Raw genomic sequence first — 58,721 nt, 5'->3', positions numbered from 1 at the left:
CGGGGTACAGACCACCAGAAAGAGGCAGCCGGGAGCCACCTCTCTTTTTCGCGTAGCCGTGCCACAGCAACTAAATTGCGTGGCAAGGTTGCGCAAAAAAAGGAGCGCTGAAAAGCGGTTCCTTTTTGCGCTACCATAAACCGCTGGCGGCCACGTGAGCACATAACTGCCGTGTGGCTCTATCTGGATGCTGCGCAGCAATGACATCATAGCTGTGCGCAACGTCTGGACGGTGCCGCACAACTATGGCATCATGGTGACGTGCTAGTGTTGCAGGATGTGTGCACGCGCCACTCCAAGGCAACCCTAGCACGTTGCCATGATGCCAAAAAGGGTCCATCTGTGCAGGGCCAAAGAAAGAAAGAAAAAAGAAAAGAAAAGAAAAAAAAATCATCTTGGCTTACAAGGAGATTTCAGGCTTGGCGGACAGGTGGAATAAAATGGAATTAAAAGAATAAAAAACTGGACAGGAGAACTTGGAATAGCTAAGAAGCCCAGTTGTTTGTGTTGGTCTATGACTGTAATAAAGATGAACTGAACTGAACTGAGCCCAGTTGTAGCATGCCAGATTTTGCAGGCCATATTTCAAATCCTTCTCCAACCATGATTTGTTTGGAGCCAAATTCGTCTCTCTCATTGGGTCTAAATTATCTCAAAAAAGTGACTGGAGGTGGAAATGAGATCCAGATAGATTGTAACCTACCTGCAGCCCTTAGGTTAGGGTGGGAAAGTAATCTAAATTAACAATCTGCCCATTATTCTAAATTAAAAGGTACAGATTAAAAGCAAAATTTAATATAGGGATTGCACAAGACCTACCATGGGGTGGAGATGTTCCAGACTGTCATGGGAAAATCAAAGTCTGAAAAGTTGTGCTGTATCTCTCCTCAGTGTTACTCTTTTCAGTGTAATCAGTCTGAAGCAGGGTTGCCAGATCTCACGGCAAATCTCCTTGAACCTCCAGCTTTCATCAGTCATCTCCAGGTGAGAGATGCGGGTGCAAATTCTCCAGTTTTAATGGACTCATCTCTGGGCAAGAAGAATGGACTATGTACAAGTCTCTAGCTCAGTTAGCAGAGCAACAGCTTGCATGGATTAACTGATTTGTTTCTCCAACTTGCAAAGGCTCTGGGGTGGGGGGTATGCATTTACTTGTCATTGCAGCACTAGGGCTCACTCTCCACTCTGCTCTACATCCATTTTCTGGCTAGAAGTAGGAAGACTAAATTACATGTTCCGTATCCAGCCTCCCTAAGTAAGGGAAAAGGAATAATCCCCACATGTTACCTTGAACTAGGAACCTAAGATCTCCACCTTAACTTCTAAACAGGAACATATATTTTCTTTCTTTCTCAAGGTGTATGTGTGATCTGAACACATCAGTTCTGAAAGTTCTGAAACTGCACTAGAAATTACACCAGGATGGACACTTGGTGTACAGGTAACCTATAAATACCTATAAATACTGACAGAACATTTCTGTACTTGTTTTAAGGCCATAAATCCTTCTTGTTGCATTATAGAAGAGAAATATCTGTGCTAAACAACAATGAGCTGAAAAATACCCCGCAAAAATACATACAATTTTAAAATAATTTTCCTTCTATAAACATATTTCCTTCTGGGTAGAAGGTCTACGTTCTAAATGAATCTCAGCACCCAAACAGACAGGCCAAAGTAAAAGTGTTTCAGGTCCCTTTGGAGGTATGCTGTTTAAATGATGCATACGTCCCAAGAGGCCGGAAGCTACACCAAAGCCATGCTCCAGTCCTAGGGACTGGAACACAGCTTTGACGCAGCTTCTTGCCTCTTAAGATGCATGCACCATTTAAACAGCATACCTCCAAAGGGCCCTGAAGCAGCTTTATTTTGGCCTGTCTGTTCAGGCCCTCGCTTCTGATTTTTGGAAGTACAGTAGATTTCTGGTAGGACTTAACTTTACAGCTGGCTTGAAAGGATAATGGCTGACTGGTAAGTCCCAACAACCATGATTTCCTGACATAGAAACATAAGAATCATAGAGCTGGAAGAGATTTCAGGGGCCATTCAGTCTAAACCCATTCAGTCTAACTCACAATCAAAGGACTCCCAAGTCCCAACAGACAGCCATCCAGCCTCTAAAGACATCCAAAGGAGGCGACTCCACCACACTCTGAGGGAGTGTGTTCCACTGTCGAATAGCTCAACATTAGAAGTTCCTCCTAATACTGACGTGGAATCTCTTTTCCTCTAGTTTGAATCGATTGTTCCATGTCCTATTCTCTGCAGCAGCAGAAAACAAGCTTGCTCCATCCTCAACATGACTTCCCTTCAAATATTTAAACAGGGCTGTCATATGACCTCCTAACCTCTTCTCCGGGCTAAAGAAGGTTATAAGGTGATAGGATATCCGTGTTTAAATATTTGAAAGGATGTCATGTTGAGGATGGAGCAAGCTTGTTTTCTGCTGCTCCAAAGACTAGGACACAGGTGCTTGACATATTTCCATCTTCAGTCAAATCAACTGAAACTAATTCATTTTTAATTCACAAATTATCAAGTTGCAAGAAGCCAGGCAGTGTCTCTGTGATAAAAATACGTAATGTATCATTCACAGGGTGTTAGTTGGTTAATTATCATAATATGATCATAGGATTTTGAGAATGAACGTTCATCTAAAATTATGTAATCACAACAGCTAGAATCCCAGTGGTCTCATAGGCATGCATACATTCCACTACAGAAGCAGATGCTATTTTTGTCCAATGTGGAACATCCTTACTCAGAGGTAGGTTCCAGAAGTGGAGTTTTGCATGTGGTGCCATTGTGCATGGATGTTCATTGGCACATTGCACACTTGGTTATGCACATTTGTTCTCTCGGTTTAGACACACAAACTTGCCATTCAGCATAAGGGTTGCATTGCACAAGGGTTGCACCGCACAGTGTGTACCTCCACATGCAGAGGTTTATGTAACACAAACCTGATGTAGGATTTTTGCCAGTATTTGTGGTTACAAGACACTTGCATTCTCTGCTCCAGCTGCTACAAATGCACAGTCCTCATAGCCACAGCTTTTTTTAAAAGGCCAAATTATATACTTTAACTTACCATAATACAATATTCTTGACTTTTGGCCAATTTCACAGACGTTCCCTGACTTAATGTATTACTATCAGGCAGTCTAAAAGTAGACACTGCTCCATCATGCCTAGGTTCGGGAAACTCCTTCCCTACTTCCTTGTATATTGTGCCTTATCAAGATTGTAAGCCCAAGGGCAGGGAACTGTCAATGATTTGTAAGCCTCTGAAAGCCTTTTTGCAGGGCAGCCAGATGTCCTCCTTTTCCAGGACATGTCCTATATTTCAACCTTTGGTCCAGGAAGAATTAAAAAACGTCCTCCATTTTGAGCGTGACTAAGAAGCCCAATGCAAATGTTGAAAGGAGTCCCCCTCCTTTAATTTCAGCACAATGAACAAATGAATAATTTAAATGCAGATTCAGCCAAGATTTTTTTGCCAGTAGAGAACCATTTTATGCCTTTGTATCACTCAGAGTCCTGTAAATACAGTGGGACTTTGGTATTCGCTGCACTTTGGTTCCAGGACACCCCCGTGGATACCAAAATCTGTGGATGTTCAAGTCCCTATATAAAATGGCAAAATCAAGGTTTGATTTTTTGGAATTTTTATATTTTTTTACTATTTTCAAGCTACTGTACTATTTAAAAAATCCATGGAAATGGAAGACTGCCTATATATTTGACTATTTATCTGATGTCCCTGACTGGTTTTATATATTGTTTTTAAAGTTTTCGATTGTATTATTTGTAACTGATGACATATTGTACTATGACATGGGTCATATAGTTTTATTGTGTGTGAACTGCTTTGATCTGAAGGAAAAGCGGTATATAAATAAAAGTTTTATATTATTTATTTATTATATTTGCAAGTGACTATATAAGACTGAATATATATTGCAGGCTTTTAACAAAGATAAATTCATCATAAAAATAGGGTTGAGTACATAATGTAATGTATCTAATATATCTGTAAATAAACCATATGCAATGAAATTATATTTGTATTAGTGATTGCAGCTTGTATTTGGTAACCTCCTCCATTTTTCTTGAATGTCCATTTTCCAATGCTTTGTCCTCCCTTGCAGTTAGGGCATGTGGTCACCTTGCTTTTGGGTTTAAGGACAGGAAACAAATATAGATAAATGCAATAAATATACAAGAGTGCAGAAGGAGAACAAGCTGCCAGCTATCGTCCAACTATGGGTGGGAGGAGGTTGAGGGACTTTCCAAACTTGAAACCAGTAATCATTTTGCTTTCAATCCAGAGCATCGGGACTGACAGCAGCACAATTTATGCATCACAAGAAAGGAACTGTGTCCCTATCAAAAAGAGGGCACCGATTTACATAAATTTCATAAGCTAATGTATATTTATAGCTGCACCTAGGGATAAAATTACATTACACAGCATTACAGTTTATGGTATTAGGAGAATGCAATAGTGAGTCTGTCCCCGTGATAATTCCAAGACACAGAACCTAGACACATGAAACTTGGCTTGCATACCAAAGGGACACTAGGATGTATGTAAGGGGGGAAATAATGTATTATTTAACTGTAATTAATCTAAATGCTTCTGTAATCTGCAACACCAGGTTAAATCAATAGGTGCCAAACACCAGGCTCCCCAAGAGTAAAGCTTTCCATGGAAGCAAGACAGCCAGCATGTATCATCAGGGTTGTAGCCATCCTATTTACTGCTTGTTTACAACATTTTCAAAAAGCCTTCAACTCTATAGCAGGTGAGATGTTACACAACCTATACAATTATTAATCTGCCCAGTTGTTCAGTGAGCAATGAGCTTAATAGTGACTGCCTTTCAGAGTGTATAGCCAACAGATGAAATTGCAGCTATGACCAACAACATATTTTAGGCTTCACACTATTACTGATAGTCCTTAGCATTTTCAAAGTGACTTCTGTGTATACAAAGCATACTTCTTACATTAGCCAAATAACCTTTTATCAAACCTGACCCTGAGTCAGATGAGTATGGTTGTTCGCATTTTTACAGCTGGAATGTGAGCCTCAGCCTAGGCAGTTATGCAAGTTTCTACACTTAATGGTCATGGGACTAGGTGCAGTTCTTAGTGTGCATTATTTTACTCACTTCAAAATGTTTTTGCATCTCCTCTTCTGGGGTGCATCTACACTGTAGGAATAATGCAGTTTGACACAAGTGTTGCAGCAACCTAAGGAATCTTGGAACTTTTAGTTGTACAATGTCTTTAGTCTTCTCTGCCAATGAGTGCTGGTGCCTAACAAAACTACAGATCCCAGATTCTGTAGGGTGGTGCCCTGGCAGTTAAAGTGGCATCAAAATGCATTATTTTTATGATATAGATACACCCTCTGGCGCAGCTTCTCCGTGTGGTACAGCTGTGTATGGAGACTTCCTTGCTCTGAAACAAAGATTTGCATCATCAACATCGTCGTCATCATCATCATCATCATCCTCCCTCCCTTCTCCCGGGACTGGGACTCAGGGCGGCTTACAATATTATAAAAAACAGTAAAATGGGTATTGTCTGCTTGCTTGAACAGGTTATAATTTAGCCAGACGGCAAGTTGCCAGGCCCAGTTTTCAAATTTGCTGTTGAAACTCTTTTTTATTACTATTTCCTTGCTTTACACTCTGGATATGCCTGCGGCATGCTGCAAGTTTCTGGGTCTGGCAACTTTCATTGCTTTGAAATGAATGAATGCAACTTTTTTTCCGCCTCCGCACTTTTGCTCACCTCTTTTTCAGTTTTCACAAATGATGCTTCTAATGTTTTAAACACAATTGGGTGTAAGTTGTGCACACCTCCATCACATGCAAAGAATCTAAGAAAAATTGAGCTTTTCTTTCCTGTTTATTAAACGACTTTGCAAACTATGTCTCGTGGGAAATGTGTGTGTCCATATTGGGCAACCATTGTGTTCACCACCACCACCATTGGCCTACTTATTACTGAACTATATAGTAGCAAATACAGCTGCTTGGACATGGAGAACAAGAATATGACAACCCTGAGAATCAGAGAATTATAAAGTTGGAAGAGACCACAAGAAACATCCAGTCCAACCTCTTTTGCAGGAACACAAAATTGAAGCACCCCCAACAGATGGCCATCCAGCCTCTGTTTAAAAACCTCCAAAGAAGAAGACTCTACCACATTCTGAGGGAATATGTTCCACCGTCGAAGCAGAGAATCTTTTATAACCCATCAAGGTGTGGGGGAAAGGTAGGAGATGCACAAGACTCATGACAGAAGGAAGAGAAGAGAAAGACCAACAAGAAAGGATGCAGTGGGGGAGACGACAAAGGGAACTGAGCAGGAATGACTAAGGGGCTTTTAACCATGCAAAGTTGGTACAAGCTGAACAAGAACAGATAGGATAAATAGAAAAATGAAAAGGGAAAAAAGGAGTGAAATGGAGAAAGTGGAAGAGAGTAGAGAGCAAGCAAGCATGGTGGGGTGCAGGGGGCCTAAAATAACAGGTTTTGAAGCCAGGTGGTGGTTACATGCCTTCAAGTCAACTCTGATTTATTATGATCTTATCATAGGGTTTTCTTGGCAAGATTCCTGGTAAGGTTTGCCACTACTTTCCTCTTAAGCCAAGTATGTCTTGGCCAAGTTAACTCAGTGGATTTCTGTGACTGAGCATAGATTCAAACTCTAGTCTCCAGAATCCTAATCCAACACTCACTGAAGCACTCACTTTATTTTCAACTGGATTCAAAGTATAAATTTTAATCTTAAAAGCCTGTACCATTTCTTGGACTGTCTTTTCAAGTATACATCCACCTAGTACTAATAGGAATTCCTAAATTCAATATTAGTATTTTATTGATTGTATTAACATTTTGTATTATTGTGTATTACTTTGTATTATTTTATTGCTGTTGAGGCGGGAAATACAAATAAACTCTATTATTATTATTATTATTATTATTATTATTATTATTATTATTAGTCATTCAGCTCACTGTCTGGTTTATCCAAAGTGCCTTGTTCAGGGAAACTTATCTGATGTGTACAGTAATGCCAACTATATACCAGACAAAAATATTTCTCTTTTCTTCAGCATGCCAGTGACTATCATCTTTTGGGCTGTTTTGTTTTGCAGCAGTTAAATTAATTATTACGGCAGTCTTGAGAACCAGCATGATGTAATGGTTTGAGCATTGGACAACAACTAGAGAACAGGGTTCAAATCCATGCTCAGCCCTGGAAATGCACTGGGTGAGCTTGGGCTAGGCACACACTCTGAGGAAGGCAAAGGCAAACCCCTTTTGAACAAATTTACCAAGAAACCCCTGTGATAGGATCGGCATAAGTCAAAAACGGCTTGAAGGCACACAACAACAATGGCAGTCTTAGGTTTTGCATTTTGAATTTTTTAAACATTTGTTTTTTATGTTGTATTTGTTAGCAACCTCAGGATGAATGTACAACATACAGTTGGATTTGCAGAGTCTGTGTAATTTTTTTCAATTCATTTGAAAGTGTTCATGCAGGAGAATCTCCTGCTGAGTTGTTCCTCAGGGATGTTGAACAAATGCTATTAACACAGTTGTACTTTGTTGGAAGTTGCATCCTAAAATTGACCCATATGCAGTCTGTTGCCACTCCTTGAAAACTACAAGAATACGTTTGATAATTACCAACATTTATAATATCAGCTTTTTATGTCTGTATAATTCAAAGTGATGGAGCCACTCGAGTGTACTTTAATGAGACTTTGCTGAAGAAGTGATAATGTTTTTGTCTAGATTTCAGATTATGATCCTGATAAGAATCACATTTCTCTCTCAGTCTCAATTCCCATTGGAACATGCCTGCATCATCAGTACCCAAAGCATATTAAAATACACACTCCAGTGTTTCATTTTATTTTTAAATCATACAGATGTACTGGTGATCCATGATTAAGGCTTCCAAGTACCAACGTAAAGCAAAATAATACAGACCAAATTTAAAATGTGGATGGCATATTTCATTTTGAAAGACTTACAGGCAGTGTAAAAAAATACACAGAGTAACAGTAGAAGATGCTACAGTGCATGCTTTTAAAACTTTGGAGACCATCATTTACATATTAATGAAATGAGCTCTTTCAGTGAAACTGTTTCTTGATGCATTAATGGTTATAACAGTGCTAGAACAACTTGGAAAAAAATCCATACAGCTTTGCAAGTTATTTACTTTCAACAGTCATTTCCTATTTAGCCCTTTCAACTACTTATATCGACATTCTTTGTTAGAAAAGTCAAGCTATTCAATGGAAATGTAGCAAGAAAGTTTGTACAGTGGGCTCTCTACATTTGTTGGTGTTAGGGGTACAGGACCCCCATGAAAATGGAAAAGCCGCAAATAAAAAAAAACCCTTTTTTTAAATCTGAGAGAACACCTTTCTAGGAATCTCTAGGTCCTCCAGCACAACTATATAACCAAAATCTGCAGAAGCTGTCCATAGAATCACGCTGAAGGACCTACAAATGCCTAGAGGAGTGTTTACTCTAGTAATCTCTAGGACTTCCAGCACAATGCTATGGTCAACTTCTGGCAGAGTTGCGCTGGAAGACATACAGATTCCTACAGAGAAAATACTAATCAAATCTGCAAATAAGCAAATTCACAAAGAAGTCAAAGCTGCAAATATGGAGGGCCAACTGTAATTACTTTCTTTCACTACTGTGCTTTCCTTTAATATTAATTACAGTTATTATACAAGGATTAAGAAAACATGTGTCTACTGCCCAACAGTTTCCTAAGAACCTGTTAAATTTAAGCACAACATTGGGTAACTACTGAATGCTTCCTGAAATTTTTCACTGTCCCATTGTTTTCAAAGGTAAAATCAAGTAATTATAATTTTTAGCCCTAATATCTAATAAGGCATGGCTGAGCAGTCTTTCTGAATTTTTGTTTAATCCAAGAAGAGGATAACTAGGAAGCATTCCATTTTGTGCAAACTCATTCTATTGTAGAGGACATGAAATTGCATCTTTTGTGTCATTATGAATGAAATTATGTTTCATGGTATGATAAACTTTGTTAGGAATGCTTCCTGCCTTTTTATTTGATTATAGCAATTCCTAAATTTCTGATATTTGCATTTGGTGATTATGATGACATGCTTGAATGTATTCCAGAGTGAAACTATCTCCATGAGCCAAAGAAGTAGATGTTTTATTGTTTGCTCATGAGTTCTTCATATCTCCTTGGTATGTTTCTTTTGAAATTGAAGGAAGATTCAAAAGTAGTTTGGTATAGTTCAAGGCCTACTGATCAAAGTGGGGGGAAATCCACAGGATAAGTGTCAGCCTTTTGCATGTGTCTAAGCTAAACCCCTGCTACTGATTATTTGTAAATAACTAATTTCATCTTTTAATATAGCTGCTAAAGGGGACTTTGATTTACATTATTCATTAAATTCCTGTACATTTGTTCTTTGGATGGCTTATGCTGCAGTCCCATTCGTATAGTGAAAATTATTTCTGAGTGAACAAGCATTATAACAAACTGCTAATACAGTTAGCTGCTGAACATACTTCCTTGTCCCAGTATCCCAAGGTGCACTTGCAATCTGTTCAATGAAGCTAATCTTTCTGCATTTCTGCATAACTGATCCTGTCCCCTAAAGATTTTTAAAAGTTGCAGATTTTGCAACATCACACTATTTACCCTTACTTTGCTTAACCTCCAGTTTGATGAAGAACTCTACCGTACCTGAAAGTCTGCTCACAACTTTATGACATCTGGTTTGTCCTAATAACAGTAAAGCACTGTGATCTGGGGATTTTTGGTTTCCAATGGACTAATGCAGCTAACATGTAATGCTGGCATTATTTCAATTAGAATAGCACACCAGAAACTCCTCAAAAACTTCAGCAGCAAACCATATCTGAGCGTACTCAAAAGCAAACGTTACCTATTGAATTTAATGGATGTTTATCATACAGTTTGTATTAAGCCAGCTTTAAAAATCACATACCTAAAAACATGTTGAAGTCACAGGACAAAATTCTCTATTCTAACTTGTTCTGTAAAATGATACTACCAAGATAAAAAGTGCATTATTGTAAAAGTGTGGAGTCTAAACAAAATGGTTATTTCCAATTAGAGCAGTGCATCCTGTGACTCAACAGAATCTTTGTGAATGAACATTTATGTGTCACTGATTTGACAGGTTTACTTCAGATCGGAAAAACAACAGGATTTAGACTTTAAGGAAGGAGTGAAAATTGTGTGGCCCTGCAGTTGTTGGTAAACTGGAAGGCCTAACAACCTTAAAGAGCATAGCTAATGGTGAGGAATGCTGGGAACTATAATCAAACAACATCTGAAGATTCACATGATTCACATCCCTGCCTTAAGATTTCCCAGGCACACTATAATACATTAACCAATACTGTCATTTTTTAAAGGGTCAGTCAGTGTAGGCTTTGTTTGCACAACTGGTTGTACAGACAAAATTTCTAAAGTGAGAGTGAGCTCACAGACCAACCGTTGCTTACTTATATAACCCCTGAACAGTTACAAACTGTACACATGTAAATACATCTTGACTAGCCACCATATTAACTTGATGGTGCATTCTGAGGATCTTTGTCTCGTCATGCAATTTGTAAGAAGTCAGGAAGTATACAGACAAGCCCTTGAAAAAGTGGGTATGCTGGTGGTTAGATTCTGGAGTTGTAGCCCCCAAAAGTAACTTTTCAAAGCTCTGGTACAGATAATTAGTGTTAGGTGAGTGAATATGCTCTTGTTTCTATAGTCTGGCTTTCTGAGACTCAGAAATGAATTTCAGGCAGATCGCTAAATAGTTCTGTGTCAACACAAACAATGCTAGAAGACCTAGCTCCTCATTATGTCACCAAAAATCTCATGTTTCCCCCCAGCTCTCACTGGTTTTTCTAGTCAACATGTCATCTACCAGGTATGTCAGATAGTGCTACCTTAAATATAATATCCATCAAAATTTCCACCTTTGGTCTATCTGAAGAACGTCTTCAAAGCAAAAATTGACAACAAAACACTTAACTTCATCAAATAATGTTTAAATGCAAATGAACAGATTAATAATTTGGGAATCACAGTTCATAACTCATAACTGTGCAACTCTTGCACATGTTTCTTGTGAAGCCAGAATTATTAATAACTTTGAAGTAAAGATGGGGAAAATGAACTTGGATTAAGCATGTACATGGTCTGGATTTGTCATTTTAGCCCTCTCTTTTGGACATAGCATACCTATTTTATAAATTAAGGTAAATCTGCAGAAAAATATATGCTCTTCCAACAACGAACACTGCACTTAAAAATACCTAAAAATGGAATTAAGAATGTTGTTCACAGTTAGCGAACTCCAATATAGGTTTTGGCTCATTCCTTTTAATATTTTTAATACAGAAGATAAAGTCTATATTTTTATTAGTTATGCAGCTAGTTATATTTTAAAGTGTCAGCCTAATTGAGTAAAAATTTAAAATAGTTGTGGGCTTTTATATATAATATATGTATGTATATATATATACACACATCACAGTATATGGTGCTTTTAATTTAGCAACAAAAAGGCACAATTATCAAGCAAAAATAAAATAAAATACAGTACCTGGATGTAACTGGTTTATATTTACAAATTAAAGTTGTTCTAGTGTATGGCAAAGGATCTAAAATGCCAGTTTTTCTAAGCCAGATCTCATTAGAAATTTGGTCCAATAGAATAGCTTCCTTCCTACATAGAACATTTGGGAGTGCAGAGATGCAAAGAAAATGAGTTTTTCCTTTGTAGCAGTTTGTGGTTCAGAGTAACAAATAACTTAATATGAAATGGCTTACTCTGACCACAAAGAGAACTTTTGGATCAGGTATAAACATACCATTTTTAACATATCCAAATTAAGAGACAGGGAGAAAAAGAGGTACACTTATAGTCTGAGGCATAATTATACACTCACACACAAAGTACATTTTGTTACAAGACTAGACATGGCATTTCTCAGGGACCTGAAGTGACTAGGTCTTCCTCTTGATAGCAAAGATTTGAGCTTTCTCTGTTAGGCATTACTTTAGCAGAGACAGTACAGTAGAACACTTCTATATTTCTCAAACTATTCAGCTTCTCTCAGAACTATACGCAGTCTAGCTCTCTTCCTGCACCAAGAAAACACTTGCATCAAGAGAGTCCCATTATGAGAAACAGGGAAGGAATTAAGAAAGTCAGTGAGAATCCAACCATTCCATAGGTAAAGTAGCGGTAAGGCAGCTCAACCTCCATACGCTGCCGGGCTTGTCGAACATCGCCACTAGGTATACGGAAGATTTTACAGGCCAGTGGGATGGTGATCTTCTTCATGCCAGTTTTTGTTAGCAACAGAAGCACAACTCCAATCAATAATCGCAACATGGCTTTTCCAACGATAATTACAGTGAGAGAGGGAGTCACAAGTGGAAGCATCTCTGGTGAAGGGTCTGGCATCAGACCCAGCATGTAGTTAACATGAGAGCCACATGCAACTCCAGCACCGCAACCCAGGATTTGAGCAGTGTCCCCCCGGGATGTGCTCCAGGTGTCTAAAGTGAAGGAGAAAATCCCCAAGGCCAGATGAAGACTGATGATGATTAGTGGTGCATACTTGCAGGTTAAGTTGAAGCTGTCAACTAGGTCCACAGCTGGAAGGAAGACAGCCAATATGAGAATAGCGTAAAAAAATCCAGCAATAACGTCCTGTTGCAAAATAGAGAAAAAGTAGATTAATACAGCTTTAAGAATAAGGCAGTGTACCTTGTCTAATGCTATAAAAATACTGAAAACTGGTGAGTTTGTTAGTAGCAACTGTAACTATCTAATTAAAGGAGACTTATATAATGCACAACAACACAGCAGTTCTGTCATACCTCTAAAACTGAACTGTCTGTTCAAACCCTGAGAATATTCAAAGCAGGAAGGTTATCCATTTATAATGCAAACTCCCATAACTTGCTTATCAGGCTATTAAGAAAGCCCTTTTAAGATTTTTTTCCCCCTCATGGCTGCATAACTGGAAACCTACTTTAATTTTGCGTTTGTTTTGTTTTATTCATGTGGTTGTGCAAGTTATCTATGTAGTTCCTGTATGAACAGCTGTTGGCAAAGGACAGCAGGGGCATTTTTGTTTAAGGAAGGAAAACTAGCAAAAGCCCCAAATAACAGGTGGGGAAGGGAGAAGTATCATGACAAACCCTTTCCTCCAGAAAGTATGCATATCTGCAGGAAGTAGCATATAATCCTACTAAGATTATGCTCCTGCTAGGCCAAAGGGGTGGAAGCATATGGTACAGTACTCATAAAGTACAGTAAAACTGTACAGTAGCTTTTACAGCTGAGGTAGGCAACTGCAGAAGGACAGGGCTTCATTAGCCACCCAAGATACCTTGGAGGACCACACTCCCTGTGGTACCTGCCTCTGCAAAAAATGCCCCAACCTTTGCCCCAAATGCCTCCAGGAAATAAGGGGGTCTTCCTTGGCCATTTTAGCCCCAAGTTACGTAGCACACCATGTACATAGTGCCCCCATGGTTCTATAAAGTGCCAGGGAATTCCTGATTAGTTTAAAACTAGGAGCAGATAATTTGACACCACTGTCTCTGGAGCACATTAAGAGTTGCTTGACCAGACCCATTCACACACAACACTAAATTATGCTTTAGAATTAGGTTGAACTGGCTCACTGAGAGAACCCCTTTCTTTTGAGAAAGCAAGGCAATTTCAATAAAACAAGTTCATTATCAAAACTCATTTGTTAGAATAACAGATAAGATCACATTTCCCACAGAGGTCACAGAAACCATGTAAGTTCCAAATACAGCAGGAAAAGAATACTTTTTGTATGAATAAGCAGCTTTTAGAATATATTACTTGCAATATTTTTCTTACCAGAATAGAATGCATTCCCATATATATTCGACTACAACAAACCAGTGAACACCAGCAGATGGCAAGGATCAGTCCATACATCAAAGGATACTAGGGAGTGGAAAGAGAGAGAGAGAGAGAGAATACATTGAACCTGCTAGAAATTGACATTTTATTGACTGGTCACTTCCGATGGAAGGTTTATTTTAAACATGTAAACTCTACCATTCAAAATATTTGCTTTGAGACAGATTACCATAACAGCATTAAAATGCCAAAAATAGTCTAGATATAGTCAAAACATTTAAAATAAAATAGAAATTACAAATGTAAAAACATACAGAGTAAATTAGTGGAGGATGAAAAGAACTGTTGAATAAAAAAATGCATAGCTCTGGTTAAGTAAAGAAAACACTCAGAAGAACCAGATGGGAATTAAAGAGTGAATTAGCATTAAAAGTCATTAAAACAGGCTTCTCTTGCACCAAGATAACAGAGGGCACTAGCCAAATATGTTTATGGAGACACCAATTACATGTTCAACACAACTGAAAGGGCCTCTCCCTAGTAGCAGTATTACATCTGCAGTCGGCCAGATTCTGAAGCAATGTTTGATTTAGATGTGGAAAACCCAAAGTTCAAATCCCCGCAGCCATGAGGCTCATTGGTGACCGTAGTGACTTGTCTATCAGCTTTACGTGCCTGCTGTGATAATATAATAAAACCCATGTGCTGGCAGCATACAAGTGGCCAGAAAATAAAAATAAAAATCAATAAAAATAGAATAGGCTTATGGTAAATCAGAGCTCCTGCCTTCTCTATGTAATCAAAACAAGTGATCGTTTTTAGTAGTCTTGGCAGAGAGAGAGAGAATAATAGTAAATGGGATTTTTTTTTGTTATGTTGATGAAACTATTTCCTTAAGCAATTTAATAGAAAAATATTTTTGAAGATTTTAATGACCTTTCAAGTAGAAAATATTATTTACAACCAATTATAATAAATAAAAGCAAGATGTTGGTTTGTATTATTATTATTATTATTATTATTATTATTATTATTATTAACTGCTTTTCTTCCAGAATTGAGACTCAGAGCAGCTTACAATTTCGTAGATAAAATCTCTCAGATAAGGGTCGATCTTGATGCCGGCATTAAAACAGAATCAGAAAGAGGTGTCCAGTGACTCTGTGGACTGAGGCCCATTACAGACGGGACTCTGCTCCACCTCCAGTACGTACTAGGGGTTGGCCGAGGATGCAACATCCAATCAGGCCTCACCACTAGTACGTACTGGGGACGTCAAAATGGCAGCACCGCCATTTTGACGTGATGGATGCTTAGCATCCGCATGTCATGGCATGGTTGTGACAGCACAAGTGCACCATTGGCACCTGGCGGCGTCACAACTGCGCTGGAAGAACCCGCTTTTTGCGGGTTCTTTCTGCTGTGCAGAGGAGCCATACAGTTTGTCCGTTGCGTCTCCCCCGTGCAGCAAACATGGGCGCCAGCAGAGCGCCGTTTTTGGGTGCTCTGTAAAGCACCTATGTTAGACTGCATTATTTTGAGTTTGTAAATACCGATGAAGTGGACAAGATTCTTGGAAGTGTAAGGAGGACAACATGCCCTCTCGATCCTTGTTCATCATGGTTGACCATATTATTACAGCTCATAATCAATGCACCCCTTAGGGAGGGAATATTCCCATCAAAACTAAAAAAAGCGATAGTTAGAGTGATTTTTAAAAAAACCCTCCCTGGACCCCTGGTGAGAGCCAATTATAGACTGGTCTCCTTATTACCATTTCTGGGCAAAGTGATCAAGAGGGCAGTTGCCTTCCAGCTACATGTTGTCTTGGATGAACCCGATTATCTGGACCCATTTCAAACTGACTTCAGGGCGGGATATGGAGTTGAGACGGCCATGGTCGCCTTAGTCGATGAACTCCATCTGGGCATCGACAGGAGAAGTGTGACCTTGTTGATGCTCTTGGACGTCTCAGTGGCCTTTGATACCATAGACCATGGTATCCTTCTGGAATGCCTGAGCGAGTTAGGTATTGGGGGCACTGCGCTGCTGTGGTTCAGATCCTACCTCTCGGGCAGATTTGAAATGGTGATGCTGGGGGACAGTTATTCATCCAAGAGGGAGCTCAAATCAGGCGTCCCTCAAGGCGCCATTCTGTCCCCATGCTGTTCAACATTTACATGAAGCCGCTAGGAGAGATCATCCAGAGACATGGGGCGCAGTGTTATCAGTACGCCGATGACACCCAAATTTATTTCTCCATGTCTCCAACTGCTGTAGTGACTAAGGATGGCATCCTCTGGATGCCTGCCTTGGGTCAGTAATGGGCTGGATGAGAGAAAACAAACTCAAGCTGAATCCAGAGAAAACGGAGGTACTTGCGATAGGTACCCCAAGAAGCAGATTTGTCAACTAGTCCTGGATGTGGTCAAACTTCCCCTAAAGTACAAAGTTCACAGTTTGGGAGTACTCCTGACTTCATCTCTACAGATGTCATCTCAAATAGATGCGATGGCCAGGAGTGCTTGGTACCAACTTCAGTTGATACGCCAACTGCGTCCCTACCTGGACAAAAAGGACCTTGAAGCAGTAGTACTTGCACTGGTAATCTCTTGTCTAGATTTCTGTAATTCACTCTACATGGGGCGATCTCTATACCAAGTTCAGAAGCTTCAATTGATTCAAAATGTAGCAGCCAGATTGGTCACCAGAACACCTAGGTCGGCCCATATAACATCTGTGTTAAAAACTCTTCACTGGCTGCCGATTAGCTTCCAGGTGCAGTGCAAAGTGTTGGTTATTACCTTTAAAGCCCTTCATGGCTTGGGAACGCCTCTCCCTACACAATCTGCCCTGCACTCGCAGAACATCAGGGAAGAATTTATTAGAATACCATAAGCCCAGGTTAATGTCAACTTCCCATACATTGTTTACAGCCACAGCCCCCAAACAATGGAATAGCCTACCAGAAGAGATCCGTCTTATCACCACCTTAGAAGCCTTTAAGAAGGCACTTAAGAAGGATCTCTTCTGGAGGGCTTATCCATCCGACCTCTTATAGGAGATCTTTGAGATAAAATGCTTCACTTCTGGTTATGATGTATGTTTTCTAAATGTTTTATATGTTCTAGATGTTTTAGCTCTTTTATTGAATTAATAATAATGTCAGTGTTTTATTGACTGTATTTTATATCTGTACTGTGTTGATTTGTTGATGTAATCCCACCTCGATCCGCAGGGACTGGCGGGAAAATCCAAATACAAATAATAATAATAATAATAATAACAATAACAATAATTAAAAGAACAGTGCAATTAAAATCATACAAAAGAGAGATTTAAAAAAGAATTAAATTATAGCCGCCCCTCCTTTTTTGCAGGGGATCCATTCCATACTCCCTCGTGAAAATAAGAGTTTTGCTTATATTCAAGCCCCATTGGCTTGAATAGAGATGTGGGCACAGGAGGGCGCGTGACCCATTCATTCCCCTTCCATTTGTCCCTTGCGACTAAGCAAGGGAAGTGAGTCTGAAGACTCTGGGAACGGAGGGAGGACTTTATTACAATATTAAAACAGAGTACTCATTAAAAGAATAAAATAGTTTAAAAAGATAAATGCCCTTAAAAACAGTACTCTATAAAACAGTACAATACCTCCAGCTCATTATTTAAAGACTTCCTGTTTTAAAAGCCTGTCTGAATAAAAATGTCTTAGCATGCTCAGTGGCATCCCCAATGTGGGTCTCACCCAGGGTGTGTGTGTGTGTGGGGGGGTTTATGGGTCAGCTGTAGCCCTCTCCTTTACCCAGATGGCAGAGGTCTCCTCATGAAGAGGCCTCCCCTGCTGTGACAAGCTGGGAAGGACACGATCTGCCTTCCTCACCCCACAGCAGCAAGAGGCCCCACCAGGTGTCATCTCTGTTTTAGGGTGTCACGCGGTGCAGCCTGAAACCCCCCGCACCCCCCTAATGATGCCACTGAGCTTTCTGATGGAAGGACAACAGGGGCCATTCTGGTCTCCCTGGGAAGGAAGTTTCAGAGACCACCAAAAAGGCCCTTTCTTGAGTCCCCATCAACTGTGCTTGCAATGGCGGTGGAACTGAGAGAAGGGCCTCTCTTGATGATCTCAGAGCCTCATACATCTGTTCTATGTAGAATGTGTGTTGGAATTTAATAAAAAATAATATTTTTTTAAAAAGAGTCTCATACAGGGAGATACAGTCTGCCAAATAGCCTGGACCTGTGCCATATAGGGCTCCTCTCTATTTATCCTCTCTGCAGAGGAAAGAGGTTATTAAATCCAAGGATTAAAAACTGGCAAGTGTAAGCAAAGAATGCTTTTTAGACACAGAAATAGAATTAATCCACTTAGTCCACAGCCTTGCAAATAAATTGACAGGTTACTAGCACATAACATGAACAAGAATCCCATTTTACTATGAACTCTAATACTGTACAGAAAACAACTTTCACTCTCCTTCCATGAAATCTAATGGGTTCCACAAGCAGTTTTTGCTTTGATGCAATTCATAAAATCATGACATTATCACTGGCCCAGTACAGATGGGCCTTTTAGCACGTAAGGAATACGTGCTAGGGTTGCCTCGGGGCGTCACTTACAGACGCCCTGCAACCCTAGTACATATTCCGTATGTCAAAATGGTGGCGCCCTGTACACATGGGCGCCACCATTTTGATGCAATGGATGCTTAGTGTCTGCACACTACAGTGCACTTGTGACGTCTCGAGTGCGCCACTGGCGCACTCGGGAGTCACAAGTGCACCAGAAAAAGAAACTGCTTTTTGTGGGTTCTTTTTTTGCCGGCTTCCCACCGGTGGAAAAGGATGTGCAAACAGACCGCCCTTTTTGGGTGGGCTGTATCCTGCCACTAACAGTTTATTTGGGTATTCTCTCTCTCTCTCTCTCTCTCTCTATATATATATATATATATATGTACACACCTTCCTTGCATGCCCTTTAATGTTTTGGCAATTTCACAAAAATCAAGGTAAATATTAATGTTTAATTTATGCTAAATGTCAGCTGCTCTATTCAAGACTTTCAGCACGGATCATTTCTTGAACACAGCACTCAAATCTCCACAAAGAAATTCGCAGGTAATGCCACAGAGCATTATGGAACAAACTGAAAAATGCCAACTGAAAATGGTGCTGCTATTATGCTGTACAGTAATTGTTAGCTGTGTTCCTTTTTGTTTGATTTGTAACTCTCCAAATGCTTATTCCACTTCATTTCTTATCACTGTAACAATAAGCATTAAAAAGGGCAAAATGGAATAACTGCACAATAGTTTTTAATTGGTCACACTAGAAGCCACTTTTGTATAAGCACTCACTGTTTAGTGGTAACAGTTGCCTATGTATAATTTAGCACAATACTAAATGCTAACGAAGGAAGGGGAGTGTGGCGAAAAGGGGCCTGGGATGCAGAAGCTGAAATCTACCCAGACTTGCCTCCTATTCCCAGTACAGTACAGTAGTGCTGCCACCAAGCCCTCCTTTGGAGATTTTATCTTCCTCAGGTTCCTGCGGGTGTAAGGGCTCAATACCCTCCCTCCCTCCCTCTCTTATGACTATTGGGAACACTGAATAACAATTATAGGGTTTCTGGTAGTCCTGGTCATGGAGATATGTGGTTAGCGCTTCCCCTTCACTTTCCCTTGATAAATAAATCAGGCATTTAAAAGTGAACTCTTTGATAACAACAACAACAAAATCTTTAGTCATTTACTGTCTCAATTACTGCAATCGTCTATATTGGCTGGTCTTCCATGATCTCATCTTAGTCTTTTGGCTTCCATCCTTCATTCTGCTGCTAAGATTATCTTTCTGGCCTGTCGCTTTGATCATGTTACCCTTCTCTTGACATCCCTATTTTGGCTACCTATTCCCTGTAAGATTCAGTATCAACTGCTTGTTCTAACATTGATCATGATACCACATTCTTGACAGCCCTTCCTTGGCTACCTACTCCCTATAGGATTCAGAATAAGCTGCTTGTCCTGATGTTCAAGCCCCAACATAATCTAGCTCCTCCTTATCTTGCAGCTCTTATCTCTTCCTCCCAGCCTGTTAGAAATCTGTGCTCTGGGAATACTGGGCTCCTCACAGAGCCACAGGTTTCCTCCTCTTTTGCTCAGCTTTGTCTTTTTTTCTCTTGCTGCCCCTTATCTCTGGAATCGCCTCCCTGCAAATAATAATAATAATAATTATTATTATTATTATTATTATTATTATTGAATAGTATACTGTATACATTTTTATTCTGCAGCTGTACATGGATGGTGCTATATAAACAAATAATAATAATACTTGGGATACATTCCCTCACTCAGACCTGAGCATTTAGCCCCTGCCTATCCTACTAATCTCTCTCCTTCTAACCCCACAGAAGCCTTGCCTCTTTTCCCTTTCCCCCCTCCACTGGGTAGCAAAGCCCAAGTGGGACTCTGGGCCAATCAGGTATCTCCACCTTCTCACCTTCCATTGGCTAACTAACAGAACCTTGTGAACGTCAGAGCCAATCCCTTTCATGCGTCCCACCGGCTAAGCCAGACCATGAGCTTTACTCATCAACCTGGTCCCAGAGGCCTTGCAGGGTCATTACAGAGAGGAATTCACAAGTCTAAGAAGGGAGGAGTATAAAGTCCACTGTACAACCTGCCACTCTCTATTATCAAATTATGGCTTGATAATTAGACACTTTTGTCTCAGAACTAGATCCATGCGAGTTTTAATCATGAGCTTTATTACAGCAATTAATTGTAACAGCTTTTATTTTCTCAACTCCATATCAGCAAATATTGTTGGTTTCAGGGTCTGTTTCTTTAAACAAACATTTGATTATTTTGATAAAAAAAAGCACTACAGAAAATAAAATATAATGAGGTCAGAGATTTTTTAAATCACCATAGCTTTTTTCCCATTTTTCCTCTTATAGTTGCATTGTTTATTACAAGGCTATCCATTAAAATCAGATTATATTACTTCTTGAAAAGCAATACATTCACGAAATAATTCTTCACAGAGAAATAGAAAGAGTGTATGGAAAAGCCTAACTATTATAGGTAAGTGACATTGTGTGGGTAACATATGATATGATCCCTAAATACTCTATGGTCTATTGTACAGGAGGCATAAGAAGTATGTTACCCCAAGATCACCCCTCCATGCAGTCTCCCCCCACCATATAAAAAGGGCTGTCTGAAGGCTTGTAGCCCTGAGGGCATCCCCAGTGCAGAGGAAGCCAATCTATAGGGGGAGCATGCAGCTAAGTTGGGGGTGAGGTCCTCTTTGCTGGAGGCTTTCAAACAGAATCAGAGCAGTTAGGGATGCTCTAATTCTGGATTTCCTGAATTTATCATGGGATTGGAGTAGAGGATCCAAGGCTCCCTCCAGCTTTACAATTCTAGTCTACCATCCTTTTTCTCAGGATGGTTTACCAGCTATTCCTAGAAAAGTTGTAAGCCAGAGATCGGGGCAAAAGTCCTCTGCTGCTGCTGCTTCCCAAGCTACACTAGAGGTACAGTATACAGTTATCATGTCTAGTAGTCACCGATAGTCGTATCCTCCATTAATCTGACCATTCCTCTCTCTAATCTACTAGCCATCACCACATCTTGCAGAAACAGTTGTTATAAGCTAACTATAAATTGGATGAATAAGAACTTCCTTTAGTGATTCAAGTTTAGTCTGTCCATAATCTCCTGACCATTTGTCATATTGGACAACACCTCAATTTGGCAATATCAGCTGTTGCTCTGCAATGCCTCACTGTTAGAATCAAATACAATCATATAATGATGTGCTTGGCAAGTCCTCTTTTTTTCTACGCCACCAACATGAACACTCAACCATATACTTTCTATATCCTTGACTGTCTCCTCCCACTAGTCTCCAATGAAATGATACAACCAAGGGCTGCATCCACACTGCAGGAATAATTTGGTTTGATACTTTAACTGTCCTGGCTCAATGCTAGGGAATTCTGGGAACTGTAGTCCATTGTAGCACCATAGCTATCTGCCAGAGAAGGTGAAATGTCTCATAAAACTACATTTCCTAGAATTCCATAGCACTGAGCCATGGCAGTTAGAATCAGTGAGTTGGAAGAGACCACAAGGGCCATCCAGTCCAACCCCTTGCCATGCAGGAACTCTCAAAGCTAAAGTAGTGTCAAACAGAATTATTTCTGCAGCGTGGATGCAGCCCTGGTGGAAAAGCCTAGTCCATTTTATATGACTGTACTAGCATGACCTGCTTTCCCCCCTCTTTTTAAAGGTCGCTTTTGAATGTATCAGGCCAGAAAACTTTAAAATGAAAAAAAAAGTTAAGGGTGAGGTGCACAAACAGGAACAGACAGGTTCAAATGAGTCTTCGAAGATAAAACTTTCATCATGGAATCATAGCCTTGAGGAAAGACTGACAGACTGCCTGTAACACACAACTGTCCATTTATGATGCTAAATTGGCAGGAAACATCTCAAGATTACCAATATCCTGGTATAAAAGGGAAACTGGCCAAGAATAAATGGCTAAAGGCCAAATGTAGTCTCATTTGTTTTTCTGCAGTTTAACAGATGTGGGGGCTGCCTTTGAAAAAGACCTAGAAATTTGTTAGTGCAAAACAGAGCAAGTTAGCATTTAGCTTGCTAAATGAAACTGGCCACATGATCATATCATGCCAGTACTCTGGCATCTGCAGTGGTTACCAGTTCTTTCCACGCCCAATTCAAAGTGTGTTTAGTTTTCAAACAATAAACATTGTGGGCCATATTAACCAAAGAAATATTATAGAATCATAGAATAATAGAGTAGGAAGAGACCGCAAGGGCCATCCAGTCCAACCCCCTGCCATGCAGGAAATCTAAATCAAAGCATTCCCGACAGATGGCCATCAAGCCTCTGTTTGAAGACCTCCAGGGAAGGAGACTCCACTACACTCCGAAGGAGTTTGTTCCACTGTCGAACAGCCCTTACTGTCAGGAAGTTCCTCCTAATGTTGAGGTGGAATCTCTTTTCCTGCAGTTTGCATCCATTGCTTTGGGTCCTAGTCTCTGGAGCAGCAGAAAACAAGCTTGCTCCCTCCTCAATATGACATCCCTTCAAGTATTTAAACAGGGCTATCATATCACCTCTTAATCTTCTCTTCTCCAGGTTAAACATCCCCAGCTCCCTAAGTCGTTCCTCGTAGGGCATGGTCAGGTTTCCAGACCTTTCACCATTTTAGTCGCCCTCCTTTGGACACGCTCCAGTTTCTCAAGATCAAACAATCTGTATGTATTAAATTATGTACTGAAAGACACAGTGGTGAAAAATCTATCTTGAGGTGAGTTGTTCCAAGATGTTTAGGAGCACACAGCAGATAATGACCACCAATTAGCAGACATTAATCCTCTTTTGCATTAGCCTTCCAGCCTGAGGCCTGCCATCAGCACAGAACAATACACATGCAAATCACTCCTGCATTCCCAGGCTCACACTCTGTGTGTGTGTGTGTGTGTGTGTGTGTGTGTATACATACACCCAACTTTTTCCAGGCAAAGCATTCTCTGAAGATGCCAGCCACAGATGCTGGTGAAACATCAGGAAGAAACTCTTCTAGAACATGGCCACATAGCCTGAAAAACCCACAAAAAACTATACTTAGGAGCAGTTTTCATTGTTGCCTTTACAAAGGGCTGTAAAACAAGGCAGACTTGCATTAAAAAGATAATACCACCTTTACAAGTTCTCAAATTATATTAAGCTACTTCTTAAGAAAAAGCAAGAGATTACAATATTACAGAATGCTACTCTGTACAAGATAGGGCTCAGCTTCCTTCAAAAACTGGAGAAAAATTGCCACAATGTACTACAACAGGGAATTAGTCACAAGACAGATGGCAGGCATCCAGGACTCAGCTTTGTTTTCTTTATCACCAAAAGTATCTGCCAGTTCCTCAAAAATGCAGCTTGAGCTCATTTTCAGTCTTAGCATCTGGCTGAGGAAGAAATGGTTAAGAATACCAGGGAAGACATTTTCAAAGCTGATGAAAAGAGCTTATGAAAAAGGTACATAACTATTGTCTCTATTTAGTGATAAATAAAGAATTCGAGATGTTATGAGATATGATTAAAAAACTGAACTCTTCTCATTTACTGTATTTTGCTTAACTATTTTAAGCCACTACTCTCAGCCCCTGGATATTTTTCTATATATTGTTATCTGAGTCAAAGGGAAAATACAGTATATCTTAATGTTTAAGTTTTGATTAGCAACCTTGGGCTGAATCCTCTCAGTTACTTACACTTCTGTAGCCAGGGATTATTCTAACAGACATGTTGAGGGTGGCTGCTTTATAAGGAGTCACGCAGCAGCTACCTGTGAAATGCTTCTCCCCCCTTGACTACCTTATGGCAATTGGACTATACCAGAATCAGGTCCACCCCCTGAGCCAAATGGACACGGATTTGCCATAGGTGGTGCCTGCAAGGTTTCCTTAAGTTGTCACATAGCTGGTTTCCATTGCTTTCTACCAGCATAAATACACCATATCCAGACCTCTATTGTAATTAGCCTAAAGGCCTCAGATCTCGCCTGATCTCAGCTAAGCAGGGTCATCTCCAGTTAGTAGTTGGACGGGAGACCATCAATGAACACCATGTGCTATAGGCTATATTTCAGAGGAAGGAACTGGCAAATCCACCTCTGAGCATTCCTTGCCTCAGAAAACCCAATGAAATTCATGGGTTTCCTATAAGTCAACAGATGACTTGAAGGAACACACATACACAGCTTTACACTGTGCCAACTTCAAAGAGAATCATGCAATTTGTATAGCAGGGCAATGGTTCTCAATCAGTGCAATTCGTATCGCCAGTGGGGTATAAAAGTAGTCTAGGCAGGACCCATGTCTTTTAGTCAAAGCAATAATAATTATTCCCAATAATATCACTACAACTTTTTATTTATATTCTTTGTCCTTTCATTTTCATGGCAGTAAAATTTCTGCTCAACACTATTATATTTACAGTCGGCCCTTCTTATACACGGATTTTTTAATACACGGATTCAAGCATCCACAGTTTGAAAATGTTCCAAAAAAGTATAAATTTCAAATATCAAACTTTGATTTTCCATTTTTATAAGGAACACCATTTTGCTATGTCATTATATTTAATGGGACTTGAGCATCCATGGATTTTGTTATCCATGGGGGATCTTGGAACCAAACCCCAGCGTATAACAAGGATCCACTGTATTTTCTATTACCAGAATCATAGAGTTGGAAGAGACTGCAAGGGCCATCCAGTCCAACCCCCTCCCATGCAGGAAATCTCAATCAAAGCATTACTGACAGATCCCATCCAGCCTCTGTTTAAAGACCTCCAAGGAGGGAGACTCCACTACACTCCGAGGGAGTCTGTTCCACTGTCGAACAGCCCTTACTGTCAGGAAGTTCCTCCTAATGTTGAGGTGGAATCTCTTTTCCTGTAGCTTGCATCCATTGCTCCGGGTCCTAGTCTCTGGAGCAGCAGAAAACAAGCTAGCTCCCTCCTCAATATGACATGAATGAATGAATGAAATTTTATTTCTAGACCGCTATTCATTGCAGATCACAGCGGTTTACAAAAACACCAACAAAACCAATACAAAGTGACGACCCATAGCCCAACAATACAAAAACCCACCCATACCATTTAAAAACAATACAAAAATTCTACAAACAATCCATACAATCATTCCATCTAAAACCAATTAAAAACCTATTAAAAACCTATATATCAAATTAGCTGGATTGTTCCTTCAAGTATTTTGTTTACTATTTCCCAAGAGCACTAGTGCAATTTTACACCCTTAAAGATTATTACAGATGATAAACTTGCCAAGAAAACCCAAAGATAAATTTGCCTGCAAGTCGTCAAAACAGTGATACCTTTTTTGGTCCAACCAAAATGGACAAAATGCATGTTGCAAGCTTTCAAAGCTCTGCTGACATCTTCTCTTCCTGGCCATGTGGACTCCCTGCATGGATATCCCTCCATATTATCTTAACTCTGAACAACACCAACAACATTGTGACAAAATGTAGGCAGGTGACTGACATTGTCCTATATATTTTTCCCCTCCTGTATGATTTTTAATACCTTTGCCTGATGAACATGCCAGTGGAGTTTTGAAAGCTTGTGAAATGTATTTTGTGGATTTCTGCCTGATAAAGATATCTCTGTTTTGTGGATTTGAGATGTGATTGTTCATTGTTATATGGCCAACCAAGAAGACATGGATACAAAGTAGGCTGAAGTTTAGTTTATGCTTACACTAGATTATATGAACATTTTGTCATGAGAATACCCTGCTTCCAAAACATGGCCACATAGCCCAAAAGGCTCACCAAAAATTATAGTCTAAACTTGTGTTCTTCACTTGGTATGCTTGGATAATTCAAAATCAAAATGTTAACTAACAATCTGTTATATTATCAATGTTAACTCAAGTTCTCAAGAAAATTGGCATTTAAAAGAAATTTACTGAAATTGTTTATCTTATATCAACTTAAGAACCAGTGTTGAGCTAAACTTAAATGAGATAAAAGAATAAACAGCAAGAAGATGTTAACTGGTTTATGTTTGTGAACATTCCCAAAATACGATGTGATACAGTTCTTAAAAGAAAGGGAACAGACAACAACCTTTTCAACTGGATTTAAACTTGTTTGTGTGGGAGATTTTAGCTCCAGACTCCTATAAACTACCGTTATTATTATTATTGTTATTATTATTACTAATGTTTATTTATATAGTGCCATATGTTTTGCACGGCACTTTACAGCGTCATCAAAACTATACAATACCTGCCCATGGTGTACGATCTAAAATCACAATATAAAACATAGTAAATAGACAAAGTATTTCATTAAAACAGCAATAAAACTGAGAATCTAGACAAGCACTAAATGTGCAACTGTCTGCACATTTACATCCCACACAGATTTCTTGATAGCATTTAGTTATTATCAGTATGCAGTCACTCCCTCATTATGCCTGAGGACCACACTACATAAAAATGTTGGATTATGCACATTTGTGTGTCAAAATATGCTTATACTTGTCATTTTATTTTGAATGAAAAGCACCTCTGTGGGATCCCTATTCAGAACATGTTTCTGATCCAAATCAGGGTGTCATGGTGGTTTCCCAGTGAACAGTGTTTTTCTTCCACATGCTATTTATATCAGAATGTGCTGCTTGCAATCAATTGCACATTTAGAGGCAAAAGCCAGGGAGGGAGTTGAAGAGATTTTGATTGGCATCAGTATGGAACCTCCGTCTGGACTGAGAGTTTGTTTTGAAGCTCCAGTTTTCCTTTCAAAATAAAACTGTTAGCTTAAGCAAGTTTTTCAAAACACAAGAACACTGCCATATATAATTGTGTATAGGTTGATCTCGTGTACAAGTCGAGAGTAGGTTTTGAGGACAAAAATCTGGATTTTACTATGACCCATGGATAAGTCGAGGGTAAAACTGAAGGGCATGTAACCAGGCTAGGAATAGGCTTGAGGAGTGAACGTTGCATCTTCCCAGCCCAGCTGCCCCCTCTGGAGGCAATTGGACTTGAAAGATGCTTGGGAAGGGAGCATTTGCTCTTTCTGTTTCTTCCCAGCCCAGCTGCCCCCTCCTGAGGCAACTGGGCTGGGAAGAGGCTATGGAGAGTGAATGCTCCCTCTTCCTGTGCCTTCCCAGCCCAGCTGCCCTCTCCAGAAGGGGTAGGCAGGCTGGCAAGAGACTTGGGGAGAAAACACTCCCTCCTCCTTACTGTATTGCCCCATCTATATGTCGACTCAGGATTTTGGAATCAATTTGGGGGCATAAATTTTTCAACTTATAGTCAAGTATATACAGTATACAGTTTCAGCCTGAGTCTCCATGATGTCCAGAACTATGCAGTTATTACTTGGCAGACATTTTCCCTTAGTTTATAGACGTGTGCACGTGAAAGGCAGAAGGATAACCATGTGAAGTAGGCCATGCGAATTCGAAGATGGGAAGGAGGCAGAAATATGAAGCAGAATGCAATCATATGTAAGGTGGAGATATAGAGTCAGTTCATGGCTAAAATCCATTCAGAAAGGAAAGAAGAAAATTAAAAGAGAATCTCAAAACAACCATTACATGCAAGGGATAGGTACTGAAGATGGAAACACTGAATACCCACTAATGCTTTTCCAGCTCTCCAACAAGTTATTATAAAGAGATGAAACAGGGAATGGAACCAGAGACAAAATTAGCTGTTAAGCAGGATTTAGAAACCAAGCAAGTAAAGCAAGCCCAACTGAAATACACCAAAGAGATGCATAGAGGCTTAATGTAGTGAGGTACAAAGAGTGGCTTTAATACCTTAAAGCAGGGGTAGGCAACCTTTTTGAGCTGGGGGCTAGGTTGCTGTCCCTCAGACAACTGGGGGGGCCGAACTTAAAATGGCGCCCGGAGCGGTGCGGAAGCTGCAGCGGGGGTAGGGTTGTCATAAGTCAGGACATCCAAACCGGGACACATGTAGGACAACATTTTCAAATGTAGGACACTTTTTTACATGGAGGAACCCACCCACCCCCCACTCCTTCCCAGCCTTTGTGGAGGCCAAGGCCCCCTCAGAGGCTGGGAAGGAGCCCATGGGGCCGCCCGCACGGGCGCCCTCCTCCTTCCCGGCCTCTGAGGGGACTGAGGCCCCCGGAGGCCGAGGCCTCCTCAGCGGCCAGGCAGGAGGGAGGAGGCCATGGGGAGGCGGGGAGGGTGGTGTGGCTGTGCGCAGGAGGTGCCGCCTCCACCTCGCCTCCTCCGCCCCAGGCCTCACTGCCCTCCGCCTCCTCCGCGCGGCCATGCGTGGTGAAGGAGGAGGGCAGCAAGGCCCCACGGGCCATGGCCAACCCAACTGCAACCGGGGTTGTCCCAGTTTTTGGCGGCACCCAGGATGGGAGGGGCTCGGTGCCACCAAAACCGGGAAAATCCCGGTTGTAGATGGGATATGCAGCCGGGGTGGCAATCGGCGGCAGGACCGAGCTGGGGCCATTCCCAAGGCCTTGCCAGGCCGGATCCGGCCCGTGGACCATAGGCTGCTGACCCCTGCCTTAAAGACACCAGATCCCATCAGATCTTGGAAGCTGAGTGGGGTCAGCCTGCTTAAGAGCTGGCAAAACCACCACTGAGTATTTCTTGCCTAAGAAAATCCTATGAAATTCAGTTGACAGGCAACTTGAAGGCATAAACGCACAAAATAAAAGGAACATTTCTTATTAAAAATATTTGCTGAGGCCTCATAGAACACTATACACAAACAATCACATTTACAGGAATCCAGATATTAGTATCATCTTCACTTGATTGAACTGTGCCCATTAAAACAAACAAACAAACAAACCAAAAACCTATGAAAATCTTTGTTAAATAGCCTCACTAATTTCAGTGGAAGACTCTTAAAAATACGTAACACTCCTGCCAGTATTTTGATAGGCACAGCAAGAGTACAAAATATAGAAAGACATACAAAGAAGGCAAGGGAACTTTGAAACTACAATTTGCCATTATAACAACAATGATCATGAGAAGCAGATTCCTTTTATAAACATGTATGGACAAATCAGGACATATAACTGCCTTTAAAAAGATGACTTGATACTATTCTGCTTTCTTTTCTTCCTTCTCAATCATTTCTCTTAATAAAAATACAAACTTCAATATTATTACTATGCTTACACTGGTGGAAAAAAGGAATCCAGAAACATTTCTGTAGTCATAAAGTATAATGTATCTGTATATGGCGTATTTATCCTTTGATATTTTCAACAGTCTTTGGCATGTTATGTGTTTACTAATTTCTCAGTGTTAAGAGACAGTGAAATCATGCTCCATCTATAGTCTAATGAGTAATTAATGACAACAAAAATGTTTACTATTTGAAGTTTTTAAGTTTGAAGTTTTTTAAGGGTCTGTATATAGTTTTTGGAGTCCACATTAATGCATAATGGAGTGCGCAAGGGAATTCCAAATGAAAATCAGCATGTGCTTTATTGACTACAGAAAAGCCTTTGATGCATAGATCACAAAAAGCCTTATGGGCTGCTCTCAAAGAAATGGAAGTACCACTACATTTCACTGTTCTGATGCGTAACCTATATTCAGGTCAAGAGGATCCCACAGAACAGAGTATGGAGAAACAGAATGGTTCCCAACTGGAAAACGGTTCAGGCAAGGCTGCATACTATCACGATGTACAGTACAGTATATTTTTTTTTGTCGAGCGTATAGGTGCACGAGTGGCCAACTGCACCATCGACCCATTGTACCACTGAGCCATCACACACCCCATGAAGCAAAATTACAAGAAACACAGCAGGTCATCAGTAATGCAATGGATATAATAAAAACATTGGGGCAAAGCAGACGGCCCTCCAGGAGTAGCTGGAGGCAATTCCAGCCATGATTGTGCTAGGACCACGGGGACTGCATGGCCCACTTCCAAAACAGACCGCACCGATGGTCACAAGCTGGCCACCGCCAGGAGCTGGATTATTCCAGCTCCTTTTTGATCTGGACCAGAGGACTGGATCACGGCACCGGAGCAGCTCCCGGTCACTTTGGGAGCATGCATCATCTACACAACACATCCTCAAAGTGGGCAGAAGCTGCTTGTTTTGTCCCATACATTTCGGGCCATTAACAAACCAGACAGTCCAACAGGAGGCCATGGAGTGAAGGGGAGAGGGGGCATATATGGGGAGCCTCCGTGATTGTGCTTTGTCAATGTGTAACTAGGCACAACGAAGCACTACACTGGCATTGTATTGCTCATGCAACTGTGTACTCAGTCACACAGTTGGTCATGGGGGTGTCCAAAGGGGTGGGTATCTGGGCAGGACGAAAGAGATAATTGGCAGTCACAAGTGGTGTGTTTGTGCAATGGTGTGCATGCATTGGGGGGTGAGGTGAAAAAACATAATCGAGTCATAACTGTCACAACATGGTGCAGACTGCCCATGGGTGTTTGGCCTGTTGTGGGAACGGGCCGTGCAAACAGCGGGTGCCCTCCCCCAATTCAGAAAACTCTGTAGGCAACCCAGATTTCCCCCTCTGCTTCAGCCCCTAATCCTCACAGGGTTGTTGTGAGGACATTGAAGAGGAAGGAGGAAGAAAGCTATGTATGCTGTATTGAAAGCAAAATGAACACAAAAAGATGGGCTACAAATGTAAAAAATAAATACATAAAATAATCTTCAAATGCTAGCCAGAAAAAAATGTTCAAATTTGTTTTGCAGTGTAATCCTGTGCATGTTTATCCAGCTATAATATTGCTGTTGTGTGCCTTCAAGTTGTTTCCAACTTATGATGAATTTAACATGGGTTTTCTTAGCATGATTTGGTCAGAGGGGTTTGCCATCGCTTTCCTCTGACGCTCAGAGTGTAGCTTGCCCAAGGTCAGCTAGTGAGTTTCCATAGCTGAGCAGAATTTGAACCCTGGTCTCTCAGGGTCTTAGACCAATACTGAAACAACTACACCACATTAGCCCTCCAGCGGGGCTTAGAAATGTGTACATAGAAATGCAGCCTTAATTACTTGAAATCGTATTGGTATTTCTGCTTTTTATTCAAGTACGTCTGAACAGCAAAGCTGCAGAAACACTTACTAGTAAGTAGTTGCTTGGCAGCACTCAGTGTCTTGATTAGAAGTGTTCACAGGAAAAGAGTCTAATTATAAATGTGTTCACTAGGCCAGTAATTGGAGTGGCATTTAGCCCCTTTTACAAAGCTGCAGGCATTTCTGTGACTGTCCAGTACTGGTGGGAAATGCCCCCTTTTGTTTTTATTACATCCTCTTGTAATCCATAGTTTACATCTTGATTGGATGCATCAGGGGCAGAACCTCCCTAAAGACTTACTCTTTTCAGGTTGAATTAGTGCCAGCAACCATTATGAGAGAACAATAGTTTCAAGAGTATTCATAAGGAAACAATTCCGCTCAAATGCCTATGACCTCAGGTCAAAAAAAAATATTTTAAGCCACACATAACAAGAATTGTCCAAGTGTTTTAAATGCTACAGTATTACATGTTCTAATGTAAGTATATGGTATAGTTTGACATCTGACATGTAGAATATTTTTGTTATTGAGTGCCTCCCAGTCTATAATAATGTGTAATAAAAATAAATTGGAATGGTCACAGCTGGGAATCCTGTATATGCTCAACTAGATGGGTTTTCTGGGGCTGAAAGTGAGTGACTCACCCAAGGACACCCAGTGGGTTTTCATGACTGAGCAGGCAATTCATCCCTCATCTCCAGAATCATAGTCCAATGCTCAAACCACTACACCATGCTTAGCTTTCAAATTTATACAGTCCGACTCAACTTTTGCGGCTTTGGCATTTGCACTTTTGATTATCCACGAGGTTGTTGTTGCGTGCATGTGCACTCCTCTTCCCCCCTCCAAGGCTTTTGCCCTGAAGGGGGGAAAGCCAGGAATGGTGCACACACACACCCTTCCCTCAGCCAACTATAGCATTGGGGAAGGTACAAGGGGGGGGCATGCTCTCCTCTTCCTTCCCCGGGGCTATAGCTGGCTTCCCTCAGCCAGCTATAGCACCAGGGAAGGTGATGGAGGGTCACACACTCTTCCTTCCCCTGCTTCTTTGGTGTTCTTTCCCACTTTCGCAGTTGTCTTGAACCCCTAACCCCCACGAAAGTGGAGGGCTGACTGTATTAGCAAATATTGATTTCTCTTAGTTATCAATACAGTATATAATCACATTTTTACATAACAACATTTGGTACAATATTTAATGTTCATTTTTTTCTATAAATTGTATGTTACATGTAATGTAACATTACATTACAAAAACTAGCCCCAAATTCCCTGATATAAAGATTGCTGGCAGGAACAGAATCATTGCCTACATCATATTAACAGGCAATACACTGTCAGGAACAGAGTTATTGCCTGTCTCACACTGATAGGCAAACATTATTGATCAATCTTGTTAATTAATTCAGAACATTCTCAGTAGGACTTTAATATACTGCTAGGGGCCACAGTCCCTGATCTTTTGAATAAGCTGTACATGTAGCATCCAGAAATTCTCCCTTACAGTTCTACACAGATGACATATATATGTACCATAACCTTACTAGTATTACCTATCTGTGTCATTGGCTCCTTTGAGTTTGAAGTCTTCATGCAGTATTAATACTGTATCCAGTTCAAATGCAACTGGTTAGATTCTCCTCAAAACATCATCCCAAACTAAAGCCTCTCAGCCCTCCCATAAAAGTATTTCCTTTGGCACATAAGATAAAACAACTAGGTGGATGGTCCTATTTAAGAGTTTAATGCTCTCAATCCACTTTAATGGAACATCTCACAGTCAACTGATCAGCCACTGTGTGAACAGAATATTGGTCTAGACAGGCTTCCAGTCTGATCCAACATGGCTTGTTATTATTTTCTTACCTAAAGTGTATCAAATGACATCATCATAACATGTCTCCATCCCTGATTCACACAATTCAAATCCTTTCTTTCTCTGGTCGCCTGACAATCCTTCTCACATTATTTTCACACATTAAACACAATTAGCATACTATATTTGGCATGGGAGAAGTTAACTTAAAACATGTTCAAGTGGGTGGGCAGCACAGGCAGCAAAGGGAGGAGGGAAGATGTTCTTATGGTAACCGATACAAACAGAGAACTTCTCTCAACAGGAAAAAACCTCTGCAGAACCATCGTTTTACAAAATCTTTTCACGACACTCATTTGTTAGTTGCTGATTTTGCTACCATCTTCAGTAACACCATAGGGCCAGTGAATATGAGTGTATCAAGACCATTTTAAGGGGATCAAGAGACAGTCAACAGAAAGGACTAGACAAATCTAGTTAGGGTTAAGTAGAGTGGTAAAAACAGCATCAAAGAATTATGTCCAAACCCACAAACACAACAGTAATAAGAAATTGACCTAATTCTTTACTTCCCAGTTGGTATGTTCCGAGCCTGACCACTTCTAACAGATGATGACCAAAGAGGTACCTTTACTACAGAGGACCCTCAACACAAAAGGCAACAAGAAAATGAAATAGAAATCTTGCAGCGCAATACTGAAGGAAAGATCCCAATAATAGCAGGCTTTTGCATATGTGGATGATATACATATGCCTCTGTACAATAATACCAATATCCAGGCTACTGACTAGTAGCATCTTTTGATGAGGGGGCAGATAGGAAGTATCTCAGCCAGGTCTATTCTGTTGTTGAATATGACTAGTTGACCATAACTGGAACAGGATCAGAGCCAATGTCAGCACACTCATATGCAATGGAAACCTGTGCACTTTATGTAAGGCCACTGTCTTTACAACACTGAGAGCAAATCCTACCATAACACAAAACATCCAAGAAAACATGTATAGGACTGCTCTATTCAATTGACGCTCCCTATTAATATAACCAAACCATGGATCCTTCAAGTTAGAAGTGGATTTTGAATTCAGTAGGACTTATTCCCAAATAAATTTATATATATTTATATATTCAGAGTTTATAAAATAAAGCGTAACAAGAAACCTTCTGGAGAATATGCTGAAGAGAAGTCCTCATGCCAAAAAAAAAAAGAGCAGTTATCAGCCTTTATATCCTGAGTTCACGACATGACAATCTTCATGGCTTTTAAACACCTACCTGGTAATAAAGGGTTTATTTTTCCTTCAATCTTCCATGCATTTCAAATACTGTATAACAAGACCTATCCCATATTTCCACCAAACTGTTTCACCAACAGCACAGCAGCTTGAGTAGATGTCTCAATATAGAAAAGGCACCGTCCTTACCTGCCACCGTCCATAGCTGAACAGAAGCAGCGCCAGAGGGATGGCAGTGCCCGACATGGCATGGGTAGAGGGCATGCTGTACTCGGAGTTGTAGAAAATCTCCAGCTTCAGCACTGGCGGGGAAGCAGGCCTTGGCCAGCGGATGACATCCTTGGTGCACTGTCCCAGGTACATGACCCAAACCCAAATGATGATGAGCCTCCTGCCCAGCCAAGCGTCCAGGTTCCAGATACAGAAGGGGAAAAAGAGAATGTAGAAGAGTTCATTGCCCAGCTCCGTCCCCAGGCTGAACAGGTAATACAGAAAGGGGCTGCGGATGGAGAAGTCCTGGCATACTGATTCCCCAGTGAGAGAGTTGCGGCGGGGCTGCCGTCTGGAAACCCACCCTTGTGGCTTTTCTTTCTTGGGGGTATCTGGCTGGGACTCGCCTCCACAGGCTTCCCCAGACACCACCCCATTCTTCATGCCATTCCAGTGGCAGCCCTCGCCCTTCTCGTCCACCTTGGAGGCGCCTTGGAAGCGGTGTCGCTCGGACCCTTGGCTCTCCGCCTGGGGGGCACCCATGGGGCAGCTGCCATTGGCCACTAAGAGGGCGACTTCTGGTTCCTCCGCTGGGTCAGAGGGGGCAGAGGACCGGCCTGGGTTGGTCTCCACGCCACAGAGCCGCTGGAAAGCGGCCACTTTCTCTGGATCCTGCAGGTAAGAGGTCAGGCGGCAGAGGAGGGACATCCTGGAAGGCCCCCGCCAGGAGGAGACCAATGAGGAGAGAGGGAGAAAGAGGAAATAAAGCAAGGCATTGTCACACACAGGAAGACGTTTGGAAGAAATTAAGGGTCCACCTAATATTTTTTATTACAAATAAACCACAGTAGAAGAGATTTGGAAGAATCTAAGGCTCCAGCTGCTATTTTGTTCTTTATTATAAATAAAGCAAAGCAGTGTGAGGCCAGGAAGAGATCTGGATGAAATTAAAGCCCATTCCTCTTTAAGTTATTAATAAAGCAAAGCAGTGTCAGACACGGGAAGAGGTTTGGAGGAAGGGCCAACCTTCTGTTCTTTATCATGTATGAAGCAAAGCAGCATTAGATGCAGGAAGAGAACGGGAAGAAATTAAGAGCCACGATGATACTTTGTTTTATTTCTACTATAAATAAAGCCAAGGAAGAGATCGGAAGGACTTCAGGGTCAATCTGGCCTTTACTTTTTGACCAAGTCATGGGCCCAGCTTCCTCAAAGGGAGCACTCTGGGCCAATCTGGCTTTGACTGCTTGGCTTTGCTTGCAAGGTGGGGAGGGGTCTGTCCATGGGACGGAAGAAGAAAGAAAGAGAGCTGTATATTCATAATAAATAATAAACAAACGTTATTCTTAGACCCTGCCTTTCTGCTGCAGCAACCAAGGCGGCTGACATGACTGGAATAATACATACTTTCAGTAATAAATACATTGAACCCCTCCCTCCCTTTGAATTTAATGAATCTATTATATTAATTTGTATTCCACTTTTCCCCTCCAAAAAAAACTGGGACCCAAGGCACCGGAAGAGTCTAAAAACTTACCATCAAATATGAATATGATGATTATTAATCTGGCTTTGATGGATTTAACCTTTTTTCTTGGAAGGCTGGGAGGGGAAGGGGTCTCTTGGGGGAAGGGACAGGGATTCTGAGTATTATTATTATTATTATTATTATTATTATTATATTTAAGAAGATTAATGTATTTATTTAATTAATTTCTGTTCCATTTGATTTATTCGGTTTTTTATTTACATTTTATTTTGATTTAATTTAAAATAAACATGTAATTTAATTTAGCGACAGAGGGCTTGGAAGCAGGGACTGGGCTGGAAAGAGGGAAGGAGGAAGAGGGAGGCGGCAGAGGGCTGCGAAAAGGACCAGGGAGGCAGGGAGGGAGGGAGGGGGCGCGCTTTCTTTTACCTGAGGCAGCAACGGAGGGAAGAAAAGGGGGTCGAAAAGGCTGGGCTCCGCCGGGGTCCTGCGGAGGGAGAGGCAGGGCCGGGGGATGGAAGGAGTGCCTCAGTCCCTCATGACGCCCAGCAGCCTCCGTCCTCTTTCCCCCTCAGACCCCTTCTGGCAGCTCGCTCTCTCGCTCAGCCGTCAAGGCTTCAGGAGGACGCGCATGCGCAGTTGTGACCTCCCCTTGGGAAGAATGGCCGTTGGAACGTGGGCGCGAGACGCCGCAGCCCCAGGGGGCGGGGTTTGGACCACCACCAGCCCCAGCACCCGCGCGCCGGGATCCCTACTGCGCACGCGCGGGAAGCTGTCTACTCCTCTCACACTTGGAACTGGCCCCCCAAAACTAGGCTCCTTTAAGAGAGACTCTGTGGACTTCATTTCCCAGAAGCCTTAGCCATTGTTGGCCAATAGCCTGGGATTCTGGGAACTGGAGTCCAAAATCCCCTTAAAGAGCACAGTTTGGGGACCCTACTGCACTACAAACAAAAACAGTGGTTCCAAAGCTTTGGTCCTCCAGATGTTTTGGACTTCAACTCCCAGAATTCCTGACTGTTGGCCAAGCATGGGAGCTGAAGTCCAAAACACCTGGAGTCCCTCTATATTGGGAGCAAGGCCCAATATATATTATTTTATAGGAAAATAAAATAATAAAGAAATAAAATAAAATTATTATTATTATTATTAATAATAATAATAATAATAATAATAATCAGCAAAGTTGGGCAATCACTTCGGTCCAAAACACACTGCAGAAATAATCCAGTTTCAGACCGCTTTAACTACCTTGGCTCAGTGCAGGCGAATCCTGGGAACTGTAGTTTTAATTGTGGCACCAGAGCTCTCTGACAGAGAAGGCGAAATCTCTCACAAAACTACAGTTCCCAGAATTCCCTAGTATTGAGCCAAGGCAGTTAAAGACCTAACTCTTATTTCTCTCTCTTTCTTTAGTCCAAAACACACTGCAGGGGATATCAGTTCAGGCAGGCATAACTGTTTGTGCTCGTCCTAAAAGCTGGATGGATGAGAGAGTAGAGGGGATCCATGGAGTATATCATAAGGGAGGAATTTCTCTTAATTTCAAATGCGAAGAAAGTGGGGCCAGAACGCATTCAAGTGAATTCGCTAGTTCAGCTAATTTACCTGAATTCGAACTGCCTTTGAACTGACTTCCCATTGCCCTTGCCCGAAATTGCGTGTGGTAGTCTATCACGCAATAACGTTAAACCCCATGATTGTGTTCGGATTGCCATTGGATTATACTTCCAATTTCCCTTGTCTGATAACGTCTCAAGCTTCTTTTTGGGGCTCCCAGGATGGATTAAGCTCTTGCCTTTTACCACTCTATTCAGAGAAAGGGTATAGCAACTGTGTGTGTGTGTGTGTGTGTGTGTGTGTGTGTGTGTATATATATATATATATATATATATATATATATGAGTTAAAGTATAGTACTTACATTGATCCATAGATAAGTTGAACCAGGCTTTTGGGGTCAATTTTTTGACTAGGATTTCTAGACTCATACATGAGTACAGTGGTACCCCAGGTTACGAAATTAATTCGTTCCGCCGCAGCGTTCGTAACCCGAAAGATTTCGCAACCCGAAAAAGCCATAGCCGCTAGCGCTAGAAAGCCGCGATTTCGTGCGAAAAAGCGCCGAAAAGCACCAAAAAATTTTTCGTAACCCGAAAAAACCTTCGTATCCCAGAACAGTTTTTTCCTATGGGATTTTTTCGTATCCCGGAAATTTCGTAACGTGGTGCTTTCATATCCCGGGGTACCACTGTATATACAATAAGCACTCTCCAAGCAGTTTCCAATCTGTAAGCCAATTGCCCCCAACAAGCTGGGTCCTAATTTACCAACCTACAAAAGGATGGAAGGTTGAGTCAACCTTGGAGCCCTGGGATCACAACCTTATGAATGCAGTTTGCATGATAACTCCCCTTTTTGGGATGCAATTTGTAATTTTAGTTACTTTTCGTTACAGACATGTGGCTTCATGAGGAGGAATATCACATGTTTCAAGTGTCTCTCATGTCGTTTCATGCTCTTGTCACAGTGACAAGAAGGTGGGTGTCCGGAGACCCAGGATGACCAGATGTGCTCCCCACAAAGGAAGACAAGGCACTGTAAAATGTTGGAGGAAAATATGTATGGAGCATACAGCGGGGGGGGGGGGGACTTTACACAGACAGCTTGGAGGGAGGACCTATGGGCTTAGATGTCTCTACACTAATGCACAGAGCATGGGAAATTAACAAGATGAACTTGAACTCCTAGCACAGCAAAGCATATATGATCTAATAGGCACCACTGAAACTTGGTGGGATGAATCTCATGATTGGAATGTAGGAATAGAGGGGTATAACCTTTTCAAGAGAAACAGGCCAAAGAGGAAAGGAGAAGGAATAGCCTTATATGTCAGGGATATTTACACCAGTGAAGAGATCCGGGACATCAATCCTGGAAGCCAGGTGGAGAGCATCTGGATAAAAATTAAAGGAGAGAGAAACAACAGGGATGCTATTGTGGGAATTACAATGCTGTTGTGAGAGTCACTGGATGGCCCTTGTAGTCTTTTCTAACTCTATGATTCTGTGAAAATGGAAGACATTCAATTCAGGACATGACCAAAGAAAACTAAAAACACTCATAGAATTATAGAATTCCAACTCTATGAAGAGACCCCAAGGGCCATCCAGTCCAACCCCATTCTGCCATGCAGGAACTCTCAGTCAAAGCATCCCTGACAGATGGCCATCCAGCCTCTGCTTAAAAACCTCCAAGGAAGGAGACTCCACCACAATCTCCAAGGAAGGAATGTGTTCCAAACAGCCCTTACTGTCAAGAATTTCCTCCTAATGTTGAGCTGGAATCTCTTTTCCTGGAGCTTGCATCCATTGTTCCATGTTCTAGTCTCTGGATGTAGTCCAGTCACTCATGTAAATATAAATTCCTGATTCTCTGTCCTGCTCAAAATGGAGGACCTTTTGGAATCTCTCCTGGACAGAAGGTTGAAATGGAAGACATGTCCAGGAAAAGGAGGACATCTGGTCACCCTGCAGGAGACCAGAACACTGGACTAGATTGGCCTTTGGACTGACTCAATGCAGCCCTGCTTGCAGTATTAAACCCGTGACCTATTGCAGAGTGCAAACCTTCATTTCTACCCTTCCTCTCTTTGGAATTATCATTGAAGCTTGAAATGTGTGGAATTTGTGCAATCAGCACCAAACAAAGGGAGCAAAGTTTTAACGTCTTCCCCACCCATCTTCGTTGAGTTTAGTGATCTGTGTTTCAGTCCTTAATAAGGATTTCTTAATGGGTGGTTGGCTTCCCTTGCACAGGGTAACTAAATGCCCTCCTTTTCCAGGGCATGTCCTACATTTCAGCCTTCCATCCAGGACAATTCCAAAAAAAGAATTGGAAACAAAAAAGAGGTAGAGTGAGATACTGGCAGAAGAGCAAAGGTGGATGTAGTTCCTGCTGGAAAGTGCAACCCTGCTTAAAGAGTACAAAGACATGTCATTTATTAGCAGCGTCCAGTTAATAATATTGTTGATCTACTTGGTAGGGTTGTTACGCAAGGCTTCTGAGCTCTTTCTGCCTATAACAGCCTACTGTGTGCCATATGTTGGCACCTCCCAAATGATATTGTATCTTTGCGTGGATTTTAACTGTGAGCTGATTTGAAGAGTAATCTTGGTTGAAAAGCAGGTTATGGATATAATGGAATAATAATATATGTGGAATGTTTTGAGCATGCAACAAGGCACCTCATAAATGCTATTATCATTGCTATGTGAAACATTGAAAGTACAGCATCGTTCTCTAACCATTGATATGAATCAGGTTTTTTTTTAAAAGGTGCTCTTTGAGGAGCTTCTCAAATCCCATCATCCATCCCATCATCCATTCTGAAAGTATGCAGAGGGATCTTGCAGCACCTTTGAGACTAAGGTCCAAAACACACTGCAGAAATAATCCAGTTTGAGACTGCTTTAACTGATCGGACTAAATGCTCGGGAATTTTGGGAACTTTAGTTTTGTGAGACGTTTAGCCTTCTCTGTCAGAAAGCTCTGGTGCTACAATAAACTACAATTCCTAGGATTCCCTAGCATTGAGCCAGGGCAGTTAAAGCGGTCTCAATCTGGATTATTTCTGCAGTGTGTTTTGGACCTCACTGCAAGACAGAGGTTGGTATCATGAGCTTTCATGACTTGAGTTTACTGCCTTAGATACATTTGGTAGTAGGCTCAAGTCTACAAATGCTCATGCTACCAACTTCTATCTTTCATTTAGTCTCAAAGGTGTTGCAAGATCCCATTGCATACCAGTTTTCCAGGCTAACATGGCTATGAAGTTTATCACACAGAGGACAATTAGAAGTATAAACAGTCATTAACCGTGATATTCCTGCAATTGCACTAATGGTTTTCACATGACATCGTGTTCAAACTGCTATTATCCTGTGAATAACCCGTGACAATCCCACAATTATGCTAATGGTTTTTACACGATGTTGCGATGAAACGTGATTAAAGTGCCATTATCCCATGAATACCCAGGCAAGAAACAGCATCAAATCATTCACCAGATTTTCCCATGAATGCCTGTGCTGTTTATTGCTTTCTTATTCCCTGGTTATTCACGGGATAATGGGTCCCATGTTAAACACGTTTTAATATCAATTGCATGATTTTCATGGGTTAATAATAATAATAATAATAATAATAATAGGATTTATTTATATGCCGCCCAATCACTGGGAATCCTTAAATCATGGTTTAAATTCCACATTTCTCCCTGTGTGATAAACTCCTAAATTCTGAAAGTAGGCACCTTGCTTCCTGATGTCTGATTTTTTTTGGGGGGGTAGGGGTAAAACAAAGGTTGGTAAACTTAGTTTTTGGACTACAGCTCCCAGAATCCCCTGCCATCTCCAAGGAGGCGACAGAACTCAGAATGCATTATTCTGTGCTGACAATGAAAGAATAGCAGCCTTCATCACCTCACCCTGGCACTTTGCACTTGTAGTTTGTCTTCCATTGCCTTGCTATATCACTCTTTTGCCTCCAAGGCTGCATCCACACTGCAGAACTAATGCAGTGACACCACTCTGGGATATGTAGTTTGTTATGGCACCAGTGCCCACTGATGGAAAAGGCTAAATGTCTCACAAAACCATAAATCCCAAAATTTCAGAGCATGGAGCCATGGCAGTTAATGCAGTGTCAAACAGGATTATTTCTGCAGTGCAGATGCAGCCTTAGTCCCTATTGCCTGAGGCACCTGCATACTCTCCAACATTTCACAGATGAAAACTACGACGCATGTGGCTAAGCAACATCAGAGTGTGATCAAGAGGGCAAAAGTTATTAATAAGGAAGAACAAATAACCTAGGAGAGGCTGCAGCAGTTTGCTTTTGTCTCAGCCTATGGGGAAGCACCGATTTTAATCCTCCTCCCCCCCCCCCCCCCCCCCCCCCCCCGCTGACTTAACTGAGTGCAAACTCCTTTTGCACTTTGAACTCAATTTGCAGCAATTTAAATAAGATGAGGACAAAATGGGGAGCAGGAGGAGGAAAGCCAAACTGGGACATTTTAAATAAGTGGGACAACAGAGAACTATCCCTGCCCAATTGGGATAGTTGGAGGGCAGACAGATGCCCTATTCTCCCTTACAGCCATATTTCTTTGCTTCAGTGTAAAATGTTAATATAATTTCCTTGGATAGCCTGAGGACTTTGGCCAGCTGTTGTTGTGACGAGGTTATATACCATATGTTTCTCCCAACAGCGTGGTCTAGTTGTAACCGAGGGCAAAGTACAGGAAACATCAGCATCAGTTTGAAAGCAGCCAACGCTCTTTCCTGGGTGCAATTGGTTTCCACGTTTGCAAAGGGCAAACAGTTGACTTTGCTTCCTGCTTGGCAGCATAGTTTTTTATCTGTACTATTAAACTGGGAGGACATACTGTACTAATGCAGCACCTAATGGTCCTGCAGTCCTGTTTACATGATTGAATACAGAGGTACAGTAAAGGCGGAAAACAGGGACAGAGCTGTATACACATTTCAGGAATCACTAGTTTACAATCCTGGCCAGGAAGTTTGAGTAACCAGTGGCTAGACATTTTAACCCAGAACAACCACAGCCTTTCCAGTTTGTCTGTGTTTCAAACTGAAGTGTTGTATGTGAAGTCAAAGGCTTTCATGGCTGGCATCCATAGTGTTTTGTGGGTTTTTCGGGTATGTGGCCATGTTCTAGAAGAGTTTATTCCTGGCGTTGCACAGCATCTGTGGCTGGGATCTTCAGAGAATGCTAGCGTTGTATCTTTCAAATATTTTTGCTATAAGGGAGAATTTTGCATCCACAAACTAAACACTGTGTGTCTCATATATAGCACCATCATCTACCATATTTAAGAATGTTGCCAACAGAATATTCTAATCTGCCAACTTGGATGCAGCTCACTTTTATTTTGAGCAACCGAAGAAGTTGGAAGCTGAAATATTTTGCTAATTAATCCATTAAGCTTTTGTTTGTTAAGCATTTTAATTGCATTATATTAATGGCATCATTTTGGGATCCCAAACAAACATTTGAGAGGTGCTGTTGTTTGGTTATTTTAAAATAACCTCTCTAAACTTTTGTGTGGGCCTTTTCTTTTAATGCAAACTGATGTGGACAAGGATGGAGCAAACATAATCAAAATAGAATCAGACTTGACACATGCATCCTCCTTCGAGCTTTGAGTCCAAGGAACTATCCAGTAGATGGACCGTGTAGGTTTTCTCATCTTGAACAGGTGAAAATCCTATCTCATGTTTGCAAAATAATCAATTATCTGAAGATTAATAGAAGTCAAAATACATCAGTCATTATCCAAATTGCAGGAGGGCTGAGGAGTCACCAGCTTAATAAATTCAATGGGGAAATTAATTTAGCTCAGGGGTTCCCAAACTGGGGGTCACGACCTCTTTGAGGATCGATTGACCCTTTCTCGGGGGTCGCCAGGTTGGTATTCGCCCCGCCTCCTCCCCTCTTCCCCACGGGTGCTGGCGCAAGCACCACCACCACATGGGGATGAAGATGGGGCTGCCTCCTTCTCCTCCCTGCAGGTGGCGGCGCCAGTGCCGCCACCACAAGGGAACAATGACGGGGCTTCTCCTCCCCTCTTCCCCACAGGTGGCAGAGCAAGCGCTGCCACCGTGTGGTGACAAAGACAGGGATGGGGCTGCCTCCTTCTCCTCCCCTCTTCCCCACGGGTGCTGAACCAAGTGCCGCCACCACACGGGAATGGGGACGGGGCTGCCTCCTCCTCCTCCCCTCTTTCCTGTGGGTGCCAGTGCAAGTGCCGCCACTGCACGGGGACAGGGATGGGATTGCCTCCTCCTCCTCCTCCGATGGTCCCACCCCTTCTTCTGGTCGGCGGCCTCCTTGTTTGGGGCTTGTAGGCGGTCAGAAGTCCCCCCCTTCCTGGCTTCCCAACCAATCAGGGAGGCCACTGGGCAGGACTTTCACCGCAATAGGTTGCGACCCAACAAAGGTTGGGAACCGTTGGACTTTTTAGCCTATGTATATCGGTTCTAAACCCAGAACTCCAGAGGCAAGTTACACATTAATTAGTTTTAGTTATAAAAACAACAAGAGGAAGCCAAATTTCACTCAGATACGTTCACACAATACTGAAGAGTCTAGCTGAAATCAGATAGAGTGCCTGCCTGGTTCCAACTGAGGCTGAATTAGAATTTCCCAACAGCTGGTCTTTGAGGCGGTTTCTGAGAAATTTTGAGTGGATTTTTCCAGGAGGAAGAATGACTAGAGATGTGGAAATGACCAGACAATAAATGCAAGCATCCGAAACAAAGAGGTGTCATCTCCAGATGGCAGCACCCTCTGATTTTCAACTTTCTTGAGAGAAACGTGGCGCCTGCCCACCATCACACTTCTATGTGAAGGGATTATGCAGAGTCTAACTTCAAAGGATCTATCCTGTCTACATGTGCTAGCACTGCCAAACCGAGCCTACCAGATCCTCATATGTTGGCAGACTGATGCCTAGCATTGGGGCCCCTTCCATGGTTATGTGACCAAACAACGCTTTTAATGCTGAGCTGATCAAAGGTCAATTAGGGGTGATGGACGGCTGGTCCATGTAGCAGCACATGGATTTCCTCATCTTGGACAAGTGAAAATCTTATCGTGATTGCACAATAATCCAGTGGAACCCTGGTGGCGCAGTGGTTAAATGCCTGTACTGCAGCCATTCACTCAAAACCACAAGGTTGCGAGTTCAAGTCCAGAAAAAGGGCCCAAGCTCGACTCATGCTTGCATCCTTACAAGGTCGCTAAAATGAGTACCCAACTGTTGGGGGCAAATTAGCTTACTTGCTAATTAGCTTACTTGCTGTTCACCACTATGATATTTGGAATAGTGGTATATAAATAAAACAAATTATTAAATTAATTATTATTATTAGCTGGTGATTACTAGAAGTCAAAATACAGCAGCCAATTGACTTCCAAGCAGTCTGTGCTGTTATGTCCAAATATGTTGTGCCATCAGAGTACAGGCAAGGAATCAGCAGCTGAGTTTACAGATCAGGCTGGGTCCATGGCATGTGTTTCAACAGGGCAGCACTCCATTGCAAAGATTCCATACTCTGTCATCACTGAACCTTGGCCATTCCTTTCTCAGCAAGCAACTAATTGTATTCAAGTGTCACTTATCTTAATGATAAGAAAACGAACACAAGTACTTGACCAGCAGCCAGCAGGTTTCCTACTTTAGAAGAACTGCAGATTCAATATACTTAATACTACATGCTGATAAATAGCTGATTGCATTGATAGGAATCAATATAATATCACAATACTGTACCTGATTACACATGTTACAGAAAAGGTCCATAATCCAACATAGGGTGCATCTTCACTGTAGAAATAATGCAGTTTGACTGACACCACTTTAACTGCCTTGGCTCCATCCTATCTTGGGATCTGTAGTTTTGTCAGGCACCATCACGCTTTGGCAGAGAAGGCTAAAGGCCTGGTAAAAGTACAGATCCCAGGATTCCAAAGGATGGATGTACAGCACTTCATGTGGTGTCAAACTGCATTATTCCTACAGTATAGATGCACCCATAGACACTTAAGGTATTTATGCCCATTCGAATTGGTATGATCATATCAGATAATGTGATCTTCCCAGAGGTCACCCCAAAAGGTCCATGGGGGGTCTTTTTTTTCTTCCTCCAGACCACTGTTGAAACATAGGTAGCCACTACCTGGCTGCCCCAACACCCATCTTCCCACAGCCACTAAATGGTCATACTGTAGATAGTGATGCCCCATCAATAGATTAATATGTGAGGGAAGAGACGTTACATAATTCCACTTTAGTAAAACTTCATGCTATATCTTCCTATTTCAGGATCTTTTAAGATATAGGAACATTGTTGCCCATTTGGGAGCAACCTGATGTACCAGGTCAAAGCCTAAGAGCTAGGAACAATGTGTAGCAATGTCATTAAGCGTTAAGTGAGCAATCACACTTGCTCACACCTTGTCATTCAAACCAGCTTGCATGCACATACTGTATACGTGTATCATATTTTCCAGGTCTGAAATTAAGATTTAGCTAAAGGGGATGTTTCCAGCTAAGGGGAATATTTCCTGTAAAATGAGGGCATTATTCCTTCTCACTTACTTAGGATAAGGAACCTAGCACAATTGCCACACACAATTCAGAGGAATTTGAGCTTTTGCAGCAGGATGGCTCCATAAACTCTGTTGAAAAAGGATTCACAGTTTTAACAGGAGTATCCAGGAGGATGCACGTTATTGAACTTGTGGCTGTTTGCCCACTTCACATGGATTCACATGGTTGGACACTTTTGGCAGGAGGGTGACTAGATGTGAATTTGTGCAGGAAAGTGAAGACGGTTAAGTGTCAATGCAAATGTGTGAAAATCCACAGCAATTTGCATAATACACTTACATGCAAACTAACCTACAAAGTAAGTTTTTGTGAATTGTATCAAACTGTACCCTTCTAGCTGAACTGAAGATTTCCACACAGCCCTTTCCTCTTGCCTGGAGCTGAGCTCCCCCCCAACTGGAGAATTTGCCCTTTTTCTCCTGCCAGGTGATGATCCATGCAAACTGGAGACCTGGCGCTAGGCCCTGAGATCTGGCAACATAATCCAGGAACACTGTCCTGTATTCAACCTATTGTACCCCATATGTTGTTTAACATCCAAAAAGCAGTGGAGTTACTAGGAGCATGGGGGGTGGGGGTGGGGTTGAAGACCGCACTATGTGGTACCAGGTGATGCCCCAGATGTTACACCTGGAGAGTCTGGCATGGCTACTGGGTAAGTGAGAAAGGACACGTTCATGTTTGCCCAGCAGCTGCACAGGACCCTAAATGGGTCCACTGGAGGCCGCACCTCTCCACATACCCCAGTAGCAGCAATAGCAAGTACATTTCTATACCACTTATCAGTGCACTCCCTAAGCGGTTTACAATGTGTAATTTAATTGCCCCCAACATGCTGGGTACTCATTTTAGCAATCTCAGAAGGATGCTATGCTGAGTCGACCCTGAGCCCCTGGCTGGTATTGAACTCACAACCTTGTGGTTTGTGAGTGAGTGGCTGAAGTACTAGCATTTCACCACTACACCACTAAGGCAACTTCTAGGGACAGTGATGCCTTCAATGTCCAGCATGGCAGCTGCACAGGACTCTGAGGTTCTGCAGTTCGCCACTACCCCAGCACCAGGTGGCACCAACTTTAGTGCCAGCTTGGCAAAAAGTACTTATTTTTATTTTAGCATGTTGTCAGTTTCTGTGGCCTCTAGAAGGTGTGGGGGAACGGCCTCCAGACCCACTACAATTGTCCATCCTATTTTAAATGGATCAGAAAGAAAATTGGCTGGCCCTAGGGATCCTTTGTTCTTCTGCTTCTATAATTCTTCTATTGAAAAATCATCACTGATATAGGAGATAAGCACACTTTTATCTCTTTTATCTTTTTCTTTGATCTCTTTTTCCTATTTTTAATATGAGGTGCTTTGTGAGGTATTTGTGCCATTGGAAAAAAATCTTTGTTTAAAACAAACCTTGCACCTTTGCATGTTACCAGTCGTTCCGACCTTTATAATGCATACGTCTTCAGGTATGTAGTCTCTGTCTTTCTCTCTGTTAGAAACCCTGTGATTACAGGATGTTACAGCCAAAACTGCTGCTTTCAAAGACAGTGTAATAAGGAAGGAAACAGAAACCTCAATTAAAAGGACTCTGTCAGCAAATCTACAGTAATCTCGCTTCTCTTTTCCACTTCTAAGCCTTACTCTAACAATATCTGAAGGCAGATTGCCTTTCATGTAATCCCTAGGTGTGGGTTTTTTAAAGGCAACATTAAAAAGAGAGGGAGAAAGAGAGAAAAGAAATGTGACACTTCATTTGTTGCCTTGGAATCTGGCAAAATACCATCAGTTGTTTGGTTTTTATTTATGTGTTAGAATCCACCGTCATCTCTTTCCTGGTTTTTATTGCAAACGGCACGACAAGCTGTTTGCACATCTATTGTGAAATGTCTTACTAGAAGCAACTCTAAAATTACTTTATTGACACTACTTAAAATGATATAAATCCACCTTTCCCAGAAAAGTAATTATGTGACTGGAGCACGGGGGGTTTCAAGAACCTCTTTCAAACTACTTTCTGGAAAAACTAGGTTTTTTTGCCTTTGCCTCACTTCATCATGACAGGATTCGATCACATTGCAACAGGAACCAGTTTCAAATGGGAATGAGGGTCATTTACACTGAATGGGAATTTGCTGTATTTCATAGCATGAACAAGCCCTACTAGAAAAATCGCATTTCCCTGGACAAATTGCAATGCCCAGGATTCTCTAACACAGGACACTTCTCTCTTTGAAGGTATCCTCTAGTCTAAGAGATTATCTTTTGTTATCTATGGGATTGTCTCCTCCTGTATAATCTGTCCCATATATGCAGGTCCTCTGGGGAACATCTGCTTCAACTGGCCAAAACTAGACTGGCTATTTTAAATCAGCATTTTAAATTGGCCACCCCTAGAATGAAGAATTACCTGCCAGGTGTCAGAATCTCATCGACTGTGTCTTGAATTGGCTGATTTTGGTTTATGTTGAATCTTTATGTTTATGTTTATGGTTAATGTTTAAGGTGGTTACTGGAATAAAGTTTTACTGTTTGAAACACAGAAGACTGGTTCACTGAACTGTGGGGGGAAATAATAGTTCTTGACACCAGGAGAGAATCAATAGCTAAACATGCTATCTGGATTTAAAATAGTTTGAAAGACCTATCTCTTCCAACAGATCTACCCAGTCATTAGCCTGCCATTAGCAACAGAACAATCCACTTGCAAATCACTCCTGCCTTTCCAGGTCACACAGTATATATTTATAACCAACTCCTTTCCAGACAAGCATTCTCTGAAGATGCCAGCCACAGATGATGGCGAAACGTCAGGAGAAACTCTTCTAGAACATGGCCACATAGCCCAAAAAAAAACACAAAAAACTATGTAATTAATTCAATTTGCAATAGCTAAGGCATGTTATCATATGGTCATAATTTAAAGGTAATGGCTGGCATCCTGTATGGGAGTTATGGATTTGTAACCTAGAGTCATGGATCTGTAACTGCTCCATATTCAGTAATACTGCATATTCACTAGTGTCACATTTGTAAATGGCCATTCAGACCTACTGCAGCCACCAACAGCCATACCAAGCAGTAGAAGTCTGTTTTACTGGTGATCAGGGTGCAGGAGGGTGATATTTCCATTTCCCCAGTGAGTGAGGCTATGACAAAGGATTGCAACAGGGATGTTTTTTTTCATTTATTGTCACAGCCTTACTTGTTAGCAGGAAGGGGTTGCAAATGTCATCCTGATGTATGCCAGATGGCCAGCAGAAACCTCCATTGCTCAGTGTGCCTGTTGGCTGCTAGGGTAAGTTTAGGGGACCAGGAGGTGTTAAGTAGCTGTTCATTTGTAACTTAGTAGGTGATGTAAGATCTTAGCCAACTCGGTGACTTTATGATTGTAATTTACAGAGTAAGGGACAAAATAGACCATACCAAAAGGGTGGGTTGGGACCATCCTAGTGCCACTCACAACCACACGCTGCAGCCCCAGTCTGTCTCAGAGCTGGTCCAAATAGGAGAGGGAAGGATCCGCTCCTATTTGGCTTGGTAAAAAGCCACTTTAGGTGACCCCGCTGAAACCCAGGGTGGCTTCAAGCCATTCCAGGGGCTTGTGGGGTCAAAATGCCATGCCCCCAGAGTGGCTTCAAGATGCCCTCATCCAAATGGCTGGATGGCTTCTGGGTGGCTTCAGGGCATGTAGCATGAAAACACCATGCCCCCAAGCTGCCCAGAAACTGGCTTTTACAGCCGGCCTATTCCAGCCACAAGTCCACTTTTTTTGTGACGTAATTACAAAATTATTGTGTATTTAATTCAGGTATGGATTACCAATGGTGGAAGAGAGACATAACATAGTTCAAGGTCTGGGTCATGTTGCACCTCATGCTCTTATCTCATGCTCTGCTATTTTCATCACAGGCGGCATCTGCACTGCAGAAATAATGCAATTTGTTACCACTTTAACTGCCATGGCTCAGTGCAACAGAATTCTGGGATTTGTGGCATTATGAGATATTTTTCCTCTTCTGTCAGAGAGCTCTAGTGAAACAGCAAACTGCAACTCGCAGAATTCCATAGCATTGAGCCATGGCATAAGTATTGTCAGACTGCATTAGTTCTGCAGTGCAGATGAGGCCACAGTGACAACAAAGTAAATGGGAAGACCATCACTGCGTAGCCTAGGCTAGCAGTCTGAAGTAATTAGATCTGTGAAAAGAAAAAAGTAATTAAGAAGTAACTATTTAGCTACTTTTTGAGTAACATGGACCTAAAGTAAAGAATTTGAAAACATTGTAAATGTAACTATAACTAGTTATTTCTTTAGGTCTTGGACCTATAACCACAACTAATTCCTTTTTCAAATTACAGTGAGCCCTTGGTATCTGCTGGTGTTTGGTTCTGCCCCCCCCTCCCAAATGTATACCAAAATCCATGGATGCTCAAGTCCTATTAAATACAGTGGCATAGCAAAATGGTGCCCATTTTAAATATGAATTTAAATTTTAAATATGAATTTTATATTTAATTATTGTACTACGTTTTGTAATATAAATATTGTGTAGATCTCTTAATATGTGTATTTTATGCAGCTTAAAGTGAATATTTTATGTAACGATTGTGTTTTACCTATGTTGAAACCCGCCTTGAGCTGTGAGGAGAGGCGGGTAAGAAATACAATTATTATTATTGTTGTTGTTGTTGTTGTTGTTGTTGTTGTTGAAAACAGAAAAATCAAGGCTTGCTTTTTGAATTTATATATTTTAAAATATTTTGAAGCCATGGATGGGATGCTTGAATGTGTGGGGAAAAAATCCGTGGATACAGAGGAATGACCACCGTTCCCCAAGGTATGTGGAAAAGGTGTTTTCTTTCAGCTTCAGCTGCTCAGCCTTGCAGGGGGGTTGTGAAGATGCAATAGGATGATGCCACAAGAGCTACCCTAAGACCAAGAAAACTAGAAATATTATTTTTTGATGCTACACATACACACACCCAGTTGCCATGGTGAAAGTAACTGCTGTGAAAAAGTCCCTAAGCAGCAGAACGCACACCAAGTCAATGAGCTGTCACTAAGTAGTGTTATCTTGCCAGCCTTATTGGTCTCAATTTAACCGTGAACAGCTTTAATTTCCTTGAAACGAACAGCACCAGCGAGAGCAGTTATTAAAACCTTACAGAAGAGGATTTACAGATTACAGATGGAGCTACCACTGCCATCTTGGATGCTCTTCTCATGTTCTTGGTTTTCCATGACTAGGTCCCTTTGAGGCGGCTTTCTTTTGATGTGGTTTTTAGCTGACTGAAGATCAGCTATGCTACATTTCTTGCATTCATTTCTCTATTTAAAAAACAAAACAGGTTTTTTCCCCTGCTGGTCAGCAGCTCTGTTCCTCTGCAAGTTAATTATTCCTGAAGTCTGTTCATACATTAATGCAAAAGGAAGAGAGAGCAAACTAGTGTCACAGGAAGGTGGTAACATGACTTGTAGTGCGTGTTTCATTGTCATGTGTTTGTATTTCAAAATGCAATCCCTGGCACACTGTTACTTATTATTATCCACGCTACTATCTCATTCTTCCTGCCAATGGCTTTGGACGGGGTGACCAGGTGTCCTAACTGAGAAGGAGGACAAGTCACCATAAAATGGAGGACATTCAAGAAAAATGGAGAGTGTTACCAAATAAATGCTAAAAACACTCATATAAATATGAATTCATGTTCAAAATGGAGGACATTTTGGCATTCCTCCTGGACAGAAGATTGAAATGTAGGACATGCCTGGGGAAAGTAGGACCTCTGGTCGCCCTGGCTTTGGTATGCGTTGTAAGATTATTTTGTCCTCTTACATTGGCCAGTTTAAACAGCTTTAAAAGAGCACTAGATAAATGTGTGAGAGCATAGTGTAATAGTTTGAGTGTTGGACTATGACTCTGGAGACCAGGGTCCAATTCCTCACTCAGGCATGAAACCCACTGGGTAACCTTGGGAAAGTCACATTCTCTCAGCCTCAGGGGAAGGCAATGGCAAACCTATGAACAAATCCTGCCAAGAAAGTCCCATGATAGGTTCACTTTAGAGTCCCTATAAGGCAGAAATTACTTGAAAGCTCACAGCAACAGATAAATAGTTGGAGGTTAGAGTCATCAGGGGATGCTAGTCAGGATAATAATAATAATAATAATAATAATAATAATAATAATAATAATAATTTGTATACCGCCCTCTGGCAAACCAATCCGGGTGGTTAACAGTAAAATATAAAATATGACAATTAAAAACACTTTATCCCTCCCCCCCTTAAGACAGTATTAAACAGTATAACATATTAAAACACAATATCAATGCATAAAAACAACAATTAAAAACTAAAAACCCGGATAGATATGTATCACCTTCAGAGATGCTATATTAAGTCTCAGGGTCTTGAATGTCAAAATTGGAACCTGTTCTAGCCCTTACGGTGAGGGCGAGGAATCTCTGGATATGATCACTGCCTTGAAAGTGTGTGTGTGTGTGTGTGTGTGTGTGTGCGCGTGCGCACACACATACAGTTGTCCATCTGTATCCACGATATCATCCATAGACTTTACTGTTCAGAGAAGCGTTCCAAGGCATTGCGCGACTATTATTTGTTATTTGACGTTTTTAATTTGTTGCCTGTTTTAATGAACCCTTTCCTGTATTGCTATGTATTATTTATATGTATTATGCTATTATTTCTTAGATTGTATGCCATGAGCAGGTTTACTCTTATCTATATTATTGTTTGTACAGTATGTACAGTGTTGTGCAAATCTACAGTGCTATATAAATAAATAAATAAATAAATAAATAAATAAATAATACCTTTCAAACATGGTACCCTTAAGAGGTGTCTTTGCTCCTGGGAGAAAATCTAAAGGTCAAAGATGAGTTGGGTCTGAAAACGTGGATGAGTACTGCCATAAGAAATTGAATCTGACCTTGGACCAGAGTGACCTGAATCAGTGACTAGGGTTGGTGTCACCCATGTAGTATGTCATAGTGTCACCCCCCCCCCCATAGAACGCCTGGGGTGTGAACCAGGAGGAGGCTTTCATCCTGCAGAACCCAGCATCCTGCCAATGACTCCCCTGAGCAAAAACAGTTTTTTAATTACAAAAGATCTCTGCCCTCAAGAAAAGAGGAAGGACCTTTCCACACAGGGCACAGAAGTAGGGTCAGTTTGCATTGGTCGATGCGTATTCGCGTTACATCGCATTGGTGTTCCACACCTGTGAGCTCAGAATACATATTGACCAATGCGATATAATGTGAATACGCTTTGGCCAATGCATATTCATGGCAGGGTTCCGAACTGAAGGCAGCCGGCTCCTCCGTTTTGCGAGACCGCAAAATTAGTGGATTCACGGGATCCGTACTGATGGCCAGTGCGAAACCTCTGCTGCATTGGCTGGTGTGTACATCCAATCCGCTGGTTCTCCTGAAGATCACCGTTTACAAATTTCCCATGATGCTGTGCTGGAATTTCCCCCATCTCCTTCCGTTGGCCCTTTCCCCTTTCAGGACAACTGCCGGGGCCGGGGAGCGATTTTTCCACTGAACGAGATAAAGCAGAAACCTTTTGTGTCGGGGGGGGGGGGGGGAGAAATGTATATGTATATGTGTGTATATATATATACCACACACACACACACCCACACACACACCACACACAGGTGTTGTGTAAGCATATACATTGCCGCCATTCACTTTCGGCTGCTCCACAGTTGTGTGTTGTGTGTGTGTGTGTGTGTGTAAACACTCATACAGACAAATGTGTGTGTACACATAAAAAAAGGCATCTCACTTTTGGCTTTACCACTATGTGTATATATGTATGTATGTATGTATGTATTTATGTGTGCGCGCACGCACACACGCGCACACACACACACACACACACAGATGGTGCATACCCCTTTCGTAAGTTGCTAAAGGCAGCAATTCTCGCAATATTATGCGCTAAACAGTGACCTCATTCTTCACCCCGGAAGTTAAAAATGTTGCGCCCCATTCAGAGCCCCACAGAGCATGCGCAAGGCTGCCAATGCGAATCGGCAAATACACATTTTATTGGGCTGGTGTGGTTATCCAATCTGCACTTGCCTCACTTTGCCTGAATATGCATTGGCCGATTCGCAAAACCTCGATTCGGAAGGCCGCCCAGGTGTGAAACAACAATGCGATATGACACGAATACGAATAGGCAAAGCGTATTCAGAGAGCGTGGGTGTGAATGAACGATGCGATGTGACGCGAATACGCATCGACTAATGCGAACGGACCCTACTTCTGTGTCCTGTGTGGAAAGGTCTGAAGTCACTCCAAAGAGCCTGTCATACCCTGCTTCCAGAAGATGGAAATGGACTCTAACTCAGACATTGAAGCAGTTGTCACACTGGGAACTGCTGCCGAATCAGAGCAGGAGCAGGTTTCAGAGCCACACATTTCAGGGACTGACCAGTGTGCAGTATCAGCTCTGGGGAAGAGTCCTGCCCATTTAGATACAGAAGACAATTTACACATATCTACTTTTGCTAAGTGGAGGCAACAAAAGGAGAGCTTGAGGAGGTCTTAAGGTATTTACAGGAAGCAGCAATTAATTAAGCAGCAGCTGTGTTAAGCTGCTGATCTATACATTCGCAGCCCTGCCCTCCGGGAGTTGTCAGGGATTATTCGATCTACCTGGTTCTCTGTCATGTTCCTGAACTCTGTGCTTGACCTAGACTGTTATTGACATTGGATACTGTTTACCTGACTTGGATATTGCTAAACTCTCTTGCCAGACCTGAAGCTTGAGAATGAATTTTGGGGCTCTACAGACCAGCACTTTCTGCCAGCCTGAACACACACTAGGGCTGAGCCTCCATACGCTCTAAGCCCTTGTTGCGCTGCCTGGGTGCCCTCTTGGCATGCACCCATCTACATGGTGCGTGCCATGATGATGCTCATCGTGTGCAGCACCTAAACAGCACTGTGCACAAGGGGCATCATCACGGCATGCAAGCACGCCTATGGCACCCCTTCTGGGATACAAAAAGAACCCACCCAGAAGCAGGTTCTTTTTGCTCCCTCCAGAGACTGCAGTGTGTGGTTGCTGTGGCCTCCTTCTGGGGCAAAAACGGCTAACGTGGAGCTGCCCGTCTGTATAACCCCTTTGTTTGGGGCTTAAGGCATATATTTACTAAAGTAAAATAAGTGCTGAATTGTAAGCTGCTCTATTACTTTGCTTGCTCATTAGCTGGTGTTGTATCTCTGCTGTCAGCTGTGTAGCAACAAGCCTTTGGGAGGTTGCCTGGAGTGTGTTTTCACAGAGATCCCCCCAGCGGACAATAGCTGAAAGAAGGCAAACAGATCAGGAGAGGCAAACAGAGAGAAAGGTCTATGGCTTCCCCCTGTCCCTATCTCCCATGAAAGGGGAGCAGCACACCAAGAAGAGTCCCTGCATCCTTTCTAACTTTTCTTACAAATATGCTGTAAGGCTCAAATGGGATCACTCAACATATGCAACTCTAAACCACTTGACAGTAAAGCATTTTGTGGCACCCTAAAGAAGATTGGCAGTTTGAGGTCCAGGTGCTGCGGGACGGAGTGAGCTCCCATCACTAGTTCCAGCTTCTGCCCAACAGTTCGAAAGCATGCAAATACAAGTAGATAAATATGTACCACTTTGGTGGGATGGTAACAGCATTCGGTGCAGTCATGCTGGCCACATAATGAAGATGAACACCACCCCCTATGGTCAGTTACAACTAGACATTCATGTTAAGGGGAAACCTTTACCTTTTAAAGGAGGGATGGCTGGTGAATCCACCATGATAAAGCAGTGAATCCACTCTCATGCTTCTCTTCCTGTAGTCACTCTGAGTTGAACGTAGTGCAGGTAGACCAGCTGTCAAATCCAGAGTGCATTTGCCACCCCGGAGATGGCAGATCCATCAACTGTCCCTGTTTTAAAGGCAAACAAGTCTTATGGGGCATAAGCTTTCATAGTACCTGCTTCATCAGAGGCATAGAGTGTGATTTCAGTTGGTAAATGACTATGTGATGTAACCATGTAGTATAAAACAACCCAAACAGCCCTTTCACACTACACAATTATAGTACAGTACTATGATTCGAATTTAACCTCCATGGCTGCATCTTCTGAAATTCTGGGTTTTATAGTATGGTGAAACACTAGAATTCTCTGGCTGAGACTTCTGACTACTCTCCCTAAATTCCAAATCCTAGGATTCCTTAGCTTTCAAGCTGGATTCAGGAAAGGAAGACGCACTAAGGATCACAATGCAATTATGCATTGGATAATGGAACACACTAGGAAATTCCAGAAGAAAATCTGCATGTGCTTTACTGACTACAGCAAAGCTTTTGATGGTATAATAGATCATGAAAAGCTATAGCTTGCTCTGAAAGGAATGGGAGTATCACAACATCTGATTATCCTGATGTATAACCTGTACTCAGGACAAAAGGCTGTCGTCAGAACTTAGTATGGGCCCATTCAGATTACCTTTAAACCCGGTTTTGAAATCGATTCTTCCATGTGAAGTTCATATTGGGCCCGATTCTGCCACAATCCATGTTGAGGCATGCACAAGGAAATGCCCCTTAGTGTGGGGTATCGAGATTCGGGCTAAAATCCGTCTTTTCTGAAAAGACCTGGGTTCCACGAAATATGAACTTGCCCCCGATCATGATCGGGGCAAATTCAGGGAGGATTGTGCTGGCCAAATGGCCGTAATAAAGTTATATATATTCAGGGAGGGATTAAGGTCAGAGAGCAGGTAGAGGGCAGAGCATTCCCTCCCCTCATCGGAGGAGGAGGAGGAGGAAGAGGAGGAGGAGGAGGAGGAAAGAGCCTGGATGCCAAAAGGGGAATCTGACAGGAGGCAAAGGGTGAGAGGAGGCTAAAAGGGGAAATCAGGGTGACTGACGGGGGCTACAAATGGCTGTCAGAGGAAGGGCAGGGGGACTGGAGAAAGTGACTGAGGAGGAGGAGGATGAAGGAGCTGTGGGAAGAAGGGAGCCATGGAGGGCATTCTATAATGGAGCAGGAGGAGGATGAAGGAGCCAGGGCAGTTCAGAGGGAGGGGAGGGTCGGAAGGAAAGAGGAGGATTGCCAAGGGAAATTGGGCTGCGAGGCCAAGCCAGAGGAGGGATGTAAGAAAATCAGGCTGCAGAAGGAGCCTCTTTTATTTTTGACAATCTATGCACATGATTTTTTGGGTGACATGTCTGTGTGCTTGCTTGTGCTTCTCTCATTTCTTCTTGTTCCTCTTATTATTATTATTATTTGTGTTATATGTGGATGCTACAGTCAGAATGCCTGCGCTGCATTTCCCTTTTATTCCCAATTGATTCCATGGGTCAGTTGGAACTGACAGGTCACTCTCTCTCAGCCTCAGTGGAAGGCAATGGCAAACCTCCTCTGAAGAGAATGTAAGCAGGAGGAAAGGGGTCAGTTCAGTTCAGGTCAGAGGCAGGGTATGAATGGAGCTCCCATCAGGCACCTCCCCCCCCTTTTTTAAATTTTTTAAAATAATTTTTTGCAAAATATGCGCATGTTTTTTGCTTAAGACAGATATATAGATGGATAGAACATGGCTAGCTGCTTGTTCCCTTTCCCTTTCATTTGCTCGCTTCCAGCAAAGGGTAAATGTTGCAAAGGGCAAGACTTTTTTTCCTTTGTGAATGAATGCTACAATTTGAATGTTACATTTGTTGCTCTTGTCAATTTGGCAAATTGGCAAATTAATACATGCTTTTGCTACTGTCTCTAAGGAATTCAGGGGTAGCCCTGAATTGCTTTTGAAAGCAAAAAAGAATGAATGGCAATCGCATCCTTTTCTGGCATTTCCAAGGTGAGGAATTTATTATTATTATTATTATTATTATTATTATTATTATTATTATTATTATTATTATTATTATTATTACATGTGTAAGAGGCTGGGGTGGCAAGGAACTGGGGATACAGGATGCATTAGCTTGCATTTTGGGGTTGAAAATGGGGCCAAGGGCAGATCATAACCTGCACTGACCCAAATGCACACAACACACACACACACACACACACACACACACACACACACACACGAGGTTTTTAAATCTGACAAAATTTGTGCATTTTGGTGCATTTTGTGC

The 58,721-nt window shown here is 41.8% G+C and overlaps 1 protein-coding gene across 1 annotated transcript; it reads right to left on the bottom strand.

The window, feature by feature from the left end:
* Positions 1-7,925: 7,925 nt before the first annotated feature.
* Positions 7,926-37,014, bottom strand: SGPP1 (sphingosine-1-phosphate phosphatase 1). Its single transcript, XM_042438513.1, has 4 exons — positions 36,800-37,014; positions 34,861-35,590; positions 13,979-14,068; positions 7,926-12,790 (listed from the first exon to the last, which is right to left on the bottom strand). Exons 2-4 carry the CDS (start codon positions 35,587-35,589, stop codon positions 12,239-12,241), a joined length of 1,371 nt encoding a protein of 456 aa, XP_042294447.1. The 5' UTR covers position 35,590; positions 36,800-37,014; the 3' UTR covers positions 7,926-12,238.
* Positions 37,015-58,721: the final 21,707 nt, after the last annotated feature.

Source organism: Sceloporus undulatus, chromosome 1 (genome assembly GCF_019175285.1).
Source record: "Sceloporus undulatus isolate JIND9_A2432 ecotype Alabama chromosome 1, SceUnd_v1.1, whole genome shotgun sequence".
Lineage (NCBI taxonomy): Eukaryota > Metazoa > Chordata > Lepidosauria > Squamata > Phrynosomatidae > Sceloporus > Sceloporus undulatus.
This window is presented reverse-complemented; position numbering and strand designations above follow the sequence as displayed.

Bases quoted from the DNA above. Each gene is read 5' to 3' on its own strand.
- SGPP1 (XM_042438513.1), bottom strand. From the start codon at position 35,589: ATGTCCCTCCTCTGCCGCCTGACCTCTTACCTGCAGGATCCAGAGAAA. The intron at 14,069-34,860 runs GTAAGGACGGTG...TCCACTCCCTAG, and splicing joins TCAGCTATGGACGGTGGCAG to TATCCTTTGATGTATGGACT. The intron at 12,791-13,978 runs GTAAGAAAAATA...ATTTTGCAACAG, and splicing joins TGGGAATGCATTCTATTCTG to GACGTTATTGCTGGATTTTT.